Here is a 70,606-nt window from a genome sequence, read left to right as displayed (position 1 = left end):
CAAAAAAGAAGGCGTGTTAAACCACCATGAATCAGCTTCCAACAAAGTAGCATAGAATGTAAGCCTGTTTGTGACGCAATTTCCACTTCGAAAATTATGAGAAGCTCAGTAAATGACTTTATATATTTAAATATTAATCGCACGATCCCATCTTGAAATAAACCTCCAAGGAATCTACCTTTTTTAGAGTTGAGCAAATCCACAACATAAGTAGAGTCGCACTCGAACCAGAGATAATCTCAATTATAATTACTGGCATGTTCAATTGCTGTTATAATTCCGTTGACTTAGCTTCAAAGGTATAAAGAAGATCCCTATATTCGTTTAGTAAAACAAACTTTGCAAAAACCTCTGTAGGTACGGAAAATATCATCACGGAGAGAATTAATTTGATTGTTGTATGCTTTGACTATATGCTATATATTAATTTGATTTTTTTTTCTCTCTAGGCTTAACACGTAATTGTTGCTTGGTGTAATATTTTTATTATTCACCTAGTCTAATATCACATATTGCTTTAGAATATGATATTTTGCTCTACGTACGCAGCTAACATATATATTAAAAATAATTCATATCATAAGGATGAAAATATGATGATCAATTTTATTACTCTCTTCATTATTCAACAACAAAGATGAAAGCTACAACTCAAGTTACTTTTTATTTCCATCTTTAGTGACAGAATGATAAATACATACATTTATCACACACGAGTCCAACGACATGATCAGTAGACTTCAACGCGCCATTGGTTGTTTGCCTTCAATCCCGTGTCTTTGGTACCATGAAGTCAGCTGTGAAGGATGGCCGCTCCTCATCCACCTCCACTGATGCCATGGGGACACCAGCGTGTCGACCGCCGTAGCCAGTGATGACACCACCGACCAAGGAGTCAGAGCCACTAGAAGTGGAAGGATCTCCCTCTTTTAGCTCCTCTTCGACCAGGCAGTCGACCCAGTCCTCATCATCCTGAGGATCAGGAACATAGCCCTCGACCTCCCTCAGAATTGGGTCGCTGGTGGTAGAAATGGAGGAAGACTCAACAGCTGAAGAAGGATCTGGCCTCACAAGAGGCACGGACGATGATCCCCCTCAACATTTTATCCTTTGGGGTGCCATTACTGTGAAGGAAAAATCTAAGGTCAATATCCTATGAGTCGAGATGGGAGAAGAAATTAGTTCGGCACCTAAAGTTTTCAAAAGAAGATAAAGTATAAATAGTCAAGTAAAAGTCAAGACTAAACCGACGATGGTTCAAATAAGCAATAATGATCCAAACCTAGATATGAACTAGACGATGATGATTCAAATACAGCGTTGACCATTCAGACAAACCCAGAAAGTCAAACAAGAATCCAGGCCCACTCAAAACTCTCATGACAATTTCAGAATATAGCGAAAACCACCAAAACCAGGTTCCAGCGCCCCTATTACGCCATTTTATCGACCATCCCCTCCTCCTCTCAAGAAATCCATTGCAAGTTCAGATAAGGAATAAATGCGCAGACATTAAAACAGGAAGGAAAGGAGAGGAATGCTTACCAAAAAATTGAAAGCGAGAAAGGCGCAAGAACTGAGGTGGACTTCGCCGAAGATTCATGAATTTGCAAGATGAGGGTTTGAAGAATGGTTCTAGGCAAGTTTTGGCAGAGTTTCGGCTTAGTCTCAAAATAATTTTGAAACAAACATGAGGAGATTACTTATAGCAATGAGGTGCCCTCGACCCCCAGCCGTTCGATACGGTAAATATGCAGCCAATGGCTGAAACAGAGGGGCTCGATCCGACGGTTAGGGAGATGGCGAGAAGCTGAAGAAACACGATCCAACGGCTCAGATTCGCCCGTTTAAATTGCAGACCACATTAGCATGGCGATTGAAGCGACACAGTGTTTGCACTTCTCATGGGATTTTGAAGCGCCAGAGCCATCATTGCGAGGGAAGCTTGGAGTTAGGCTCCCACACCTGAAGCAGACAAAAAGCGCCAGAGCGAATCCCAACCTAGCTTGAGGCAGTCCAAAGAAAAGCCTTGACCTGGGGGGCATCTGTTGTGTGGGAAAATATGCGTTGACACATCGGACAATGACTATACCCCACGTGACCCTATGCTTGCCACGTCAGATAATTATTGATGCCTAAAAACTACTTCCCCCTCCGTCTGGTGAAAAGGTCGACCGTAGGGAGCGATTCGTGAAACCGGCAACCCTATGTACAGTTGACCGAGATAGAGGTCGCTCCTGAGAAGCATAGTCACAGAGGGTAGAACGCATGCAATTGGGCCCACATACCAAGAAACACCTCTAAGGTGGCAAGCTGGAGATCCCTAGGTTGCGTCTGGGTTTGGAGAAGGTTAGTTGCACAGGAAATAATTACAAGCCCATAAACCGCCTGGAATGGACCAATGAAATCACAAAGGATCTACATAGCCGCAATAGTGGATGAGTGAACAGTCTAAAAGGTGGTATGAAGCTACGGTCTAGACGGGAAGAATAATAGGCTACCTAAGAGAAACCATCATTAAACCCCCTGTGACAGTCCGTCCAGAGGGGGGATTATATGTAATCCATGGGCTATAAAAAGGGGGGAACCCAAGAGAGAAAGAGAAGGATTTGTTTCTTATGTAACCTGAGAAGAACAAAAGCGAAATACAATATGCAGTGGACGTAACTCTTTTTTTTACAGAGTGAACCACTATGAACTTGTGTGGCTCTTTACTTCCCATTCAAGCACCATATAAATATTTCTCACAATATACCTCTAAAACAAACATTTAACTGCACAAATCCATATATATAACACCGAATGGTAACCCGGCGTCATCTTGTTGACGAAATTCCACCGTCAATATTACGTAAGGGCAAAAATGTCATTTCAAACTTTATAATTAATTAAATACGTTTTTGGCCAGATACAAGGGCGTTTTGGGCAATTTATGCAAAACTAATGGTTGAATCACGATCAACGATAACAGTCAACTAACAAAGGGGGACTCTTTGTAAATGTTTTGAATAGTGAGGGGATGTCAGTGTAATTAATTTTGGTCCTGAGGTGTCTCTGTAATTTAGGTAAAACAAAAGGAGTGTCAATGTAATATACCTCAATTAACAATAATATATATTAAATCAAAGCAACATAAATTAAGATATATTGAAATCTTTAGAACAAAAATTAATTCATTAATGAAAAGTAAAATATAAAAAACCTCATGTTCAAACATTCTTGATGTACAAAAATTAAAAGAGATAGGAAAATAAGAAAGAAAAACCCATTTGGAGGTGTCAAATATCCAAGTTCCACTTCTCCTTTTCCTCTCCTTCTCCTCATTGCTTTAAGATGAATCTCCTTTGATTTTGTCAAAAATAAAAATCAGAATCTTAAAAATAAAATCCTAAACTAACAAGTTATGTTATTTTTTTCCTCATTTTTTTCTTTGTTTCTTCCCTTCAATTGGTTCAGCTCTCTCGTTTATGCACGCCAGAAATGAAAATAGAGGAAGAGCAATTAGGGCTCTAACGCAAGTTGTCTTTTTAGCCAATCTAATAGCTGTGCTCGCGTCTGAGGTGCATTTTGGCCGTTGCAAGTGGGGGAAGTCTTTAGATGTCCGCATTTGTCACTTTTGACCCAATTTTCGCTCCAAATTGCAACATGTGCCCTTTTCACCTAATTAACCTTCATAAATGAGGGAAAATAAATAATTTGAGGGGAAATCAAAATGAAATAAAATTCAATAGAATTAAACTAAAGTAAAATAAAATTAACTAAATTATTAAATTTAAATATAATATAAATAAGCAGAATTAAATAAAATTCAATATTATTAAGAACATAGCAGAAGTATGCGTATCAAAGTACAAGAATAACTTAATTTTTATAGAGTTATAAAATTCTAGTTGGAGTTGCCTAACTACTCAAACATGACGTGAAATCTTGTTTAGTTTTGTGTCACTCTAATGAAAGCTTTAAAAAAAAGGTAAGATTTGTGTTATGAATTTGTGATCTTATGATAGTTGTTCTCCTAACCTCACGATCTTAGTTGGTTAATTTTAATAGATATTATCGTATTTAAGTAGCCTATGAAATTTTAGTATTTTATAAGGTGTAAAAAGCTTAAGAAAAACACTTTCTTTTCGTGTCAATCTCTAGTTCACAAGTTAGAATCAAGTCATGTATCGAAATTTATGGGTCAATTTCTAGTCGCGTCATGTCAATCCGTCAGATGACTAAAGTCGTGTTTGTGTTGTGGTTTCTAACTATTTTTGTGTCATGGTTGCGTTTGGGTGGGGTCAAAATCACGTACACACTGCAACATTTGTTAATAAATCCCTAAACCTTATTTTTAGACAACCATAACTCACTATTTCTTACTAGAAACATTAGTCCATTAAAATGTTAATTAAATCGATTTCAACATTATAAAATCTATATTTACTTTACTTGAATGTCAACATTTTATAAAATCTATAATAGGGTAAACCCTCCATGTCTCTGACGACTATCCTTGAGCAAAAAAGAAGGCGTGTTAAACCACCAATGAATCAGCTTCCAACAAAGTAGCATAGAATGTAAGCCTGTTTGTGACGCGATTTCTCCTTTTTTTTTTTTTTGCTCCTTAAAAGGATTACATTTCATATCCTCAATTAAGAGTTTGATCTATAATTTCGTGACTTCAGTCCTCAAAGTTTCAATTATAAGTCCTAATAAATATGCTTTAGATTGGCATGACAACCAAGTTCTTCTTAATAGATAAACACTACTCTTAATTGGTTTTCTCCATTCTCGTTGTAATTTTCTTCTTACAACGCATCTTGACTGTCACAGAAATCATACTATTTCTATTTCCTTACTTCATAATATCTAATAATGATTCACACTTCGATTCTGAGGTTTCTTATCTTTCTTACGCTATAGTCCCGTTTATCAAAAGATTTCACCTACCCAAGTTAATCTCCTTGAGTAGGTACGTAGATGAGCACCTTTATTATTTTATTTGAGAATTACTATTCACAAGAATACTAAATCATGACAAGTTGGGTTCTATCCATATTGATGACTATGTAAAAACTATGTCACAACGAAAGTTTAGCCATTCTATTCGAGAATTTCATACTATTCTATTCTTCTTCTAATCACTTAATTTAGATCACATATCTCTATTCGTGGTCACCCTAGTATCGTTCAACCTAGCACATCTAATCCATGATTTTCTAATGGATAAGTTTATGATAGTGTATTGTCATACCTTAGTTGCCTACTATATTGTGGGATGACTTATTTTCTGTCAATTGATACTTTCACCGTAAAGGCAACTTTTACATTTATCATCTTTACCTAATGCAATCTTAATTCTTTTAGCATATTTTAAACAAATCCATAACTGTATTCTTCAATCATAAATAGGGTGAGAATATCTCCTCTTTAGGTTGTTGTAAATGGATTGGTTTGGTTAGAAACTAACCTAGAACAACCTCCCTCAATATGTCCATGACCTTCGGTGTTCTTTTCTTATCACTTAAACTGCTACTTACATCTAAACTCATTGCATTAGTTATTATACCTATATCCAAATGAGATTCTTAACATCTCGAATCTCTTTTGGATTTGTCTTAATTTATAGTATTTGTGAGTTACTTATCAACACATTCGTAGACTTGAGCAAATCCACAACATAAGTACAGTCGCAATCGAACCAGAGATAATCTCAATTATAATTATTGGCATATTTAATAGCTGTTATAATTCCGTTGACTTAGCTTCAAAGGTAAAAAGAATCCCTATATTCGTTTAGCAAAACAAACTTTGCAAAAACCTCTGTAGGTACGGAAAATACCACCACGGAGAGAATTAATTTGATTGTTGTTTGCTTTGACTTTATGCTATATATATTGCATGAGACGATCTTGGTTGTAGGATTTTTTTTTTCTCTAGGCTTAATACGTAATTGTTGTTTAGTGTAATATTTTTATTATTCACCTAGTCTAATACTGTGACGCCCCTCCTAGGAGGCCGCCACTGTAGTTGAATTTAACTTGTGCTTACTGGGATTTCTTAAAATTTGTGAAACATTTTTTTTTTTTTTTGATAAATGCTACTTAGAATGTTGCAGCATGTTAAAATGTTGTCGGAATGCCGTAGCATTTTTTTTAAATGTTGTAGCAATGTCGTAGCATTCTTTTTAAAATGCTGAAGGAATGTTGTAGCATTCTTTTTAGAAAAAACTTACTAATACGACATATGTTACTAATTGCTTTCTTGATCAAATATTCAAATCTTAACATATCTGTTTATCAAAGCATATGGATATATATACTTACTCTGTAAGTTTAATCACTAACAACCATAATCCACAAAACCATTTAACATATAGTTTTCGAATCATAATTAGAAAAACTATGTATAACGTAAAACTGATTGCGGAAATATTTGCGAGCGGTATCCATTCCCATCTCCCCATTCGTTCGCCGCTCGCCATTGCCCTTCAAGAATTGTTGATAGGTTTCTTACCTATAGCATGAACATATCTGATTGAGCTTTCGCTCAGCAAGTAGGAACTATCTCTCGCAAAATAACTATAACTACACATGAATAAATATGCATTAGCTAATTATGCTTAATTATGATGTCTTATCATAGTCTTATTATCTTATCTTTCTTACTGATGGGCCCGAGTGCTCGTACCACTTGCGTTCAATCATCGGGACGTGAGGGTTTGTAAGGTCCCCCATGACACCGTGATTATAACTGAACTGAATGCCTCTCTCTCAGAGGACATTACTATATTTTTTTTCTTCTCCCTTGCGGAGCCTGAGTTACCTCCCTCTCAGAGGCTGGTACAACACTCAACTAAGATTATTCTTATAAGTTCTTCTTGACTTATTAAGGTGTATGCAATATGACATAGCATAGCATACTATAACATGGAATGTACTCAAACACATATAATTCGTGTGCACTACTTAAGTGTATGCAGTATGACCTAGTATAGCATACATAACATTAAATGTACTCAAACACATATAATTCGTGTGCACTGCTTAAGTGTATGCAACATGACATAGCATCGCATAAAATACTTAAAGCATAAATATGCATATATAACATGTGTAACTTTTTTTTTTTTAAATCTATTCATATTGTAGGCGAGATTCCTACTTACTTGATTTACAGAGCTGGAATCCACTTTTCGCCAAACAGCCTATTCTCTTACTTGCTTACTTCTGAAAATGAACACCCATTGAGAGTGTGAGATTATCTGTCCTTTGCTACTCTATTTTAGCAGCTTATGAAGGAAATCTAGCCCTTTACTCAAGGCATGTATTCCTTTCCTTTACTGAAGGATAATTTACTATAAGGATAAGTTTATTAAATCCTCAAAATCTTATTTTCCTTAATTGTCCTTAACATACTTATGTCTAGATTGAAATCAATTATCCAATCTAGTGACTTATTCTCCATAATTTACCTTATTGAACTTGTTCTATCACCAAGGCCCAATTTGGCCTAGAGACTTAGTAACGGCATTCTAACTCTTAGACCGTTGATATTTAGACTTAAGCGGGGTCTCTTGAATTAATAATCTTATTTTCCTTAATTGTCCTTAACATACTTATGTCTAGATTGAAATCAATTATCCAATCTAGTGACTTATTCTCCATAATTTACCTTATTGAACTTGTTCTATCACCAAGGCCCAATTTGGCCTAGAGACTTAGTAACGGCATTCTAACTCTTAGACCGTTGATATTTAGACTTAAGCGGGGTCTCTTGAATTAATGCAGGCGTTGGACCCACATTCAATCTTTGAAATTCTAAATACCTAACATATTGGGCTCGTAGGTGTCCGTCGGGATGTTTTGCTCGAAAACCTATTAAGTTTTTTTTAAAACAACCTATTTTTCTTGAGAACTTTCTTTACGAATATTTCCGTTAAAACGAGGCTTAACACTATAGTATTTTACTGAAATCACATCTCGGGTTCTTTGATAACCTTTTGTTAAAAACCAAGCTTTGAAACACTGAAAAATTCCACTCTAGGGTCCTCATTTTTGCATTCAAAATAACCAGAAAATTTTACCTCTAACCCCAAAATAGGCAAACTTAAACCAACAATAAACATACTACATAATGCTAATCAAACTAACCTCAAAACTCCCAAAACTAACTTAAAACTCACACACCCTTATTACAAACTATAGCCTCAAAGGACCACAAATTACATTCATAATTTCAAGCTTAAAGTTGGCTAGAAAAATAATGGAAAAGAGTTCAAGAAATTACCCTTGAAGAACTCTCTCTTGAAAACCTTTGAGATCCTCCTCTGCTCCTCCACTTAAGTTAAGATTTATAGTGAGATATATGGAAACTTTTTAGTGTGTGTGGACTAGAAGAATGGTCGGTTTGGTGAGGGAGGGTGGAGAAAATTTTAGAGGCATGGAATTGTAGTGAATCCGGTTTTGGTGTGGAGAAGGAAGAATAATAGAGTAAAAGTGAGGCTTAGCTTATGGTGGTTCCATTTACATGAAATTTTGGGTGGAGAAAATATGAACAAGGATTCCATGGCAATTTACAAGAAATTCAAGAAAAGATACGCTCGTAGGTGCCCGTCGGGATGTTTTGCTCGAAAAACTATTAAGTTTTTTTTTAAAACAACCTATTTTTCTTAAGAACTTTCTTTACGAATATTTCCGTTAAAACGAGGCTTAACACTATAGTATTTTACTGAAATCACATCTCGGGTTCTTTGATAACCTTTTGTTAAAAACCAAGCTTTGAAACACTGAAAAATTCCCCTCTAGGGTCCTCATTTTTGCATTCAAAATAACCAGAAAATTTTACCTCTAACCCCAAAATAGGCAAACTTAAACCAACAATAAACATACTACATAATGCTAATCAAACTAACCTCAAAACTCCCAAAACTAACTTAAAACTCACACACCCTTATTACAAACCATAAAACTCACACACCCTTATTACAAACCATAGCCTCAAAGGACCACAAATTACATTCATAATTTCAAGCTTAAAGTTGGCTAGAAAAATAATGGAAAAGAGTTCAAGAAATTACCCTTGAAGAACTCTCTCTTGAAAACCTTTGAGATCCTCCTCTGCTCCTCCACTTAAGTTAAGATTTATAGTGAGATATATGGAAACTTTTTAGTGTGTGTGGACTAGAAGAATGGTCGGTTTGGTGAGGGAGGGTGGAGAAAATTTTAGAGGCATTGAATTGTAGTGAATCCGGTTTTGGTGTGGAGAAGGAAGAATAATAGAGTAAAAGTGAGGCTTAGCTTATGTGGTTCCATTTGCATGAAATTTTGGGTGGAGAAAATATGAACAAGGATTCCATGGCAATTTACAAGAAATTCAAGAAAAGATATGGTAAAGAAGTAAACTAATGTGGAGCTCCAAGGTGTCTTCAAGCTCCCTTCTTTGCTCCTTTTCAAGAAACATTAGCCCATTAAAATGTTAATTACATCGATTTCAACATTATAAAATCTATATTTACTTTACTTGAAAGTCAACATTTAATAAAATCTATAATATGGTAAACCCTCCATGTCTCTGACGACTATCCTTAAGCAAAAAAGAAGGCGTGTTAAACCACCATGAATCAGCTTCCAACAAAGTAGCATAGAATGTAAGCCTGTTTGTGACGCAATTTCCACTTCGAAAATTATGAGAAGCTCAGTAAATGACTTTATATATTTAAATATTAATCGCACGATCCCATCTTGAAATAAACCTCCAAGGAATCCACCTTTTTTAGAGTTGAGCAAATCCACAACATAAGTAGAGTTGCACTCGAACCAGAGATAATCTCAATTATAATTACTCGCATATTCAATAGCTGTTATAATTCCGTTGACTTAGCTTGAAAGGTAAAAAGAAGGCCTATATTCGTTTAGCAAAACAAACTTTGCAAAAACCTCTGTAGGTGCGGAAAATACCACCACGGAGAGAATTAATTTGATTTTTGTTCGCTTTGACTTTATGCTATATATTGCATGAGACGATCTTGGTTGTAGGATTTTTCTTTTTTCTCTAGGCTTAATACGTAATTGTTGTTTGGTGTAATATTTTTATTATTCACCTAGTCTAATATCACATATTGCTTTAGAATATGATATTTTGCTCTACGTACGCAGCTAACATATATTAAAAATAATTCATATCATAAGGATGAAAACATGATGATCAATTTTATTACTCTCTTCATTATTCAACAACAAAGATGAAAGCTACAACTCAAGTTACTTTTTATTTCCGTCTTTAGTGACAGAATGGGAAGAAAGAAGAGAGAGCACGCACACATGATCAATGCATACATTTATCACACACGAGTCCAACGACATGATCAGTAGACTTCAACGCGCCATTGGTTGTTCGCCTTCAATGCTGCTAGTACAGCTTCCCAATCCAGTTGCTTCTTCTCGGCAACTATCTTTAAGGCTTCTTCAATTGGACTCACCATGCCCTGGAGACCAGCTAAATAAATGTAAGCTCCGTTAAGCAAGAGATCAAATACTTCATCAGCTTTATCCGCAACAGCGTCCTGGACGTACTTCTTTTGCTGGACTCTGCTGAATGCGACGTCGTAGCGGAAGTTTTCTGGGTTGTCCTTCAGATATTGCTCGAATTCCTCGCCGTAGAGTTGACTATCGGAATTGACAACCCCATGGAATAGCCAAGCAAGTCCAGAGAATCTGAATGTTGGAATATCTTCTTTGAAGAAACGACGGAGATGAGCTCTAAACGGAGCAACGCCAGTCCCAGTAGCCACAAATATGTGAGTAGCGTTCGGGCTAAAATCACCCAAAAGCATTGCCTCGCGAACGGGGCCTGCATGCATATGAGCATGGCTTGTATATGTATCACTATCACCAAAAATAAACATATATACATGCATACATTCATGCATGCATGCATGCATTAATGACAAAAATCAGGTTTTAATTGTAAATTGAAATTACCTGTAAATTGAAATTTATCTCCAGGTTTGGAATTGCACAAGAGCTCGCTGGTGGTACCAGGGACAAGGCGCACACATAAGGTAGCTGTTCTATCATTAAAATAATCTCCATACCTTGAAGAAGCACCAGAAAAGTAACTAAGCTTTGTGGCATCTCCTGGTTCGAAAGGATTTTCGCTCGGCTGTGAACAAAGCAAAATGAGAATATTAGCAATAAAAACTACAGGTACTAATTCAATGTAAAAAACAATACGATCAGACTTGAATTTCAGTACAGAAGATATATATATATATATATATATAAACTATTTTTCTTCGTTAAACTCTTTTTTTTTTCATACACATACACAATTGTACATATTATTATAACGTTGAAAGTCTGCCTCTGATAGTGATTCTTGGAGGTTAGAATCACTTCTCTAACTATCAGAAGTTGATAATGGTACTTGATAAAAATTATAAAAAGTGATTTTTAAAGAATTTTTGAAGAATCTACTACCAAAATCAAAAATAGCTCAAAGATAATTTTAATTTTTAGATTGTGCAGGAATCAACATAATACTCATAATATCCCGAGTGAAATCTAATATAATAATATATTAATAGTAAATAATAATATTTTGATAACAACGGCAACAATATTAATAAATATACTAATATAATATTAATAATATTATACTAAATTATAATTATATTTTTATATTAGTATATTATGAATACTTATATTGTTGTTATTATTTAATATTAGTACTATTGTATTATATTAATATATTTAAATTTGTCTATTTTAGTCATTTTAACTACCCACAACAATTCAACCTCACAATTTATCAAACGTTATTAAATTATTTTTAGAACCAGTAATACTTGTATAATTACAGTTTATCAAACACTCAGCTGTTTTTTCTTTAAACACTGCTAAAAATAATTTTTCTAAAATTTAAAACACTATGAAACTGGACGAAAAGTTAAGAACTAGTTGCTAAAGTAGCGTATTATATTAATATATTTAAATTTTATACCATGTTTATTTTAGTCATCTTAACTACACATAATAATTGAACCTCACAATTTATTAAACGTTATTACACTATTTTTAAAATCAATAGTACTTATGTAATTATACTTTACAAAATACTCAACTACTTTTTTTTTTTCTTCAGCACTGCTAAAAACATTTTTTTAAAAATTTACAGCACTATCAAACTGCACGAAAAGTTAGGAACTAACTGCACGAAAAGTTAAGAACTAGTGGCTAAAGTAGCGTAATCTAATACGGCATCATTGTATATGTAAAACCAAACATAGTATTGTAATAATACAACGTGGATGGACATGGGCAAAATGACATAATATTGGGTAACTTACCGCGGGCAATGCACCAAAAACTTGTCCCTCCCAGTGGGGCAAAAGACCACCATGATCAAACACGATATTGTAAGTTTCATTAGCAGCTTCCGGACCCGAAATCTTTTCGACAGAAAGAATGGTAGCTGTATGAGGTGCCTCAGCCGTGTATAGATTTGTGGGAGGCCTCCTGTCATCTTCCAGCTTTAAAGGAGCAACAGGAACCCTCCTGACCTGGCCCATTTTTTTTTTTTCAATATTAGAAATTAAGATTAATTTATGACAACATAAGATGCTTCAATAAAATCCAATTTGTTACAATGCAATCAATTATGACAAACTAGCTTCAGCAAAACTCAAAATGAAGTGTTTTAGCATCCATTGACATTAATTCAAAGCAATTCAACGTTCACAACTTCTGAACTTTAATGCTTGACTTATTAAAAAAAAAAAAAAAAAAAAAAAAAAAAAACGAAAAAAAAAAGAAAAAAGAAAACAAGTAAGAAACAGTAAAAAGATTATTTTGGTAAAAAGAGGAACGAATTACTGCCTATACTTAGTAATATAGAGTCACATACATTGGTGGTCACGCGTGGAAGGGATGGAACACTACAGCGAATTTTGGTGGCCACGCGTCCACGCGATGGAACACTACACCGAGTTTTGGTGGCCATGCGTGGAAGGGATGGAGCACTACACTGAATGGGGATGGCGAAGGAAGCCATGGCTGAGAAGTGAGAAATGGTCTGGAAGGAGAGAAATTAAGAAACAAGGCTTGAGTGAGTTGAGGAGGTGTGATTATCCCAAGGGCTTTATATAATGCAAATGATAAGAGGGATCGTCTTTTTTCACAGTTGTGTGAACTGGGACCGAACGGATCATGCATCCAATATGTGGTCCCTACTCGGTGGACAACGAAACTAAATAATTGACAGATCGAATCGTATATATATGTATGTATGTATGTATTAATTAAAGTACATGAGTATATCCAAATAAAGACAAAAAAATGCAGAACAAATGAATGAAGAACTATGTAGTTCAATCCATCAATTTATGGATGAAAAGAGTTGTTAGTTAGTAAATTTGTTGGTAAAAAGTTGTAAATTCAAAAACAAAATCATTAACGAGTTGTTTGGTTGGGGAATTTGTATCCCGATTCGAATCATGAGTCGTGGTTCGCTATAGTATTTTTTCTCACAAAAAATACACGTAAATCGAAAATAATTTTAATATCATGCATTGGGTTTAGAATAGTAATTTGGGATGATTTCTTCAATAAAAGAAAATAAGTTTATGGAGCTAATTTGATTGACTTTTGATGGCTAATTGATTTGGTGTGTATGAAAAGAATCTGTGAATGAAAGGTTGCCTCGTTTAGGGTATTTTTGGGGGAGAAATGGATGTAGTTGATATTTGATCATCATTACCATTAAGAGCTTTGTGATATAAAGGTGATGAGGTGGTAGAAATGGAAAGTAGAGTACTCTTGCTATATATTCATATGTGTGTGTCCGTAAAGGTGTGCCTTGGATGAGAAAAAAGTGAGCTTTTGTGTTTTATGGTTTTAAAAGCAATTCAATGCCATATTTTGGGGCATGAGTTTTAGAGGTATATTTTTCAGAAAAAATCTTTGAAATTGAGTTTTGAGTGTGAAAATATTCTGCAGAAAGAGCTGCCTTGATGTTCTTGGAGTAAAAAATAGAAAAAGCGGTTCTTCGGGAGGAGGACGTAGTGCTTTCGGGATAAAGTTCTCAAAGACGAGTGGTACTCGCTAAACAAGACCACTAAGAGGATACTCCATAGCGGCGAGAACATCAAGAAGGGAGTTCTTGAGTGTGTAAGACCGGTTTGGTGTTTTGTAATATTTCAATCTTAGTGAATTGTTAACTATCTGGGCGTGGCTCCACAGATATAGATATGTGCACCGAACTACGATATTATTTTATGGTATTCTTTAGTTTTCTCCTGCATTATTTGTATTCCAGCACATTTTTTTTTACCGTTCATTGATCAACTCAGATTTTGATCATTAATTATAGATGTTGTTAAAAGTGTTGTATTACTCTTTGTAATACTTGCCTAAAAATCAGACCTTTCAAGAGTAAAGAAGAACAATTATGGATTATTCGTTGTTCTCCATTTTATTAGAATTGGCCTCGACCCAATTCCTTCCCAAAGTCTAATCCCCGTCGACGATCCTGGCCTTGAGATTAAGCTTGACCTCACCTTAATCCTAGTAATAATTTTTTAGCTAATAAATTTTTAGTTAGTAAAAAACCAGAGGTTTTGGTTATAATTGGGTCGACTTGAAATTGATACGAAAAATACGGATCAATTTTGGGTTAAACCCGCCTAACCTGAACACGACACGAAATTTATAAAAACTAAAATATATATTTTTCATTACATATTTTAGATTTTATTATGAACTTATGATATCGTGATGATTATATTTAAAATCTTATACTATTATTTGTTTAATTTTGATAGATGTTATTGTATTTTAACGTGTTATGGATTTTAAGTTATTTTTTATATGCAAAAAGTTAAAGAAAAGTACATAATTTTCGTGTTAATTTTAAGTTCACAGTTTAATTTCGTGTCACGGATAATTTTCGTGTCGTGTCGTGTCAACATGTAAAGTAAAAAAATATTTGTGTCACAAGTCGTGTCTGAATTGACTATAAATTTAAAAAGAAATGATTAAAATACTATACGAATATGATACGTGATACGAATTACTATCTCTACATACGAAGATTATAATTGGAAAGTACGTACTTGAAAGATGATGGAAGGTAGGTGCCAACTGGGTCACGTTTAAATATGACCTTGTCCTTTTTCTTTACATAGTCGTTAATCACGGGCAAGTTTAGGAAAAGATCTTTTTCATGTCTATCCCGTAGGATATATTCCTCGTTATGCACCCAATTTAGTATATAATATATTTTTAAAATTAGATCTTATTGTTTTATTAGCAATATGGTTATAACTCCACAGATTAAAAAGAATTGCTTCACGTTTTAAACATGAACATGGACTTTTTCTTTACATTACATACATAGTCTAAGTAAATATGATGGAAGGTTGGTGTCAACTGCCAACCATCTGGTCACGTTTAAAATGACCTTGGCCTTTTTCTTTATATTACACAGTCAGTAATCACTGGCAGCAAAAATAAATATATTAGGACAAAAAATTAGAATCGTGATTCAGAATCATTATTAATTTATGTGTATTTTTTATAAGAGAAAATACTATAATAAATCACGAATCATTATTCAAATTATGGTACGAATCCTCATACTAAATTACCCTGAAATTTTTCCAACCGATTTAAACATTTTTTTTTAAATTACTGACCAAATTAAAAATAAACTTTATTTTTGGGCGGTTTAAATGGTTTGATCTTTTTTTTTTTATAAAACTAAACCAAGCCAAATCACTCAAAAGTGATTTACGTGGTTTGTGCTTAAAATTAATTCTTTTAAATATTTAACAAAAATTATAAAATGTCTAAAAGTTTACACTTTAAAGTTTTAATACAAACTAAAAACCAAATTAAAAAGTCACAATAACACATATCAAAGTTCACCAATAATAATCAGACTAAAAGGTCAAAAATACAACTAGATAATATAAAGACAACACAATTAAATTTTAAACTTGAATTAAAGCTTTCCATTGGTGTTGGTAAACCTCTGCTCGTATTGATATCCTTAATCGAAGTCATGTTTAGTTGGGCCGGTGACGAAGAGAGGCGATGTGACAGTGACGATATAGCGAGTAGGCCAGTGCTGCAGAGAGAAAACGTTGGCGGCTGGATGGGCGGAGGTTAGGATTTCATTCCATGATAAGTTAAGTCTTAGTTGTATATGTTGGGTACGTTTAAAACTCATTCTAAAATAATTTTATTTTTTATATGAAAATAAAAATGAAAATATTTCAATTTCAGATATAAATTATTTTTAAAAATACGCTTAGTAGTTTTATCAAGAGATTATTTTTAGTGTAAAAAAACTCATTAATGTCTCTCTTTCTCTCTCTGCTCGAGAGAGGAGAAAACGAAAATAAAAAATAAAAAATGACTAAAAGTCGTTTTTCATTTCTCTCTTACACTAAATCAAAAAATTATTTTCATTTCCGTTTTTATCTTTATCACGCCAAACGCAGTTTTAAAAATATTTTCATTTTTTCTTTCTTGAAAAATGTGAATAACAAAAACGAGATCAATTCTAAACACAGCCGTTGATTCTTTAGGATCCGTTTACGTCGCTGATTCGAGTTTTTAATTCGAGTTGAGATGTGATTTTATGTGAAAACTTTTTACTATTGTAAAAAAGTTAAATATAACTGTTTCTGAGAACTTTTTACTATAATAAAACTTAAATATTAAATTTAAATCGATGAAATCAACGGTCTTAATTTAATTTTGTTTTCTTGATGCTGATGATGAGTGATTTGGAGAAGTATAATTTGATTTGAATTAATCGATTTGGACGTATTAGTGGATTTTTTTGAAGACAGCTGGAAACACGTGATAGAAGAATCATCATTTTTTATGATAAAAACACGTAAGAACCAACAAGCCAAGTTTCGCACGTAAGAACCTACAACTGACGAGCGACTTGTTTCAAAATTGATGTCTCATCTGTCACGAGAACTAAAATAAATCAAATTAACAAGAATAATTGCCATATATTTTTTTTAAAAAAAGGAATTGATCATATATTGGCAAATCAATGCAAATAATCCAAATATAAACCGATGTGTGACCTTTGCCAGAATTCAATATAAGAACTTTCTCAATCATAAATTAAGTCAAACTGCTTTTTTTTTTTTTTTTTTTGCTTTCTATATTTACTGTTTTCCCATTTTTTTATGAAGGGCGAAACATAAAAAAAAAAAAAATTATCCCATTTTTTACTTTCTATATTTACTTTATATTATTTTTTTAAACAGGTGATCCTACTTAAACGGACGATCATACTTAAACAGACGACCCTATTTAAACGGACGATCACACTTAAATGGACGACCCTACTTAACGGACGACTGTACCTTTGAAAAATGGTCCGCAGTGTTGGCAACTAACTTGGAGATATCATAATTTTAATTCTTAGAAATTATTTTTGAGGCACTTAGAGAGCCCAGATTTAGGCGTGTAGTGACTCGTTGGAAAGCTCTACGAATCTACTTTCTATTAGAATTGATTTTGGAATTTTTTAGACTTAATTGTCAAATTTTAAGTAATGAGAAATAATTTGTTTATTTTGGATAGTAGAGAGAAAAACGAGCAAGGAATGCGAAAGGAATTAAGCTCGGATTATTGCTAAGCAACTCAGGTAAGTCTAGTATGTTTTTTTTTCCTCTACAGTGCATGTAAACTTTGTTTCATAGACTTCCTATGGAATGTCTAGAATGTTGTTGTGTGATTTCTGTGATGTTATTAACGTTTATGTTATGTAAAAGCATGGTAGTATAAGTGTAAGATATTCGATATGAATTTGCACGATCAATAATGAATTGAAGGTGAGTAAGTGCATAGTAGCAAATTTGTTAGGCTACATGAAAGCGTGCTAGGGTAAGTGTATGATGTTAAAGTGAGAAAGCATGTTGGATAGTGAATTGGTTGTGAGTATGCACACAATAACATGCATGATAGGCTGATACTGCCAAATCTTCAAAGGACTAATATTGTGATATTGAAAACTGATGAAATTATGATTGAACCGCGCAAGTCTCTTGAGCCAGGTGGGCAATGATAGAGACCATATAGAATTTGTGAAATTGTTTGCGCTGGCATACTTATTGTGATATTGATAGTGTTGAAATTGTGATTGAGCCGCGTAAGTCTCTCGAGTCAGATAGACAATGACAAAGGCCATATTGTGAAATTGCGATATAGTGAAATTGAAATGCGATGGCTGTTCTCTCGAGCCAGGTGGGTGATGACGGGGAACTTGAGAATTTGTGAATAGTGAAATGGCATGTGGCCATATTGAGATTGAGCCGGCGACAGTACTGGAAGAGTTCTAGTGAAACATAGTGCACGTGCATAGTGTAAGAACTTATCAAGTGATTATTGGAGATAATGTACTTTGTGTTTATGTTTATTATGTGTGTATGTAACTCTACTTATTGAGCTTGTGCCTCATTTAAGTTTATTCTATGTTGTAGGAAAAAGTAAGAGCAAAGCAGAATAGAGCAGAGAAGTTGGCTTCATTGACCGCTGTACATATGGTTAGATCTAAGAGCTACGTTGTAATATTTTGGGTTATGTAAATATGTTTTATGACTAAGCTCATTGTGAAAATTTGGATGACTGTATTAAGATGTATATGTTTAAATACTTAATGTACAAGGATGTGACTGAGTTTTGTTTAAAAATTTTTTAAAATACCAAGAATCGGGGTTTAGTGTCTGTGGGTTTTGTACTGTGGCACACCCTTAGGATTGATATAACGTCTTATTGAGATGTTAGTAAAAGGGGTGTCACAGATAATGAATAAATTCATCCTATCACTCAAAAAAAGAAAAATAAAGTTTATTTTTGGACAGTTTGATATTTTTTATAAAATTAAATCACTCATAAATAGTTTGTGCAATTTGTGTTTAAAATTAATTCTTTTTAATATTTAACAAAAGTTATAAAATGTCTAAAAGTTTACCCTTCAAAGTTTTAATACAAACTAAAAAGGAAATTAAAAAGTCACAATAACACAAATCAAAGTTTACCAATAGCCAAACTAAAAAGTCAAAAATACAACTACATAACATAAGACAACACAATTAAATTTTAAACTTAAATTAAAGCTTTTCATTGGTATTAATAAACTTCTCCTTCTACTGATATCCTTAATCGAAGCCGTGGTGAGTTGGTTCGGTGACTGTCTGTGGGTTTTGTACTGTGGCACACCCTTAGGATTGATATAACGTCTTATTGAGATGTTAGTAAAAGGGGTGTCACAGATAATGAATAAATTCATCCTATCACTCAAAAAAAGAAAAATAAAGTTTATTTTTGGACAGTTTGATATTTTTTATAAAATTAAATCACTCATAAATAGTTTGTGCAATTTGTGTTTAAAATTAATTCTTTTTAATATTTAACAAAAGTTATAAAATGTCTAAAAGTTTACCCTTCAAAGTTTTAATACAAACTAAAAAGGAAATTAAAAAGTCACAATAACACAAATCAAAGTTTACCAATAGCCAAACTAAAAAGTCAAAAATACAACTACATAACATAAGACAACACAATTAAATTTTAAACTTAAATTAAAGCTTTTCATTGGTATTAATAAACTTCTCCTTCTACTGATATCCTTAATCGAAGCCGTGGTGAGTTGGTTCGGTGACGGAGAGAGGCGCGTGACAGCGACGTTATAGCGAGTAGGTCGGTGGTGCAGAGAGAAAACGTTGGTGGCTGGATGGGGGAGGTTTGGGTTTCATTCCATTATAAGTTAATCTTAGTTGTATATGTTGGTTCTTTAATTTGATTTTGTTTTCTTGATTCTGATGATGAGTGATTAGGAGAAGTGTAATTACAGAGTGTGGAAAAGTGCATCTTATATGGAATGAAAAATAGAAATAATAAAAATTCTTACATAAAAGATATTTTAAAAGTAAAAATTATATAATAAGCGGTTTCGTAGGTGGTTTGGGCTGTGGTGTAGGTGGGCGGTTTGGAAGTTCAAACTACTAACCAAATCATATAAATTATTTGTGTAATAAACCACTTAAATTTTCCAAAATTAAAACTGACAACACCAATTAAAACAGGCTCGCGAGAACCAAAATAAATCAAATTAACAAGAATTGTTAGATCTAGGTTAATTACGTTTAGTGGCTCGAGCCAAATAAAGTTAAAAAGTAAATGAACACGCAATATGGTATCACAGAGTAGGTGTGCGCACCAAACTGCAATACCATATTGCGTGTTCATTTACTTTTTAATTTTATTTTGCTCGAGCAACTGAACGTAATTAACCCAGATCTAATATGAATGATTGCCAGATTTAAAAAAAAAAAAAAAAAAAGAAGAATTGATCATATATTGACAAGTCAATGCAAATCTATTACTTATATATAAGGCACTATAAAACATGTGCATGAACTGTTTAGCTGGTTGCTTTCAATCAGCCAAAAATTTTCGTTTTTCACCTTAAAAAACATTGCCTTTTTCCATTTGTATGAAGTGCTTGGCTGGTTATTTTTTTCCTTTTGTCATATACACTTGCCTAGGTGCTAGGTTGCCTAGTGCTATATATATATATATATATATATATATATTCATATACGGTGGATATAGACTTGAATTACGCATATACATTACTCAATTAGAAAAAAACGGAGTCTTTACAAAAACGTTATAAATTTTAGGCTCAGATTGATTTATTTCATAAGAAAAAAATATCCGTAAAAAATGTCACGGTTATGTCACACAATATATTTAGAATACAAAATATACTCTTAAGCTTTATGATACGTGTCAATTAAGCTCTACAGTTTTTTTTTTTTTTTTGAACTGCTTGTTGATCAAGAGAGTATAATTGTCTAACAAATAAGTTTGTTTAAACAATATGACAGTAAATACAAGACTTTTTTGGAGTGTGACAAAGTTTAATCGACCGAGTTTTTTTTTGACATTATTCCTAAATATTTAAGAAAAAAACGCATATATATACAATGGGCTTGGGGTTAGAAATTTGGGCCCTACTTTATTTCCTTGTATGTATTAATTGGTTCTGCCTTATTCTCTCTCTCTCTCGTTTTGGCATAAGCAGTGGATAGCATTTAGTTATACATAAAATGAACTTGGGTAAGAAATTTGGGCTTGTAAACACTGCCCTTTTGTGCGAACGTATAACTTAACTTTTTTTCTCGGGAAATAGTTGAAAATAGGCCAATATAAAAAATTTAAGAAAGTGTATAGGCTAATTTTTAGTTATAAAAATTAATAGGTCATAACTTGTCAAGTTATGGTTCATAATCAGATAAATTATGGATAGATTTGTCAAGTTATGGTTCATAGCCAGACAAGTTATGGACAATTATAGACAATAACTTATCAAGTTATGGTTCATAACCAGACAAGTTATGGACGAAAACAGTAATTTGGCCTATTTATTAACTTATGTAAACTATTGGCCTATTAATTTTAATTCATCTTAAGTCTTAGCCTATTTCCCTCTTTCTCCCTTTTTTTCTTTCATTTTATTTTCAATTTTTTTGGGTAATATTTCCTTTTATTTTTTATTGATTATATTTCATTTGAAATTTTTTTTTTTTAAAAATACATCTTTAATTTGTTAAGTTAGTGATAAAATAAAAATAAGGAGAGACATAATAAAAGATAAATAATGAAGAGATATAGCAAGTATAAGGCCTGGAGTTGGTTTTGTTTTTGTTTTTTACTTTTTGAGAAAAAAAATGAAAATTGGAGAAAAATGACGTTTGACACAATTAAAGATAAAAATCGTAAATGAAAATAATTTTTTGATTTAGTGTAAAATGAGAGAGAAATGAAAAACGACTTTTAGTCATTTTTTATTTTTTGTTTCTATTTTCTCCTCTCTCGAGCACAGAAAGAGACATTAATGGATTTTTTTATACTGAAAATAATATCTTGATAAAACTACCAAACGCATTTTCAAAAATAATTTATGTTTGAGATTAAAAACATTTTCATTTCCATTTTCATACAAAAAATAAAATTATTTTAAAATGAGTTCCAAACGCACCCAAAGTAACGACAGAGAATAAGAGAAATAAAGTAGAGAGCCAATAAGAAAAACGAAAGTGGTATAAAAATAATCAGAAGATAGAAAATGAAGAAAATATAAAGAAATGATGTATAAAGCAAAAAAAAGTTATAGAGTAAGAATAAGGAGAGACAAAAAAAAAGTAAAAAAAAAAAAAAAGAGAGAGAATGATCAAAAGTATGAAAATATTAAGAAATAGAAAGCATTAAAAAAAGAAAAAAGAAGATAAAATATGTATAAAGAGAAAAATTATATACAACAATAGTGTTTTATATTGTTACAAAAAAAATAAAGGAAGGGGTCATTGATAATGTTTTATTTTCTCAGTATTGAAAGGGAGAGAAAATAAAAGAATAGAACGATAAATTAATTTTTGAAGCCACTCTATTTCCCATTCACCCCATTTGATTATATGCTTTTCAAAATTAAATATATTATAATTAATATACTATAATATAAAGTATAATATACTACAAAACGTATATTAAATTCCAAACTAGCTTTCCATTATTTTAACTTAAATTTTTGTATAATAAATTAATAAATTAATTAATTAATTATATGTATATTTTACAATAAAAATAACTCATCGGGTAAATGGGATGTCGTGAATACCCCTAAACACTTGACGGGAAAATCTGCCATATACCCTGCCAACTTATGTGGGTTAATGGTGCAAGGATGATGAGTATTTTTATTCGCGAGACGGGTTGACAAGAAGATCACTCCACCTCAAATCTATCACATTGCCATCCCTAGGAGCGGATTGTAGAGAAAAAAAGGGAGGTTTTAGAGAGAGGAAGTTTTTGGAGAAAATGGGGAAGAAGAAGCTCCGGCAAAATTTTGCCTACCTGTGCGACCTATAGCTGCAAAAGTATTACCCGCGACTACGTTACAACTTCCGCTTTTAATAAAGCATGTATTTCGAACGCCGAAGAAAGGAAAAATAAATAAATAAAAGAACTATAGCCGCAAAAACCCCTACTGGTTTTAATTTTTCCTAAAATAAACCCATCTATGTGAAAAAAATAAAATGAAAAATGCATTTATAGCGGCGAAAAAATTAAAAAGGCCTCGCGACCATTAATATGTTAAAATCTTGCAATTTCCTCTTACCCACCACGTGAAATAAAAAGCGAGTCCATGGATGGATTTGGGCCAAGTATGTGGGGGTGAAATTTTTTGCCCCTACATGCCTTACATTAGGGCTGATAATTTCGAACACAACACAAAAATTACACGAGATAAATAAATTTGGACCGCATGATTATTAATTGGGTCGTTAACGGGCTGACTGTATTCGTGCCAGCCCGTTTAACACGCTTAACCCGTTTAGTTATATGGGCCGTCATCGAGCCGACACGGCCCGGCCCGGCCCGCCCCATTTATTTACTTTTTTTCGTAGATAAAGGTATATTTATTATTATTTTTATTTATTTATTGTCTTAGCTTAGTTATCTTAAGTCTTAACCATATAAGTTATCTATTATGTGTAGAAAATAACAAATCAATTCGTGAAACTATGGATGAAATTACTAAAGATGTTTTTACTTTATATATCAATGAGCCCACTACTGGTTCATCTCAAAATTTTCACAACCTCAACACCTCAAATGCACAAGAATTTCCTTGTGGCATGCCCAAGCTATAAATTTCCTTTCATGAATAAAATGTTTTCTTTTTCCATGAATATGTTAAAGCAACTGGAAACTAATTTTGGTTTTTAGAGCGTTGTTGGGCATTCAACATCAAGCCTCAAAGAAGACATTTTCCTATATTTATTTTATGTTTTATGCACTTAAACATTCAAATGTTTGGTTATGTTTTCAAACTTATTTAAATGTACTTGGTTATGTTTTCAAACTTCTTTGGATGTTTGGTAATTGGTATGTTTTGAAACATACATACTTGATAATCTAGTAGTATCATATATATATATATATATATATATATCTGTGTGTGTGGTTGATATTTGGATATTTTAATGTGTGTTGGCTATTATCCATGATTTTAACTATAAGTGATATTAAGTAGTCAATTATTATAGTTTTGAATACAATATAAAATTCCACTATTTTTGCTAGTTGGGTGATAAACGGGTCATGTTTTTTTTTTGTCGGCCCGTCACGGCACGTTTAGTAATTGTGTTCGCGTGTCGTGTCGTGTTAACTGTGTTATTAGCGTTTCGTGTTCGTGTTTGGGTTTCTGACACGTTTATTAATCGTGTCGTGTTCGTGTTCACTATAATCGTATCGTGCCGTAATCGTGATGGTCCGAACACGACACGTAAATACGAATTGCCAGTCCTACCTTACATATTGCAAGTTTTCTTAACGTGTTTGACCGCTTTTTGACTTGCCTCAGAAGCAATAAAATACACCCCTGTTGCTATTTGTAGCGGCAAAAAATTTCGCACCTACAAATTTAATAGCTAATACGCCCAATTCTTGTAGTGATAATGCTATAAAAATGATCCATTTATTTATAGTAAAAATTAGATTAAGGAGACGTTTGGTTCATAGATTAAAACTATGTGATTAGAACCATTTTTTATTTACGTGTATTTTTTGTGAGAGAAAATACTATAACGAACCACGAACTATGATTCGAATCAGGGAACGAATCTAAGTACCAAACATCCCCTAAATTACAATGTTGAAATAAAAATGTTTTCTGAAATATTTTAGGAATAGTAAAATCATATAATAATAATAATTATTACAATAATATTCAAGTTTCTTGCTATAAAATTAATATTTGTATCTGTCTTACTATAAATTATGCAGTAGTTATATTAATATTTTCAATTTTTTCTATTTGTAAAATATTCTAAATTTTTTCACTGATATTTCGACAAGATAAGTAAAATTTTGCTTTATATCCAACTTTCCCGCGTTGCAAGCAAAATAAATATAATAGATCTCAAGGATCTGTAAAATTGCAATAACGTCGGTTGTCGCAGGCGAAGAAAGTTGATGTTTTTGATAATATCGATTCTAATATAGTTCATATACAGTGAATGAACATGTATTGATAAAACCAAGAAGAAAAGGAAAAAAAAAATCGTTAAATCATTTGCTATCATTTACTGATTTATAATTAAAATTCTTTCTTTTTATATTTGCATATAGTCGTTTATTTCATTGTCAATTCTTGATAGAACTCAAGTATCTTTTTTCTACTTTTTTTTTTCTCATGAAAAACTTGGAGGATTTGATCCTTAATCACAATGATTAATTAAAAAAATCCTCTTAAACTTTTTTAACACTTTACCGAACTTTTATTCATAACATTTATTCTCCTAATTGTTATTCCGTTAACAAATTTTTTATTTCTCTCGCTTTAGTTATTCGAAATAACCGCATGAGTGGCTCATAACCCAAAACGAAGGGTATTAACGTAAAATGCACCTTTCTTCTAGGTTAGCATTCGAAAATGGTGAAAATTTTGGTAATAAACTGAAAACATTTGGAGGTTTTTTTGGTTGAAGAAATCTTAAAAAATGTAACGAAAAGGGGTGAAGCTTTGAAGGTCATTTGCATACTAAAGCAATTCTAATGGCACAATGACTATTTTCGTATGTCTTTCTTTGATGCGCATAAGTGATTTTGGTCTTTTCTGTGTTGTTCACTGTCGAATTTTCTAATCTTTTTGTTGATGGGTTAAAAAGTTTTAAGGGGTAGAAAGAAAAGAAAAGTGTTCAATTACAGTTGGGATTTTTGTTTTCTGGGTAGGGAAATTGGTGGGATTGATCTAAATTTGCTTGGTTGTTTGGATTGGAGAATTTTTTTGGTTTGAAATTTTCCGATTTGGCTATGTGGGGTGCGAGTTAAAGAGTGGTTTTAGATTCATTTTTGTTCTTAACAGATTGAAAAAAAAAAAAAAATCGACTATTTTTTTTTCACTTCTTTTTTGAGTACCAAGTTTGAGCCGGGATATGGTAAATGTCACTTTCTCGTTATCTAAAATTTCTGTCATTAATCGGAGCCGGCCATAAAGAGAAACGAGGAAAAGAGAAAATGAGAGAGTGAGTTGGCTAGAATTTTAAAACCGTCTCCGGGCGCGTTACCGTTCAACCCAGAAACTTGGTCCCTAAATTCGTCTCGATGTCGTCTTCTACGTGGTAGTGGCGGTGTGTAAAGTGATACTTTTATTGGAGTGGATCTGACACGCTTTTGAAGTGAGACGTCGTTTGTTTAGGTTGTTGTCTCTAATATGTTTGTCGGATGGTGGCCATGCTCTTTTGACGTTTTGTTGCGTGCAGCAGTAAATTTCTTTTGAATGTGGTGTTTTCGATTGCCGGCGGTGATTGCAGCGGACAAGTTTCCCCTGCCATTTTATGTTATTTGCTCGAGCTCGTCATATCTCTTTCAAAGTCCTCTGCCATTCCCATTAAACATTTGACCTTGTAGAGCTATGTGTGAGCATATTATGTTCTTGTCAGTGTTTGTGTGAATGTTTCTTTCTTTTTCATTTTGGTTTTTGTTTGTTTTTTTATTTTTTTTTCTTTTTGGCTAAATAAAAGTAAAGGAAAGAAATGGTGTAGAATCTTTCAAACAGCCTTGTGTGGGTATGTGTAAAATTATAATCGTCACTCCTTCTCCTTCTTCCTCCTTCCTCTTCAGCTTCAAACCTCACCAGCGCTTCCCCTTTCTCACTCCTTGCTCCTCTCTCAACCAGACAAAGAAACAGAAGACTCTTCAGAAGACCACCGCCACTCCCAACGCTCCTCCGCCGAAGAGCTTCAAGTGGCTCTTCACTAGCCCCAAGGCCGACGACGGCAACGACAACAATGGCGGCGGCGAAGCCGGATTGGAGGGCGACACCACTGTCAAAGGCTCGATCTTGGCCGGATTGTTGCTCGTCGGCGTTTTTGGTGGATTTTCTGTGTGAAAGTTTGTGAATTTCATGGAGGTTTTTGATGAACAGGGCAAAATTCAGAAATGACCGTGAAATAAAAGAGAATGTAAGAAGGGGATGAGTATAAAGGTAAAATTATCATTTTATAACATAATAAAATTAAATGTTTTAGTGATTTTACGTGGTATGTGCGTTCACTTCGCTGATTCGAGTTTATAATTCGAGTTGAGATGTGATTTTGTGTGAGAGCTTTTTACTGTAACAAAAAAGTTAGACGTGACTATTTCTGAGAGCTTTTTACTGTAGCAAAACTCGAATTCTAAACTCGAATCGGCGAAATGAACGGGGCTTTAATGTTTAAAATTTAACTGAGAAAATAAAAAAAATACATGCTAACGATTAATTATTCAAAAAGAAAATTTATTATTTTTAAAATTTAGAGAGCATTATTTTATTACAAGGTCAATAATTGAAAAGGAAAAAGTATAATTTGTCCTTTAATAAAATATAAATTCTTAAATATATGTATATATACTTATTATGATAATTCATTTTTCCCGTTTACTTGCATTTACATTTTTATGTCTGTCAATATTCATTTTTGTTCATTATTTATATATTTTTTTACAACATCCAAGATTGTTAATATTCAAATACTCGTCAGTTATCTATGTTAAATGTTATGCCTCTTTGATGTCTTGCCTTTCTTACGTTATCTATATATATAATATGCTTATTGATATAACTTTCCAATGCTTATAGTTTGATTGTAATTCGTTTAATATATCATTACTATATTTTTTAATGCATCCTCAATATTTAGAAATCACCAATATCATAATTATTTGCATATCATTTTCATAATACTCAAAGACTGTCATTTTTCTTTTTAATCATTAGACTAGTGCCTTACTCATCTATAATTGGTGTCTTTAATCATAAATCACCATAGACCAGTGCCTTACTCATCTATAATTAGTGCCTTAATTAATTTAGACCAGTGCTTACACGTTGCGTAAATGTATTTATTAATTCTATAGTTCATTCCCCACCTTTTTAAATGAGTGTCGTGTTTGCACCCATGCGTCCTCATACCATCCATAACTATTAGGGTGTATTTAGTTACAGTAAGGGAATGGTAATAGGAATGAGAATGAGAATAGGAATGAGAATGGAATGGAAAACAAAGTTGATTCATTTATTTGGTTATACTTAGAATTCTCTGGAATGGAAAGCTTACCCTTATGCTATATATAATACTAATATTTTATCTATCAATATAATCTATAAGATGTAATATAATATAATAAAATTATTATTATATAATTATGATATATAATATAACAATATTATTAAAATTGTTAATATAATTATAATATTATAATATATAAAATGTAATATAATATAATAAAATTATTATTATATAATTATGATATATAATATAACAATATTATTAAAATTGTTAATATAATTATAATATTATAATATATAAAATGTAATATAATATAATAAAATTATTATTATATAATTATGATATATAATATAACAATATTATTAAAATTGTTAATATAATTATAATATTATAATATATAAAATGTAATATAATATAATAAAATTATTATTATATAATTATGATATATAATATAACAATATTATTAAAATTGTTAATATAATTATAATATTATAATATATAAAATGTAATATAATATAATAAAATTATTATTATATAATTATGATATATAATATAACAATATTATTAAAATTGTTAATATAATTATAATATTATAATATATAAAATGTAATATAATATAATAAAATTATTATTATATAATTATGATATATAATATAACAATATTATTAAAATTGTTAATATAATTATAATATTATAATATATAAAATGTAATATAATATAATTTTTTAAAATAAAATAAAATAAAATAATATTATGCATAAAATATACAGTTATTATATTTAATTTTATAGAAAATACTACTATCCCAATTATTATTATAATTATTTGTTACAATATCACAACTATATTATATTATAATGATAAATATAATTACAATGTATAATACATAATATAATATATTATTATAATATTAAATGTGGTATATTATAATATACGTATATAATTATAATATATTTTATTATATGTTATAAGATATAATTACATTATAATATAAATTATTATAATATAATATTAATTATATTATAGATATTTATATTATAATATATATAATTATAATATTTAAGTTCCCCGCTAACCCGGGAACAAATGCATTCTGCTTCATTTGACATCATTTAATTTCAGTGCTTAAACTTCCTTTTAGTCTGGAAATGAGCTATGTTGTTATATTAGCCGACTTCAAGCGTCACTTTTTAATAGGGTTTGTACATGAATTGGTGATCGACAATTTTCATTGGTTCAGTCACTGACCGACGTCGTCGGCTTCTCAATTCATGAAAACTGAGCATCAAACTGACTGATCAGTGAAGGTTTTTTCAATTGGTTTTGGTTTTGTCATTAATTTGTTGCTTGATCAATAGCAAAAAAGGGCGGCACGACAAAACGGCAATGGAGTAAATGGTAACTTGAATTAGGGTTTTATGAGAGATTGAGAGGTATGGGCCAAATGTCATATAAAAAAAATAATTAAGGAAAAAAAAAACAAATTGTTAGATTAGAATACAATTTTGTATAAAGAGATACGAGAATAAATGCTAATTAAAAACTGAACTCCCCCGAATCCCGTTTCTTTTTAAGTCGATTGATGATTAAAATCTGAATGATTGAAACTTTTTATCATTAGACAACACCTAAAAATAAGGAAGTTAAACTTTCAGCGACTCGTATTAAATTTAAACAGCATTCAATGCATGATAAATTAGCTGATAAAACCAAAAAAATACTGGTAGCTCATTCCAAGAGAAACCAACAAGTTCCTCAATCAAGCAATTCAGACGCAGCTGTCTTCCTAAATGCATCAACCTGCGTCAATTGCGCCGCCAAGGCTCGATTTGGGAAAATATTATCTGCCTTCATTCTCTCCCTAATCCCATAAGCTGGTGTCTTGGCATTTACGTAGGCCTGAATAAGAGCTTGGAACTGACGAAATCTAGCATCATAACCAGCCTGCTTCATCCTAAGAAACATCTTTTCTGTGTTGTGAATATCACCTTTCTTTGCGTATTCATCCATTATAGCCATATAGGACACATACAACGGCTTCAATTGGTTCTGTTGAGTGGCCTTCTGCAACACGGAGTCAGCCTTTTCTATCTCTCCGGCTTCAACATAGAGTTTCACAACTGAATCCAACGTCATTCTGGAAATTTTGCCATCATTCTCCGCCATACGCTTAATAAGATCCTTGCCTCTCGTCAGCATCTTATGATTCGCATACACCCTCAAAAGCGCGTTGTAATGGACTGCAGAAGGCTTCTTCACAGCTTTTAGCATCTTCTCAAAAGCATCCTCAGCCTTTTTAACCTTCTTTAACTTTCCCCAAGCTTCGATCGCAGCAAGGAACTCACTAGTCCTGGGATTTGACTCGCAAGCCTTCCAAACCCTCTCCACTTCATCAGCATGTCCAAGCTCTGCATAAAGTAGAAGCAGATATCTTCTAACCTTAGGATCCTCATTCAAATTGTCCCCTTCCATCTCTTTCAGAACAGCTTCAGCTTTCTCTTTAAGTCCAGCAATGGCATAGTTCCTCGCTAAGACTGCTTTTGTATGTGTGTCTGTTTCAATACCTTCAGCCTTCATTGTCTCCAAAATATGTTCCATCCCCGTTATGTCATTGGATTGGCCTTTGACATCTATCAATATTCTGTAAGTCATGAGACACGGTTTCACATTCTCTTTTTCCATCAACAATAGTACATCCGCAATTTTCTTCCTGTCAGTCCTTTTGTAAAGAAGGAGCAACTGGTTGCAAGTAAATGATGTGAGCGGTAATTCAAGATCTTTTATTTTGTTGAACACTTCCTCCGCTTTCTTTGAATTGTTGGCTTGGACACAGTTAGCCAAAAGGGTTCGGTAAACTAACTCCCCTTTTAAGGACTTCGGAATCTTCTCAATGAACTTCTCTGCCCTTTGAGGTCCGTATACTTTAGCAATCAAGTCGACGCGAGAAGCATAATCTCTTTCAACGAGTTCAAGTTTTTTCCTTGACTCCAGCCACTCTGAGAACTGCACAAAGAAGAAATGGATAAGTATGTCAAAAGCTACGGAGTCTTAGAAAACCTAAAATCACACAGGGAGACAATGAATATGCTCACAGTCGGTGGCAGCCAAAATAAAGCATAAATATCCTATTCATAATTAAGTCATAAAAACAGGAGGAACGGAAAAGGAAAATTGCAGAAAACAAAGAATTCCAGGCAATTCAGAGGAATCTAAAATTCCAGAAAAATGGCATTTGAGAATTCAAAGAACGCCCAATGCCATTTCTTATTGGAAGCTAAGAAAAATGGTCTATATGATGAAAGAAAATAGATCTCAACAAATTGGTTATTATGAGGATATCCATCATGGACTGAATAACTAGTCTGTGTGTGTGTGTGTGTGTGTTAGAATAAATAAAGCAAAATTTAACTGCAGATAGCATGAAAATAACACAAGAGAAAGAGTTTCAATTTGCTAAAAAAAAAATATATATATATATATCAAAACACGCTATCTATTATTTCCAAATACTATCCAAGAGCCCTAGTGAAAGAACTTATAGAAAATACAAGCATAACTCCTTGTAATATGAAAACCTTAAGCCAATAGCGTGGTGCAGTTTGGGCATTCAACACTCTCAGATGTGCTATTCCCCCCCACCCCAACACCCACACACACAAAAGAAGATTCCACGGAGAGCTTAGAGAAATATGTTCCAAATACCCTGGATATGGTACAAACTTTGCCATCCCATTCTCCATGTTTTAAGCGTTGGTGCTATAGATAAAACTCATTGCACACCATCAAAGACCAAAAGTCTCAACCAACCAGAGAATGAAGAAAATAATGATCAGAAATCCCATTGTTTATGCAAATTGAGTGTATATATCACCATTGTGGAAAAGCATTACCACACATCAAGAGAAATCAACTAAATGCCTCTTGTCTGTTTTCTAGTCTATATATATAGAGTCGATCAGTAATATTTAGCATTTCTCACTCGTGAGAGAGAGAGAGAGAGATTGGGAGACAATTGAAGTATGAGGCAAAAAGAAAAGAAAAGAAAAGAAAATTAACAGAGCTTTCGAACAAGGGCAAGGCACAAAAAAAAAAACAACAAAAAAAAATCATGAATTGAGTTACTAAATACCAAGACTGATTCTAAAATTGGACACAGCAAGGCTTTATCTAAATCATCCAGGAAATGCATCAATCAACAATCAACAGAAAAGTAAACATAGGTTTTTAGCACTAGAAATTGAATATATAAGCAAATGAACTACAGAAAGAGTGCATAAATTAGAGAATGGCAACTCACCTGCAATGCCTTGCCATACATTCGATACTTACGAAGCTTGCGGATGACAAAGAGGATCACTCCACGGCTCAAATCATTTCCTTCTTTAACCCACTCATCAAGAGCCTTAGGCAAAGGCATACCTCGAGTAACCATGACTGTCCTAAGCAATGAGTTAGTCCTAGAAGACACGCTCTCACTCAATCCAGCCTCAGTGTCCATCTCAAGCTCATTTTTGGACGAATCAGCAACTTCATATTCATCTTCAGAGAAATCTGGTTCAGAAATCAGTTCGTCTTCATCCACGTCTTGAGCGTTAGTGTTTTGAACTGTCTTAACACTGTCTGTTTCTTCAAGTTCAGAAAAACCATCCATCAAATCATCTTCCTCTCCACTGCTTTTTTCACCGGCTTGTGAAGAAAGAGTGCGCCTGACACGAAGTACATTTGCAGAAACATGATTTCTGCGGTGAAACCCCTTTGACGAGAGACACATATCAGATGTCAATCCAGAAGATTCAAAGTTACCGGCTTTATCTTGTACGGAAAAAATTGGTAACTCCGAATCAGCAAAAGAAGCGCTAGACGCACAGATGCTAAATCCTCGATTCCTGATTAAGAGAATAAAGTAAATAACAACCACATCAAAGTCTCAATACAACAAACCCGAAAAAAAAAAAAAGGGTACTATCACATATGAGTCCCTTCTTTAAGGAAACAAATATGCTAAAAATGACTTAGTTCTTGATAGTGAAATTCAGATTTGGGTTTTCCAGTAGTCAGAGAAATGTAATTTATTGCTATAAAATTTTACAATTTTAAATAAGTTACTAACTATTTACCAACAAAATTTTGGTTTCCTTTCAATAAAAACTTTGCAGTTATCTTGAAATTTTCTGAAATAAAGTTCGTCGTTAGTGTAACTCTTTTTCCATGTATTTTTGTTTTTTCCTTCTAAAACTTCAAATGCTAAAGAGAAAACGTGTTTCCTTCATTTCAACTCGAAAAATTATTCCCCTTTGTCTTTCAAACACTTGCACAGAAGAACAAACACTTTGTTCCAACACTTTCTTCCGCATAACTTTCAGCCGAAATGGCGATCTGAGCAAACTTTCTTCAAAAATCGATGACAGAAACTAAAAAATGAAAAATAAAGAGGACGAAGAAACTTAAATCTGTTTACTATCTCCATAACCAAGCAGAGAGATGAATAATAATTTTGAAGTTCCTAGGCACGAAAGCACGAGAATAACAAGACCCAACATAGAATTTTCCTTTCATTTTTCTTCACTTTCTTAGTAACCAAACATGAAAATGAGTAAAGCAAAATCGATGATACCTGAGAGGAGCAGAAGCACGGCGAAGAGCCCACATGGTGAGTGATGAGAAAGCGAAATCAGAAGCTTAAACAGCAAAAATGGCGGAGGAGCTTTTTCGATGTTGTAGAGTGGTGGTGACGGTGAACGTTTTTGTACATAAAAAGCTAAAAGCCGAAAAGCCCCCCCTTTCTTAAAACCCTAAACCCATTTGAGAATGCCGCACAACAATTTCCTCTTTATGCTACTTTTAGGCCCAGATGTTACTGAAATAAGAGATGGTGCCCCTTCACTCTGCATAAATAACGAAAAATACTCTGTTGTGAACTTTTTATTTCATTGTAGATGTAGAATTTACTAAGGGGCCGTTCACTTTGTAGATCACACTCGAGTAAGCTCAACTTGAGTGTGAAATTGAGTAAAGTTATGTGTTTATTAAACGTAACTCAAATTTCAAACTCGAGTTGGTGAGTTTCACCCACTCCTTGTTTTCTCATTACTCAAGTTTGATTCTACAGTGCGGATTGTGTCTGTAGAAAATGATACTTCTTTGTAATTGGAGTTTAGTTTTAGTACAAGTGAACACAAAACTCAAGTTTTAAATGTTAAATTATTCTCTTCCTAAACACTTAATTCAAAATCCAAACCAAACTCAAATTTTTTACAACTCAAATTCACTTTTTTAACTCTAATCAATAAATTTAAATTAGTGAAGTGAACGCGCCCTAAACGATCACTAATTTAGGGAGTTTCTCTGGTAAACCGTCATATTAGTATGACCAATTTTTTTTACTGTTAAATATAGTTAAAATTAAATTAGATTAAAAAGTATATAAAATAAACAATTTTTATACGAATCTGACAGTTGCATCTCCGTTTCGCACAAATGGTGGAATCCACGGGAGTGTCATGTAAGATCCACTATTTATGTGAGATGGGATTAAATCTATGAAATTGATTATCATTTTTTTTTTTTAACTAAAAACTAGTTTCTCTGTGATGTTTCAATAAAGAAAAAAAATTTTAAACATTTTTTTCTTTTTTTCCTTTTTCCAAAGTACAATATGATGAAGGGGTCATGGAATATTGGAGAGGATGAAACAAAAATACCCAAGTAAAAAAAAGTTAAAGTTTTTTAGTTTTTATTCACGTGGTAAAGTTCAAATCACACGTTTAATTTTAGTGTGTTAAATGAAGTGACATAATATGATTGAATCCCAAATGAGACAGGAGCGGTAAGACTATGTCTTTATAAGTGTAAAAATTTAAGGTGCATTTGAAATTGGTTTTTGATTATTTTTTAAAATGTTTTGCACGTTTTTGATGCACAAAAATGAAAACAGTCTGCAAACTGTGTTTGTTTAGCAAATGTTCTAAAAACAAAAACGAAAACAAAAAACAATGAAAATGATTTTTGTGAAGGAATTAAAAACGGTTAAAAGTTATTTTTCCTTTTCTATTTTTAATTTCTAGTACTTTTCAACAATTTTATAATATATTCATTAATAATTATAACCAAACATGATTTCACTTTTTTATTATACTCAAAATAATCTTTAAAAAACTAACCAAACGTAGTTTTAGAATCGGTCCTAAAATGATTCTCAAAACAATCTTATTTTTATTTTTATACTGAAAATAAAATCATTTTGAAAACGTTACCAAACGGGCCCTTAAATTTTACCTCTTTCTTTTTTATAAAATATGACAAGAGGGCTTGATAGGTCAAGGTATGTTATTAGGTATCAGCTTACAGTAATGGTTTAGCAAAAAAAAATAATAAATAAATAAATAATGCCCAAAGGCTAAAAGCAAGGAAGTCACAGAGTGGCTTCTTCCTCTAAAGTCTCAACATCACTAACATCAAGAAACAAAGCTTTGTGAGCAAGCTTATGGGCCAAGACATTATCTGATCTGAGAATCCACTTGAAAACTATCCCAGGAGAATCAGATATGGCCATGATGGTATATGGAGGAAGAAGAAAGTGATCGTCCAGTTCGGAGGAGGAACTCTAGACGTCAGAGCCTGATAGGACTCAATAAGAATGGTCTTGGGTAGTTAGTTTGATAATAGAATTTGTTACAGTGTAGTAATAGCTGTTAACAGTTTGTTAGAAGGGTATTAGTAATATAAAAAAAGGTATTAGTATTTGGGTGAGGAGGGGATTGATTAGAGTAAATTTGGGAAACCCTTAGGAGAGCTAACATATCTCTCGAAAGTCTGTAAATTTATCTTATAATCAAGTCTAATTCTTGTTTTCAATAATAATCTTTTCTTGGTTCTTATCAGAGCCTCCCTTCTATAGGCATCTAAAAGAAACGCAAATCTCAATTACAATTAACAGATTTTTACAAGTCCTACACCTTTCAGTGTCTATACGACTCATGAGGCCTCTTCTTAGAGAGTGCGAACAACAAGTCACCCACCTTTTGGTATGTATAAGACCATTTCTTAGAGAGTGTGAACAAGTTCCACACTTTTCAGTGTCTATAGGACATCTTCTTTTGTAGAGAGATAGTTTCCTGATGTTCTTTCATTTGAAAGCAATTTTATGCAAATATAACAGAGAAATAATAATGATGAAAAAGAGGAAGAAATAGTACTTACTCTTGTCTTCAAATACACAAATTTCTATGTGTTTTCCTCTATTCTTTTTCCTTTCTCTACATACAACTCCTCTCTCTTTTTCTTTTTTTTTTTTTTTTTTTACTCTCTCATACTCCCTCACGTATACACACTGCACATGCATATGCATGCTGTTGTTATTTTTTTATTTGCATTTTATCCCACGTTTTATGGGATAGTGTTCGGAGAGAAAGAGTAGTTATTTTATAGCCTATCCACTCCCTTTGTTTTGATTGGTTCATTTTTATCATGCTTAAATGTGATTGGCCAATTCCTATTTTGTAGGAAAGGATATCAACAACTTCGCTGGCCTGAGGTTGTCCCGCCAAAACGCTTCGGTGATCGTTGAATACGCAGTTGATTACCTCCAATTCGCGCCTCCAACGGTGGTCGGCACCCTTAAGCACTTGATCATTCTGCACTTTCCACAGCTGGTAGCAGCAATGGCGCCCCAAATGATGAAGTCTTTATTCGGAATACCATGAGGGGAGTTCAGTAACCACTCGACACAATCAGCTCCATTCTGTAGAGGTAGAATCTCCGTCTTAACACACCAAGGGCCAACAAACCAGCACATAAAGCAGATATGTGCATCAGTCTCCAAAGTACCTGCACAAACTGAACACACAACATCAGAAGAAAACATCCTCACCCGGACCCGAGTTGGGAGAACTCCTTTCACCACACGCTACAAGAACACTTTGGCATCGTCCATTTTATAGATTCGAGTTTTCAATTCTAAATTTCTACAGTTAAAAAACTTTCAGAAAACGTCACATCTAACAGTTAAAAGCTCTTAAAAAATGTCACATCTTAGCTCGAATTAAAATTTTGAATTCACGAAGCGAACGAGATCTTTATAACGCAAACTCCAAATCCTCCTACCCAGTGCAGACTTCGTCTCCTCCCCTTCGTTTGTGAAGAACCTATAAGCGCTTTGATGCTAATTTTCCTAACTCCTTAGTTGTTCATTACAACCAAAAAAAAAAAAGGTTTTCCAATCACATATATAAAGCAGCTCCACTAAATTGTACTGAAGACAATCCAACGGAACTCCATTAGCAATTATTACAAGTAAACAAGGAAAATTACCCACAGAATTCAGATATAATGGCGAAAAGTGCTTGGAGTTGAACTAGGTTTAATCCAAGTAGCGAGAGGTTGGGAACGTCAGCTCCAAGTTTCCACATGTGATAAACACCAATATCAAGACCCAATCCATCTTCATGTCATCGCCATAAGAAAAATGCTATTGTTGTTGCAATTAAAGGTCTCGTTCATTTTACCGATTTAAGTTTTTAATACTAAGTTTTTATAGTTAAAAACTCTCAAAAAAATATTACATTTAATTTTATCTAATTTTTCTACTACAATTAAAAATTTTTTAAAAATGTCACATAAAACTTAAATTCACGAAGCGACGAGGCCAAAATTGTGCGCAAGGCCGATGCTCCATGAGTTACCAATATTACTGAAGAAAAACGCCTTGTCGTTGATGTTCCTCACTGCCTCCCATTCTGAACTCTCAAAATTGAACTTTTAAACAAAGAATTGGACAGTTTTCTCGAACCCAATATCTTTCCTACTGCATCGAAAAACACCATAAAGATCGACTTGCAATGACACCAAGTATGCCCCCGTATGTTTTGCAGATGACGTATTCGCGAAACGGATGAGAAGCAACAAAACTTTGCTCTTACGGAATAGAACCCATTAAAATCAATCCTCACTAGTGATCCCTTTTTACAAAGTTTATATTACTTGTAAAGGCTAAAATAAAGTTAAGTCCACCGCATTATTTAAATATAAAAATAACTCGTAACAACATTGGGTCGTCCCATGCCAATCACATAGGGAAAATTTTTATTGAGCCGTGGTAAATAATAGAAATAAACAACATATTTTAAAATAATCTAACAGAGTTTTCCAATTCACCCCCTTGAATTTTATATAATTTCTCCTTTTTTTTATACCAAATTTGTCGATCTTCTACTTCTCTCTCTTCTTTGTCGCTTATACTCTCTCTCTCTCTCTCTCTCTCTCTCCTCTATTTCTGCCATAGTTCGAAGCTCTCTCTCTTCCATTCTTGCCATCGTTCGAAGCTCACTCTCCTCCGACAGTCCCTCTTTCTCTCTCTCGCTCTCTTACTCCCTCAAGCAACGTTGTTATATATATATGGTAAATGTCGTATTTCCTTCATTTACCAGATAAACCAATATTTAGTAAATGAGGGATTTATCATCTAAATCGCCAAATTATCAGAAAGCAGCTTATTGGTTACAACATCAAAGCATTTATTTAACTGGTAAATCCATCATTTATCACCTAAATTCTCCATTTACCAAATTGAACAAAATCTGTTTGTTAGTAAATGAAGCATTTACAAGGTAATTTTGCATGTACTAACAGAATATGTTCGTGAATAGTAAATGCATTCTCCTTTCTATTATAGTTATAGAAAGATAGAAAATTCCTGTTCTGGGATTGCTCTACTTCAAAAACCATAAAACTTAAGGAGGTATATTTTTTAAGTACTTATAACTTCAAAATCGAGTTAAAAGAAAACGCATCGAAACATCACCCACAAAAATAGAATATGTTCAACTTTTCTTTTATGTTAACTGTGCATCAATAAAAGGGAGAAACCAATGAACGGAACAATGAATTTAAAAGAAAAGGATGAGCTATTACTTGCTAGTATATAAATCCTAACAAGTAATAACACATGTACATATATCTTTGCCTAGTTCAATTATCAATCACAAACTATAGTCATCCGGTAGCCAAAAAAATAAAATAAAATAAATGACGTATAAGTCACTGAAATCCGGAGCCCATAATCACGCACAGCAAGGATGCGAAAATATAATATATAGTTCCTTTTTGAATTCTTTTCAATAAATGCAGAAAAACTAACGAAAAGCGTTTGGGGTCAAACCAGGCGTTGTCCAAGTTGAGCGGACGAGTGAAGAAGTTGAAGTTGACACACCTAAACCAAGGCCTTCAGTTCTTCGCGTTTCCATGTCATAAACGCCAATGTCAAGACCCTGGACATTGTGCAACCACTCTAGCTCCCAATTGTCATCCGTAAAGTAGATCCTATTCTTCCTGCAATTAACAGTGTTTGCAGAAAAAATGCTCCATGAGGTGTTGTTGCCAACGAAAAAGGCCTTGTCCCTAATACTGATTACACTTTCCCACCCGACGCCTCGAGGATTGAACTTGTATACTGCAAACTCCACCATTCTCTGATCAGACCCCATATCTTCGCTGTAGCGGAAAACCCCGAAAAGATCATTATCAGGTGACGCCACCAAGTATGCTCTGCCTGTCCTTTCCATTTCAGGCAGAGGCCCGACCGATTCACCTATGGGATGGGCAGCAATGAGCTCAACTTTTGCAGAAAGAGGCCCAGAAAACTCCATCAACTTCACTAATTCATTGACTGTAGAACTCATTTTACCTGATATGTTGTGGAAAGCAAACTCTATCCTAACAAGTGAGCCATCATCACAAAGTGCGTATACTTGATCTTGGCCTCGTAAGTAAGAGATGTCTCTGAAAAGTAGCTTTTCTGGATTGCTAATCCAAATCCATTCTCCATCTCCTGGTACCCGGGTAAAAGCCACTCAATTTTCTGGATTAAAAATTACCATGAGAAGGAACTTATCAATCTTGATCTTGAACACTAGGATTTTATGTATCATGTGGAACTGATTTTTCCTAGAAAGCTGGTTGTGCATTGTTGGGAAAGGTGGGAGATTGATGCACACTTGCGAAATGGGATTCATAAGTTGGGCTTCAAGTTCAGGGTCAACAGTTACAAGCCAACCATAGGAAGATCCCCAAATGCGCCTTCTTACAACTGCAGGTAGTTCTAGTATGAAACCATTGTTGTTGTGGAGATTGAAGAAAGAGTGAGAGGAGCTGCCCGAATTCTCAGAGAGCATAAGACAAGGAGGTTTGGGACCTTCATCCCATTCCATATTGGAACAAACACTTCGGCTCGAGTGACAGACCTCCGAAAAGGCCACAAAATCCTTGTAGTAAGGGACCTTTTTTAAGATCTTCTCAAGGCAACCGTTGTGGTGGAGTTGGCTTAGCTTATCAGGATAGCTGTCTTTTGACTCATCATCAACTGCGGTCTTTACAGATTGGGAGTCAACATTTGCATCTTTGGGTAGTAGATTCTGTACGTCATCAGTCAAATCCTTGTAGTAAGTGAATTTAATTAAGATACTTTCAAGGCAATCATCATCGAGTTGGCTTGGCCGAATGGGATAGCTGTCTTTTGACTTATCATCAACTGCTGTAGCCATCTCTACAGATTGTTCAGAGGTACCATTTTCAAGTATTTTTTTACCTACACTCACCATCAGCTCCAGTACATCATCGGTCAACGCTTGTATAAAATCACTTCTACGCAAAAACAAAGGTAAGTTAGTTGAAAACTAGGATACGAGACAGTAAGTGGTACTAGTTTTCTAGGCAAAAACAAAGTGAACTGAGTTCAAAAGTGGTAAAGCGAAATAGACGAGAGAACAGAGAAGAAAATTGATGAGGACATGTGTGTTTTCTTTTGAAAATCCAGAGACCAAATTTTCAAGAAAGAAAGTTCATACATGAAAAGGAAAGACCAAGAAAAGTTCAATGGCACAAGTACTAGAAACTCAAAATAAAAAAGAATGCTAATCAACTATACATTAATAAACTTTCTACATTTTGAGGATAGATTATAGTATCTATCCTTCCTGAACTTCTCATAGGTTGGCAGTTTTATCTCTATTTTTTGTTTTCACAATTTAGTTCCCAGATTTTTTTAACTAGGGGACTTGATCGGGTCGAAGTTGAGATAAGGGTTGAGTCAAGGACACGGACAAGGTCAAGGCCTGGGTAGGGGCCTAAGTCAACGTTGGGGTGAAACTTAAGGTCAGGTGTTGGGGAAAAAGGCTAGGGCCAAGGCCGAGGTGAGGTAAAGAGATAGGGTTATTGCATTGTTAGTCTCTGAACTACAAGAATTGTGACACTTTGGTCTCTGAACTTTTAATTTTGGCAAATTAATCCAAAAACTTTTTTTTTTTTTTTTTTTGACAATCTTGGTCTCTTGCAAATTACATTAAGTGCACAATGTTCTGGTTTTCAAGGGTTTATAACATTAGTGAAGAGAACGTTTTGCACTTAATGTTAACTATTTCTATATCATTTTCATGTTATCATGCAATGCAAACACAATTACCTCTATTAAATTACATAAATTCATTGTGAATTTTATTGCTAGAGAACAAAACCGACAAAAAATAGTTTAGAGAGTAACTTGTCAAAATTAAAAGTTGATGGACCAAAGTGTCACAATGCTCATAGTTCGGGGGACTAACAATGTTAACGGTGAATGAGATACTGAGCGGAGAAAGTGATGAAAAAGTGTTGAAATATTACAAGGGTATGAAGGAACAATGAGAGAGGGCAAAAGAGAGAATGAGGAATACGTGCAAATTTTTTTAGATTAAATTTTTTCTCCCATAGGTGAGGGAAAAAAAAAAAATCCACCTGCTCTATTTAATTTTTTCCAGATTTTCTTTAATTTTTCATTAAACCCATTCTCTGTGTTCCAAAGGATAAAAAAATTTAAACCTCAAAATGATTTCTTTTCTTTTCTTCCAAAAATCTGAGCTCCAAACATAGGCTAAAGTATACATAGGAAAAAAATAAGATACCTTTCTTTTGAATCACAACCCCACCCTATTAGTTTCATCATCCATTCCCAAACCCAATTCTCAAATTATTCCCCAGTTCTCAACGTACAAAACCTAATTTAGAACAAGCATTGACCTTTTCTGGTTCTCCTACAATTCATGTCGGTTAGCGTTCGATAGGTCATAAGCCTCAGGGGACAGAGCTACATTGGGTTCGGGGAAGTGGGAACAGCTAGCTTCCAACCATCTTCCTCGTCTCCCTCACTGTCTCCCCTAGAAAAAATTCAACATAAATTATTTTAAAAGGTTTTACTGCACATCATATTGTTTCAACTAAATTACAATAGGGGATCCGTCCCTGCCTGGTCCCTTACTATGCTTCATCCCACGAATGTTCCATTACTAGAAAAGCAATTAACACTGGAAAAAAAACCGCAAGCTCACCAATGCTAGATGAGTCTGATTTAATTTGTGACTAAAAACAATCAGTTGGTTACATCACCAATCAGTTTGATAAAAATTTATCAGCATACTGTTTGATAAAATTACTAATGGTCCAACTGTAAGTTGATAGCTCTGTCACCAAATGGGTAACTATCTACGTTTGAAATGGTTTGGCTAGCTAGTGATGCAAGAAAAACAGCCAGGCAACATGAGTTTCTTTTGCTAACCATTCTTATTTTACTTGTTATGACATGTTAATTGATACGGCATATTTTTCCTAGGGGATGGGAAGGGGGACTAAGAAGCCGAGACCAAGTTTGCTAGCATCATTTTTCGCTGATAGCATGTAATTACTGATTTAATAGTTACTAATTTGGTAGTTGATATATCATTTAGAAATAGCAATGATAAACCATACTCACAAAACCGAAACAAAACATGAGAAACATTATTAACATAAGTAGAAAACAAAAATTGCAGGTACCTGTACTTCCTTGACTCCCACCCTTTTAATTGATCTACCCTGGTCCGAGCATCTCTCCACTTTAGCAACTTGTCCGGGTCATGCTTGAAACGCTCTTCATGTCTATCAAATGCAGCTGCATAAGCCCCTGTTTGTTTTCGAACAACTCTTGGACCTACACCATAAATTACGGATACACCCAATTGCTCAAGTTCCTTCTTGCAATCAAGTATTCTAGCAAGTTCATCCAAGCACCATGAAGTAGAAGCATAGTTTTTCGAGAAAATGATTACAGAAAGTTTTGATTCTTGAATTGCATGCATAAGTGCACCCCAAATTCCTATCAGACGTTGCCTATTAATATAGCTTTGTATTTTCTTTTGACGTAAAGCAGCATCACCATGCCTAACAAAGAAACAACAAACATCCTTAGATCTACAACTACCAAAACCATCTTTTGTTTGCGGAGTAGGCATAGTAGACGATGAATAACAAGCTGTAGCCATATTTGTACAAATCTGCAAATCAAAAGAAAATGAGAAATTAGTACTTATTCTTATTGTTGGAAGCAAAATTCCGTCAAACACTAAATGATCATCCTTAAACTAGTAATTCAAATGAAACAAATGACTTAGTCAAGAACGTTATATGAACACTTATAATGCGCTAAGAAACCTGCAGAATAAACAAGTAAAAACCAGAGTACAGGTGTAATGCCACAATTTAAAATAGATTGTTAGTAAAGGTGTTTAATTCCCTCCTAATTATGAGATTTATTCTCTCCTTAACGCAAAGAATTGATTCAGCTATTGATGTAACAGACCATTGAATATGTTTTAACTCTAAACGTTAAGTGCCTTCAACTGACTAAAGTTCGCATTCGCAGTTGTTTATAATAATCTTTCGATGCTCGGGCTTGTCAAACTTGGCTTCTCACTTAGACAGTGTCATGGCCGTTTGTGTCCCAGTGTCTGGACTTGCTGAACTTGGCCTTGGACCTTGTTCACATCAGAGATAATGCACACAAAAAGATTTTCAAGTGAAGCTCAAACTTGGTATGGAGCGGCTGTTGCTCGGAAGCTTGCGCGATATGAGATCAAATGTTTGCCTTTTTTATATATAAGATAAGAATGAGACACCGTATCTCCTCCTCCTCCTCCTCTTTTGTAAGAGTAAAACTTGCTCTTTTTTTCCTTTCTGTTATTATTATTATTGAAGAGGATTAGTGCTCGTGCTAGCCTTGGAGAGCAATAATGCTCGTGACAGGATAACTTACACGAGCATTAGCGCTATTTGTTGTTATTACTATTAGGTTTTTACACTTTTTGTCTTTTTTTGTCCCCTCTTTGCCCTCCATTTTCCTTTTCATGTTGGAACAAGAAGACAAAAAGAATGACAAAATAAAATAAATTCTAATAATACGGAACACTTCTAATTTATTTATTGCAAATATATATTTTTGCCTTTTAACTAGCGTCAAGGATTTACATTAAAGTCGAGTTTTTGAAAAACCTCCATCAGTATTTCCTAAGAAACTTCTAATACAATATATACACACATTTGTATCCACGCAACGCAGATGGCGATAACAAACTCAGTAAATCGTAAATATACGAATGACTATCATATTTCTTCTCTATTCACATTCTTCACTAAGTTCGAATTGCATTTCTAGAAATTCCATAAAAAAAAAAAAAGACCAGAACTAGAAGATCACAGGCCAAAATAAATCCATCCAACAAGTGCAATAAGCAATAAATTTCAAACGGATCACAACATAACAGATTCAATCGCAGATCAGTTTCTTCGATTGGAACATAACACAGATCCGATTCTTCAAATTTCATCCGGTGCCTTTTTGTTTTCAAAATTTCGTCAATCAAAATCAATTTTCCAGGAAAAATAAAAAGTTTATCCAGAATCAAAATAGAAAGAAAAAGTCGAAAGAGAGAAAGAGAGAAGTTGAAATGAGAAAACGCAAACCTTGAGGAAAAGGAAGTGGAAGTGGAAGAGAAAGAGGAGGGTGTAGAGAAGTCGCAGCACCGTTCTTCCTCACTTGTTTCTTCTTTAATCCTTAAGGTTTCCTTAATGGAACCCTAATCTTACGCTTATACTTATACCACGTGGTAAAATTCTTCTTTTCTCAACCCCGTTAACACTGTTACAACTTCTACAACGTGGCAAAATCTAGGGCACGTTTGTTTTACTTGAATTGTTTATGTGAGAGAAAAGTAATAGTAAAAAGTTAAGTTTTAATTTTTATAAAAAAAGAAATTATAATAAAAGAATTTGAGTTGTGAAAAAATTAAAGCCCTAAATAGTAAGAGAGTCACAAAAGCTATCAAGACCCTTGAAGTGAAATCGTAGAACAAAGATCGAATGTGGTTTTAGTTATATTCCTAGTAGAACTCTATGTGTTATGCACGTGCGAAGTAATCTATATATCAAGTTTTAATTATCGTGTTATTATTAAAAACATAAAAAATTTGAATATAAAATCTCATAAAAAAGGAAAAAATAAAGTTTAGGGCAATAAATCAAAAGGGGTAAAAAAAGAAGACTAAATTGAAGAAATAAATAAGTTTTAAGCAAAAAGGAGCAAAACGAAAAAAAATAAAGTTGCCGGACAAAATAAAAAAAAAAGTCAAAAAGAACAAAAATGAAGAAATAAGTTTTAAGATAAAAATAACCAAAACGGAAAAAAAAATGAGATTTTAGGACAAAAAATAAATGAAAATGGTTAAAAAAGATTAAAATAAAGAAGTAAAGAAGAAAGTATTAGGGTAAAAATAACCAAAACGAAAAAAATAACGTTTTAGGATAAAATTAGGCAAAAAATTAAAACAAAAAATAAAATAAGACTCAAGGATAAAAGTAAAATAGGGGTGATGCTTAGAGTTTATGGCTTTAGAAATAAATGTAATCATTCCTTTATGTCGTTCTGAAATCAATAAAGTTTTTTGTATATATTTATGTATTATCCTCTTTATATTCATATTTGTTCAACATATGATAAACAAACTGAAAGTCTAAAACTGTCACTCTAATAGTGTGTTTCGTATGAATGAAAAGTGGAAGGAAAGAAAATGTTGGAGGGATTTTAGGATGGAAATTGGTAAGTTAGCTTGTTTGGTAGAAAGAAAATTAGGAAAAAAAAAAAAGAAAATTGAATAGAAATTGTGATTGGCGGGTCTCACCATATTTAATCTCTCTAAAAGTATGTTTGGTAGGAAAGAAAAGTAGAAGGAAGGAAGAATGTGGAGAGATTTTAGGAGAGAAAATGGAAATGTTTGTTTGGTAGCAAGGAAAAGAGAAAGGAAGAGAAAATGGAGTGGAAAATAATCCACGTGGATCCCACCATTTTTCTTCTTTCCACAAATGGACAGAAAATGAGATGGAAAATAGGGACAACTAATTAAAGTGAGTAAAGTTACTAAACTACCATTTTCTCCATCAACATCCAAGCAAAAAATTTAAGGGTATAAAAGTAATTTACGAGTAAGATTTTCTCTTTCCTCCCAATTTAACTTCCAATACCAAACAAGTGAAAGTAAGCTCATTTTCTTTCCACATAAAAGAAAATTAATTTTCTTTTCATCATTGCTATTTTTCATCACTTCCATATTTTCTTTCTATCCTATTTTCTTTCCTTCTTACCAAACATAGCATAAAAGTAGGAGGATTTTAGGAAGAAAAATGTGAATAACTACCTAAATGAAGTCAAATTACTAAATTGTCCTCATTTTTCATCGAAAGTTGGTTCTAAAAATTGGCACTTTTTTTTTGGGATAAATAACTTGATTCATAGTAAGTCATCAACAGAAAACTTTGATTCATCGCAGAGATATGATTTTGGGGTTTTATACTAGGAAATGATAAACCATATTTCAATAATTGTCTTATCAATTACAGCCAAAAATTTGAAAGAGAGAAATCAGATTGGTGCATATATTATAATAACGACAAATATGTCAATATATTTTTCTTTTTTTTTCAAAAAAAAAATCCAGCTACCATTTTTTATCACAATAATTACAATATTAATCAAGCCATAATATCATCAACATTGCATTGGCAATATGTGTGTATTGTATACATAAAAGGTTTTTGTTTTGTAGAAAATTTCTAATGTGTGTGTATATATACATAATATAGATGGAATATATGTTTAAGTTACATGAATTTTTTGAGTTAATTTGATGTTGAATACAGTATTATTTATACTTTAATTAGAAAATAATATTAATAAAACATATTTGGGTAAAAAAGTAATTACACCAATAATAATTTTTTCATCCCTTTAGTTTCACTTCCAATTCCAAATAAGGGAAGATAGATTTATTTTTTTTCTTCCTTATCATACCAAACAAGTCAAGGGAATATCAAAATATTTTCTATCCTTCTAATTTTCTATGCATTATAGTTTTTCTTTCCCTCCCGTTTTCTTTCCTTCTTACCAAACAGAGCATAAGTCTTAAGATCGTGCATGTAATGAGAAGAACATGTAAAAAACATAAATCTATAGATGATATTGTAAACATATGATCCGTAATAAAGTGAATAAAATTGGGCACTTTATTCATGTTAAGATTGTTATATATGTTGTCTACTTCCTAACAGAGATGGTTTGTCTTGGTCGTTGAAGTGGGACTCCATAGATAGAGACGTTTATAAAGTTCCTAAGTGTAGAATATATATTTGATCAGATCAAAGTTGAATTGTTTTAATTAATAATTCTATTTGAATAAAACAATTTACTTTTGATTAATTATATGTGATCATCTTAATCCTAAGTGACATCCTAACATAATGTAAAGGTACGCATACCGGTACGTTGGAGATATGACTCTTGTGTGCATAGATTTATTATTCATACATAGGGAATTCATAGCTCTTATAAAGAGTTAATGATATCCTCTTACGTCATTATCCGTGGATTAAAAATACGAGAGCTCAATCATTAGACTACTTTGTGTTGTCTAATGGTTTACTATTTGTATTGGTATGAATAGTAGATTTTCCAATAAAGTGATAATGGAACATAAGATAAATATGACCGGGTAAGTAAAACAGAACTTGACGTTAAGTCGATTATGGATATCCTATCAGGATGATACACTAATATAATAAGTCATGGACGAGAGCTAATCAGAGTTTTGTAAATATATTATATAAATCGAGAGTGCAGTTCTAGACTTTTTGTTGAATAGCACTAGAGTTTATAATCATGTGATGAACTTGTTAGTGAACAAGTACTGTCATGATCATAGGAGCTTGATCTATATATGTCCATAAGGTCTTTTTGCTAGCTCATTTTTCTATAATGATACAATGTGTTTCCTACATATTAGTAACTTATGTTATTTCCGTTAAAGGTTCAAAGTCAAGTATGAGATCCATGATTAATTCATGAATTATTTATCGAGTCAATTAATTGTTAAATTAATTCAAGATTAATTGGTTGAATTATTGTTTTTAGTTTTATTGAATATGAAAAAGCTATCATATGACTGTTTAAATAAGATAACTTCTACATTGGGTTATTTTGATTAAAGGTGAGGCTTTATGCAAGTTTTTCATATTAAATAAACTAAGAAAATGGGAAATTAGAACAATACCGGTAGACCTGTGATGGAGGTCGGTCAACTGAAACATAACTTTTGTACATGTTACGTATTGGCACCGGTCGACTGGTGGGTTTATAAAGGCTCGGGACCGGTCGACCGGTCATAACTGCTGACATAGCAAAACCAACTTAATGCAATTTGTTACGCGATTTTGGCTTTGAGAAACCTAATTATTGTGGGATATGACTTCTTAAACTCTATAAATAGCCCAGTAAGTCACATTGTTCATTAGATCACTTAAGAGATTTTTTGGGGGCTATTGGTAAGAGTTCCTGAGAGGAAAAATTAAATAAATATCAAGATCGATTTTTCTTTTGACTCTCTTGTGGTTGGAATAAGTTCAAGATACCAAGAGGAGATTAAACGTCGTCTGCCCACTCGCACCCCGATCGTGAAAATGGACTAAATTGAAAAAATAAATAGGTTCGAGGGTGAAAAGAACCAAAATGAAAAAAAAAGCTTTATGGTAAAAATAAAAAAAAGGGTTAGAAAAGGGTCAAAATGAAAAATAAATAAGTTTTAAGATAAAAAAACTAAAACAAAATATAAAATAAAATTTCAGGACAAAAATGAAAAAAAAAAGCTAAAAAAGAATTAAAATGAAGAAATAATAAATTTTAGGGTAAAAAGTAAAAAATAAAAAAGAAAAAAGACTTGAAAAAAGGGGGCATTTCGACCAAAACGAAGCCATTTTGGTCGAAAAGTACCCAACAGTGTCATTATTTATACTTCTTAGGTTTTGATTAAAGCGCGCCCAACAATGTGACTAATGTGTCACTTCTTATATATAGATAGATAATGAGAATATTCTGCATGTATATGCATGTACATTGGGAATATTGTTGGGAATTTTTGATAGTGGACCTACATATTAACATTAATTGTACATTATATGCTATCTAATTTTGGGCCTATAACATGTGTGTTCAATTGAGTGATGGGTGAATGAAGGAAATAACAGATTTGAGAGGGGTAATTCAAACTATAGCAGATATTAGAGGATGTTTAGTAAATAGCACAAAAGTTTCAATTAGATATTTTAACATCTCATGCATTACAAAAAATGCCCCTAAAATACTCAAAATTTTCAAACTAAAAATTCTCAAAATTTTCGGGCCCCGTTCACTTCATCGATTCGAGTTTAGAATTCGAGTTTTGCTACAGTAAAAAGCTCTCAGAAACAATCACATCTAACTTTTTTGCTATAGTAAAAAGCTCTCACATAAAGTCACATCTCAACTCGAATTAAAAACTCGAATCAGCGAACTAAACGGGCCCCAAATCTCTGTCACTCTGCCTCTCTCACATACTCTCTCTCTCTCTCTCTCATTTTTCTCTGTTGCTCTCCCTCACCCCTCTATCCTTTGCAACTTTCTCTAGGCTTGTTCGGTGGGCTGAACTTACTCGAGAAACAACACTCGAGTGTGGGTTTTAGGCCCAAGTTGTCGTTCGGCCTCGAATTACTTGAGCTGAAACTCAAGTCATCTCTCGAGTTTTTCCCCTGTTTTTGAGTTGAAGTCCTCCCACCTACTTGAGTTAAAGGGGACTGAACTTCTACAGTGTATTACCTGACCGAATCCCTGCCGCGATTCCTCCACGCCTGTCGCTTGCTTTCTTCCTTCGAGCCTGAATCATTCACGTGCTTCTCCTCTGATCGAGAGTGGCAGGTTGCAGAACTTTTGACCGTTCCCCTCCGCTTCTTCTCATAATCTATTTTGAGTCAAGTTTTCATTCGGAAACCCTAGCCCCCAATCTTGACGAATCCGATTTAGGTCGTTTTTGTTTCCCCTTCAAAACGGGGAAATTTGTGGGGAATCCATCGGTGCGGCGACCTCGGTGGGTAAACATCGTACTTCGATGTAGGGCCAAGAGTTCGTGCCGTAGATCTTTCCGGTTGCATCGTCGAACCTACTTCCCCTGCCTCTGTCGTCGCCGGTACCTCAGACTTGTCCTTCCTTCCTCACGTTTAGGGAATCTCCAAGGGGATCAAATTTCATCCTCCATAGGCTCCAATTCGGTAAGTATATTGATTTCTTTGCTCAGCGTTTTGTGATTTTTGAGTTTGATCTGCGTTTTGTGATTTTGAGTTTCATCTGCGTTTTGTGCGTCTTGTGCTGTTGAGTTTGATCTGCGTTCTGGGCGTTTGATGATTTTCAGTTTGATCTGTTTTGTGCTTTACGTGATTCTGAGTTCGATCTGGGGTTTGTTAGGGAAAAAGTAAAAATAGAGGTTTGTGAGGGGTGTGGAGTTCGGGTTGAGAAGTCTTGCTTGCCACACCCATCTTTGTATTGTAAAGTCTAGTCAGATGGGGAATTTTTCATTGAATTTTTCCTTCTTTCTCTGTTTTTTTTCCTCAAACAATGCAAGACGTATTAAATTGAACCCCATTTTTAACTTTAAATGTATATTTTTGGAATTTAGTTTCGAAAAACAAAGTGATGAAATAAGGGAAAAAAATAGAACTAAAAAGCATATATATATGTAATTACCACTTAAATTTATTCTGATTTTGCATACTATAGTTGATTTTGAAATATAATTTCTTTGTTAATAAAAGTGCATTATTAATAAGTATCCTTTGTTCTTTCGGATTAATTTATATATATACTTGGCTAGGAAGAAAAAAGTTTGTCTTTGACTTAAAATTTATGGAACGTTTTATGTGGTGTTAAAATAAAGAAAGAAATTCTATACTATGATTGAGTTGACTAACAAAATGAAATCTTATACCGAATCCATTTTGGGCTACAATCAAGATAGGAAAGATTCACATTGTTGTTTGGATATGTTAACATATGTAAGTTTCAAGGACTGAGTTGTATTTCTCGTTAGTTACATACTAATATTAGAATACATTATCCAAAATTTACATTAAGCACAACACCATGTAAGTTGGCGAATCACATGTTTAGAAGTAGGATTCTTTTTTTTTTATATATATATATATTTGTTCAAAGAGGTGAATTATATATTTTACACACGCAATACATGGTTTCCTATTATTTCTCTACTATATATATATATATTAAAATAAATATCATATTTTGAATACTCAAAAATAAAATCCAATAAAATAAACGTTGATCACATTTAAGAACTTTCTGTTACTTTAGCTTTTCTAAAGCAGCAACCAAATAAACGTTGATCACATTTGGGCTGTTTTGGATATGAGATTTATGTAAGCATTACTAACCTTATCTGCTTCCACATTGCAAGGTAATGACATCTTATTTGTTAATGTTTTTGGTGGCATTTCGTGTTTGTTTTAGGTGAAACTACTACTATGTGATAGTTCATTTATGACTGCACTTTCTTGTACATGTTCACCGTGGCTATGATGATTTATTTGTATTTAATGGCCTAGTTCATATTATGTCGAGTGATATCCGCCGGTTGGACAATTATTGGTTGCCGGTTTATGCAAAAACTCATGGCATAGTGTTCGTTTGAGCTGTTGACCATTGGTCTTGCTCACTTTATTTGCATTGGATTTATGTTGTATTGCGACCCTACTAATTAGATTAATTGAAGTTAAACCTTGGTAGCTTATTTGTCCTACCCTAGGATAATGCTCCATAATATGACGATGAGGGCCATTACACAAATCTGAGCCTCCTTATTGGTATTTTCAATACTTAGATGTCGAGAAGGAGAGATAGAGATGTAAATTGGAGCCCAGAAGCTAAGGAGCAACTCCTTAGACATCTAGGTGAGTTCAATTTATTGAACTCCGCCGGTACAACCCTGAACCGAGACAAATTCACGCAATGGGCAACCGAGCTAAGTAACTATTTCAGCGTCCCACTTAGTTGGGATAAAGTTAAACAAAAAGCTGTGAGGTTGAAAAAAATGTTTGAAGCAGAATTCCTACTTCGGACTGCAACTGGCCTTGGTTGGGATCCAATTGAGAAGAGACCAACCTGCACCGATTAATATTGACAACAATTTGTCACTGTAAGTTCATCTTTGTTTTCTGTAATTGATTTATGACGTGCTGTCTTACTTTTTCATTGATGAGAGAGGATTGGCTATATTATTTTCATTGTCAATATTACCATATATGCAGAGCCATCCTAAGGTTGAAAGGGCAAGAAGGAAGCCTTTAGCGGAGTATGATTTGTATTATTGCGCTTTTGTGAATTCACGTGCCACCGGTGTAAACGAGTACGGCCAAGAAGAAGCCCCTATAACTCCACCTTATCCCCTAGAACCGATCCCAACCAGCCCCATTGACATTGACGGAGGGTCCCAACACTTCAATGATACCTTCGAAAATGATTACACAGAAATGAGGCCTGGTGTAAGCGGTGGCGGCCGAACCCCACATGTTGCCTCACAATCCCGTTTAAATAATAAACGGTCAGCTAGACACAGTCAGACACGCGTGCCAAACTTCATGGAGTGTGCAGTGGATCGCCTAGTGTCATCTATTGAGGACCACGGCCGTAAGCGTGGTAAAAGTTCCGCCACACCGCCTTCAGTTGAGAAGGAGACGTTTGAGGACAAATGCATTGATTTACTTGGAGAGTTGGAAATACCTCAAGATCAATATCTTTTCATGTTCAACTTCTTGACGACACATGCTACACTCCAGCGGCCATTTTTGCGCATGAAGGAGCATCACCGATTGGCTTGGATCCAACAGATGATGGAGCAACATGCAAATCAGCAAGTTTCGCCTCCACCACCACCATTCATGCCTGTACCACCGCATCCGTTTCAGTCTCGCAATCCAATGAACCAGTATTTCACACACTCCTTCCATCCGACTGTTAACACATTCCAACCGACCACTAGTAATTTTCAACCATACATGCCACCACCAAACTTTCCACCATTTTTCAGCCCAAATAGAGGAGATAATGGTTCACATCCGCTTTGAAACGTTATTATGTTGTTCTTCATTTTTTTTTTTAATTCATTCCTTGCATTTTATGATTAAGATACATTGATATTTGAATTTCTATTTGGTCCAATTTTGGTTTATTTGAGGACCACGGATATGTAGAATATTTAGAGTGTTTATTTGAGACACTTGCGAATTTTCTGAGGCTGGTTGCCTTTGGCTTTAGCATTATCGTTGCAGGTTCTATATTGATTGTGATTATGTAGTGGAATGGTAATGGGTTTGCTTCATTTGTTGGACTACATTCCAACAAAAAATGCCAATTTTCATTGCTTGTATTATTGGTTTCTTGCCTCACATTGCAGGTTTATGGCTGGTGGCAAGATGGCATTTTCTACCCTTTTGGCCATTATCCACGCTTGTCACAATGTGATGGGCAAAATATTGATATGTTGTTATTGTTCATGATTTGTATTCTTAATAACAATAAAGCAACTTTGTTATTGTTGATGATGACGTGATGCTTTAGTTTGCATAGTTATTAAACCATAGAATTTTCATGTTATTAGTTGGAAGCCTTGACAGGTATGGATCACCGTAGGAACGATTGTCCAACGGACTCTAACGCATCAGACAGCGATAGTGACGACGAATTTTTCATTCAAGTTGTCGCTGCTGCAACTTTGTTATGCATTGGATTTGTATATAGAGAGCTATCACGCCGAAGGCACACTTCTGGCTGGGGAGGCCGGCTTAGAGTGGATTACTATCTCAATGGGAGTCCAGAAGTGATTTACGACAAGGTTCGCATGAGTAGTGACGCTTTTAGACGTCTATCTTCTATCCTTGAGAAAAGGGGATTACTGCAACCAACAGTTAATCTTAATGTTGACGAGCAATTATTCATATTCCTTACAATACTGTGTCAAAACTAAACTAATAGGGAGGCGCAGGACCATTGGCAGCGCTCGGGGTCCACAGTTTCGGAGTATTTCACGAAAGTTCTTGAAGCGGTTTGTCAATTAAAAAAAGACTTCATACGGCATCCAGATTTTTCTATCGTGGATCCTCACATAATTGCAGGTGGCAACAAGTATTCACCATGGTTCGATGTAAGTGATGAACTTATTACATAATTTTATCTATCTACTTCATAACTTTAGTCACATTGTATCACAAAATGAGTTTAACTAATTTTATCTATCACATAATTTTAACTTTAATCTTGTTAATTTGAAGGATTGTGTTGGAGCACTAGATGGTACGCACGTTCCATGTGTGCCTCCGCGTGAAACGGCTGAACTTTACAGAAATAAGAAGGGGTTTTTTTCGCTTAATGTGCTCGCAGTTTGCTCTTTTGATATGAGATTTACATACATGCTATCTGCTGGGAGGGTTCAGCACACGATGCAAGAGTACTTGCGTCAGCCTTAGATAGCCCGCGAAAACGATTTCTGACGCCACCGTCAGGTAACTGGAATCAATATCTAGCTAATTCGTAAACTGCATCCAAATTATAACTGTTGATTGTGATTACTTAAATACATGTAGGAAAATTCTATCTCGTTGACTCGGGCTACGCAAACAACGGATGTTTCATGGCACCATATCGGGGAACAACATACCATTTGCAAGAATATAGGAATCGACGTGGTAGTGGCTTCCGCAGTGAACGTGAATTGTTCAACTACACACACTCCTCCCTACGTAATGTAATCGAAAGAACATTTGGTGTGTGAAAAGCCAGGTTTCATATTTTGAAAAGCATTAACCGTTACCCCATTGAAAAGCAAGTTAAGGTTCCGGTTGCATGTGCTATAGTCCATAATTTTATCCATATGTACTGTAATGGAGATAGTCTATTGGACTAGTACTCACAGGATGCCGTTCCGGTTGCGGACATTGATCCCCATAATGTTGAAGAGGATATCAATGACAATGACAACCACGAAGGACAACTATTGAATTATAATACAGAATTAGAGATGAACGTTTTAAGGGATGCAAGAGCGCATACAATGTGGGCAGTGCACCGTAATCGTCGTACGCGCTAATAATAGTGTACGTAGAAGTACGATATTAATTATGTATATATTGTTGTCTTTTCTGCTCTCCATTTATAATGGAAACTGATTTCCTTCTTTTCATATGGTATTTTAATTAATTAAATGAAGAAAATATCAACTTTGTTTGTAAATTTATTACTACTTGTAGATGATTCACTTTTATTTATTCAGATTAAATTACATAAAATCAATTTAATGAAAGGAATAAAAAAATTAATTTCATAATACTATTCACAACTCAAGTATTAGTTCAAACAAACACAAACTCAAAAAAAGTTTAATCTCAAACTATAACTCAAGTTAACACAATCAAACACAAACTCAGACCCTGTTCACTTCGCTAATTCGAGTTTAGAATTTGAATTTTTCTACAGTAAAAAGCTCTCACAAACAATCACATCTAACTTTTTTGCTACAGTAAAAAGCTCTCACATAAAATCACATCTCAACTCGAATTCTAAACTCGAATCAGCGAAGTGAACGGGCCCAAATTACAACTTAAACTCAAGTTATAACTCAAACTCAACTCAAAAACTACACTCAAATTACATAACTCAAAAACACCCAAAAGAACAAGCCCTCTGTTTGCCATTTCTCTCTCCCCGCTGCCCTTCTTTCTCTCCCCACCGCTCTCTCTCTTCCCCCTCACAATCTGAGCGATCTCCCACCTATAGATGGCGGCGCCATCGCGAGCTTTGAATCCACCGTCGCCGGCTTCATGATTCCAACATGCTGCTCGTGGTTCCAATGAGAGAGAGATGAGGAAAAATGAGGAGAGCGATGAGTAGTTCTGATGGAGGACATTTTTGGATTTTTAAAAATTGTTTTTATGAAATATGATATTTTTTTAATTTAATTTCTTTGACTAACATTTGTTTCGTATACTTTTAAAAAACTGATATTCTCTACCATTTTTGTTGAGTGGACGTTTGATTTATAGATTCAGAATCATAAGTTAAAATTATTTTTAATTTATGTGTATTTTTTATAAGAAAAAATATTATAATTCACCACAAATTATAATTCAAATCAATGTACAAATCCACCAATCAAACAGGCCTAAGTGATTAAGTCATGAGTATTGATATACAGCTCCATGGAGCTGTAACTCCTCAAGACACACAGGTGAGCTGTAACTTCAGTAGCGACAGGACGGCATTTATTGAAACAGAGAATGTTAACTCTAATTGTATCTTGATTAAACGTTCTAAATCATGCTCCTACCATATTTCCTTGTATTCCCAATGACTTTTTGTTACTCAACACACTTCAGATGGTGGAAATTTTTCCCAAAAAAAAAAGAAAAAAAAGAGGTCACAAAATTGCAAAGCTCGTAGAACTAGTTTTTTATGGTTCAATTGTTATCTGCTTTTCATGCACTTAGATACGTTTTAACAAGTTCCAATATGCTTGGAGAGATTACAATTATGGTGTTAACTCTAACTGTATCTGGATACGTTTTTTAGGGTTCAATTTTTTTTGCTTCTACAATGATTTTTTATATTTACAAAAGAACAAGTCCTAAGTCATGAGTATTGATATACAGCTCCATGGAGCCGTAACTCCTCAAGACACACATGTGAGTTCTATATGGGTCCTATATACAGCTCCATATGATATTTGTTTTTTTGTTTTTTTGTTTTTTTTTTATAAAAAAGAAGCAGGATTTAAGCAGCGCTGTAAAAATATAGAAAAAATTATTTAGGGACAGGATAGGTATACATCAAATTATTCAAAACCTGATAAAATCCCAGATCAAGGGGATGCGATGCATGTTCTTGCTTTGTTGGACTATCGGGTTGAACTATATGCATTTGTATGCTCTACAACTAAGAATGACATAATCCATAACATGAACTTCCATTATGCTACCAATATTTCATCATCCTTTATTGTCATTTGATTTTGTTGAAGCAGGTGGTTTATTCCATGACAGATATGTGTATCATATTGGCAGACAATAGTAAGGTTGTTCATCGGCTTGGTAGCAAATTTCCAGTTGCGGTTAGTTCCCATTTCATTTGCTGTAGTTGAATAGTTCAGTTCTTCATAGCTGATTTAATGCCCTCATGATGATGCTGTAATTTTCCATGAACTGTACTGTACTTTTCCATGGAATGTAACTTTCCAATACCTCTGAAAAAGTTCTAGAAATTGATTAGACTATTTAACCAAACGGAATAACCTTGTATTATTTTCTAAGCAGTGCTTGTATGGTGGGGTAAGATCATCTCCAATGCAGTGCTATAATTGTTGTGCCAAGTGTAAATTTAGCATTTGAGTACAAAAAAACTCTTCAATGCAATGTTATTTGTTGTGGCAAATTTTCCATATGTTATACTTTGTGGCAAATTTTCCACCAAATATAGCATATGACAAATTTGGCACTTGATTTCTATTGGTTGATATAGTTACTTTTTCATTTTATGATTACAACTTTTGCTTTTTAAAATTATTTTAAAACTAAATGATTAATTTTACAACTTTTAATGCTTAATGATTATAGAAAAAGTAGATTTTAGCATTTCAAATAGCATTGTGCATTGGAACACAAATGAAAATAACATGTTCTATCATACGTTTTGGTGTCAAATATACAATTGGCATTAGTATTTGCGTTAGAGATGGTCTAAGGATCCTAAGAGTTTTGATGAAGGTAGATTCCATTTAGTTGGCGATCCCCGGTTCCAAATTCCACTTTATTATTTGAAGATTCAGTTTCAGTAGGGACGGGACGGTATTTATCGAAACAGAGAATGTCAACTCTAACTATATCTTGATTAAACGTTCTAAATCATGCTCCTACCAAATTTCCTTGTATTCCCAATGACTTTTTGTTACTCAACTCACTTCAGATGGTGGAAATTTTCCCCATAAAAACTTAAAAAAGAGGTCACAAAATTGCAAAGCTCGTAGAACTAGTTTTTTATGGTTCAATTGTTATATGCTTTTCATGCACTGGATACGTTTTAACAAGTTCCAATATGCTTGGAGAGATTACAGTTAATAGGCAATTTGAGCCTCTTTGAGGCAGATGTCCCATCGTATCCCATCTCTACGTGTGTGTCAGTTTGTTTGCGTCAAATTCATGTATGACCCTATCCTACCATGTACCGATTATTATCAAGATGCGTTTCAGGTCGAAGTTCTTCCCATTGCTGTAACACCTGTTCTAAGGCGTCTCATTGCTCTTGGAGGAGGTTAGTTTTTACAGTACCATTTATACTTGAATATAGTGATGCATCTCCTTTCTTCCTTTTTTTTTTTTTTTTTTCTTTTGCTTCTAAACTTCATACTAATTTCTTTTAAAAAAATGTTCATCTTCTACGTTTTATTGGATCTCATTACTAGTAGATTGGCAATAACTTTTAGGGATGGTATTATCCATTCTAAATTGTTGTTCTAGGTCAAAGGATTTTTGAGCTCCTTGCAAGTTTTATAAGGCTTATTAAGGTTATTTTTTTCCTCCTCAATCTCTTTTACTGACTTAATTTTCTGAAGCATTTATCAGTTCCTGAAGCCAGATCTGCCCTAGGAAAGGATGGGCCAGTGATCACTGATCTTGGTAATATGATCATAGATGTGAGGTATGTTCGTACTACCGGCTACAGCTATACCTTTTTTATTATTTTTATAGAATATACCTCTTAATATGTTCCTTCCTCATTGAGATTTATAGAATTTGTTTTTAGTTTTAAACCTGATTCATATCATTAACTTTGTCAGCTTCTCAAATGGGATACAAAACCCTGATGAACTTGAAAAGAATATCAATCTGATACCCGGTGTGGGACTTAATTCTCAAAATTAAAAGATCAAGGACCAAACGGCCACTCTCTAAAAGAGTTAGGGACCGATTACTCTTTTAGTTTTTTATATGCTTCTTATTTCACCAACCATAGTGGCTATCCGAATGTTGTTCATGTACACTTTAAGCGCTAATAACGCAAACTCCAAACCCTCCTACCCAGTGCACACTAAGCGCTTTGATGCTAATTTTCCTAACTCCTTAGTTGTTCATTAAAAAAAAAAAAAGGTTTTCCAATCACATATATAAAGCAGCTCCCACTAAATTGTACTGAAGACAATCCAATGGAACTCTATTAGCAATTATTACAAGTAAACAAGGAAAATTACCCACAGAATTCAGATATAATGGCGAAAAGTGCTTGGAGTTGAACTAGGTGTAAATGGTAAATTCTGTGGGTAATGGTAAATTACCCACAGAATTTATATGGTAAATGTTGTATTTCCTTCATTTACCAGATAAACCTATATTTAGTAAATGGGGGATTTATCATGTAAATCGCCAAATTATCAGAAAGCAACTTATTGGTTACAACATCAAAGCATTTCTTTAACCGGTAAATCCATCATTTATCACCTAAATTCTCCATTTACCAAATTGAACAAAATCTGTTTGTTAGTAAATGAAGCATTTACAAGGTAATTTTGCATGTACTAACAGAATATGTTCGTGAATAGTAAATGCATTCTCCTTTCTATTATAGTTATAGAAAGATAGAAAATTCCTGTTCTGGGATTGCTCTACTTCAAAAACCATAAAACTTAAGGAGGTATATTTTTTAAGTACTTATAACTTCAAAATCGAGTTAAAAGAAAACGCATCGAAACATCACCCACAAAAATAGAATATGTTCAACTTTTCTTTTATGTTTCCTGTGCATCAATAAAAGAGAGAAACCAATGAACGGAACAATGAATTTAAAAGAAAAGGATGAGCTATTACTTGCTAGTATATAAAATAAAATAAATGACGTATAAGTCACTGAAATCCGGAGCCCATAATCACGCACAGCAAGGATGCGAAAAGATAATCTATAGTTCCTTTTTGAATTCTTTTCAATAAATGCAGAAAAACTAACGAAAAGCGTTTGGGGTCAAACCAGGCGTTATCCAAGTTGAGCGGACGAGTGAAGAAGTTGAAGTTGACACACCAAAACCAAGGCCTTCAGTTCTTCGCGTTTCCATGTCATAAACGCCAATGTCAAGACCCTGGATATTGTGCAACCACTCTAGCTCCCAATTGTCATCCGTAAAGTAGATCCTATTCTTCCTGCAATTAACAGTGTTTGCAGAAAAAATGCTCCATGAGGTGTTGTTGCCAACGAAAAAGGCCTTGTCCCTAATACTGATTACACTTTCCCACCCGACGCCTCGAGGATTGAACTTGTACACTGCAAACTCCGCCGTTCTTTGATCAGACCCCATATCTTCGCTGTAGCGGAAAACCCCGAACAGATCATCGTCAGGTGATGCAACCAAGTATGCTCTGCCTGTCCTTTCCATTTCAGGCAGAGGCCCGACCGATTCACCTATGGGATGGGCAGCAATGAGCTCAACTTTTGCAGAAAGAGGCCCAGAAAACTCCATCAACTTCACTAATTCATTGACTGTAGAACTCATTTTACCTGATATGTTGTGGAAAGCAAACTCTATCCTAACAAGTGAGCCATCATCACAAAGTGCGTATACTTGATCTTGGCCTCGTAAGTAAGAGATGTCTCTGAAAAGTAGCTTTCCTGGATTGCTAATCCAAATCCATTCTCCATCTCCGGGTACCCCGGTAAAAGCCACTTGATTTTCTGGATTAAAAATTACCATGACAAGGAACTTATCAATCTTGATCTTGAACACCAGGATTTTATGTATCATGTGGAACTGGTTTTTCCTAGAAAGCTGGTTGTGCATTGTTGGGAAAGGTGGGAGATTGATGCACACTTCCGAAATGGATTCATAAGTTGGGCTTCAAGTTCAGGGTCAACAGTTACAAGCCAACCATAGGAAGATCCCCAAATGCGCCTTCGTACAACTGCAGGTAGTTCTAGTATGAAACCATTGTTGTTGTGGAGATTGAAGAAAGAGTGAGAGGAGCTGCCCGAATTCTCAGAAAGCATAAGACAAGGAGGTTTGGGACCTTCATCCCATTCCATATTGGAACAAACACTTCGGCTCGAATGACAGACCTCCGAAAAGGCCACAAAATCCTTGTAGTGAAGGACCTTCTTTGAGATAATATCAAGGCAATTGTCGGGGAGTTGGCTTAGCTTATCAGGATAGCTGTCTTGTGACTCATCATCAACTGCCGTCTCTACAGATTGGACAGAGTCACCATTTGGAAGTTTGAGCTGATTCAGTACATCATCGGTCTTGGCATCACTTCCAGGCAAAAACAAAGGGAAGTTAGTTGAAAACTAGGAGACAAGACAGTAAGTGGTACTAGTTTTCTAGGCAAAAACAAAGTGAAGTGAGTTCAAAAGTGGTACAGCGAAATAGACGAGAGAACAGAGAAGAAAATTGATGAGTACATGTGTGTTTTCTTTTGAAAATCCAGAGGCCAAATTTTCAAGAAAGAAAGTTCATACATGAAAAGGAAAGACCAAGAAAAGTTCAATGGCACAAGTACTAGAAACTCGAAGTAAAAAAGAATGCTAATTAAAATAAACTTCCTATATTTTGAGGATAGATTTTAGTATCTATCCTTCCTGAATTTCTCATAAGTTGGCAGTTTTATCTCTATTTTTTGTTTTTCACAATTTAGTTCCAAAATATTTTAACTAGCAACCACTAAGTGGGATAGTTATTGGGCTAGGGGACTTGGCCAGGTCGAAGTTGAGATAAGGGTTGAGTCAAGGACACGGACAAGGTCAAGGTGGCCTAAGTCAATGTTGGGGTGAAAGTCAAGGTCAGGTGTTGGGGAAAAAGGCTAGGGCCAAGGCCGAGGTGAGGAAAAGAGATAGGGTTGTTGCATTGTTTTCCCCTACAATTCAGTCGGTTAGCGTTCGATAGGTCATAAGCCTCAGGGGGCAGAGCTCATTGTTTCCGGGGAAGTTGGAACAGCTAGCTTCCAACCATCTTCCTCCTCTCCCTCACTATATCCCCTAGAAAAAATTCAACATAAATTTTTTTAAAAGGTTTTACTGCACACCATATTGTTTCAATTAAATTACAATTGGGGCTCCGCCCCTGCCTGGTCCCTTACTATGCCTCATTCCTCGAATGTTCCACTACTGGAAAAGAAATTAACACTGGAAAAAAACTGCAAGCTCACCAATGCTAAATGAGTCTAATTTAATTTGTGACTAAAAATAGTCAGTTGGTTACGTCACCAATCAGTTTGATAAAAATTTATCAGCATACTGTTTGATAAAATTACTAATGGCTCAACTGTAAGTTAATAGCTCTGTCCTTCAAATGAGTAACTATCTACGTTTGAAAAGGTTTGGCTAGCTAGTGATGCAAGAAAAACAGCCAGGACACGAGTTTCTTTTGTTAACCATTCTTATTTTACTTGTTATGACATGTTAATTGATGCGGCATATTTTTACTAGGGGATAGGAAGGGGGACTAGGAAGCCGAGACCAAGTTTGCTAGCATCATTTTTCGCTGATAGCAAGTAATTACTGCTTTAATTAGTTACTAATTTGGTAGTCTAGAAGTATGAAATGTAATATGATATTAATTATTTATTTAATAAAATAGTTCATTAATTATTTTATGTGCATATATTAATGAATATTTTATGATATCAATGAAAATTTCATGATTATTTATGCGACCTTAAATATTGTATATAAGTGTTATATGCGAGAGGATAATATTTAAAGATAATAATCAAAACAACAGGTCATCGCACATTCATGGACGTGTGCGGGGGGAGAAGCTACCCCATGCGCCATCTCGGGCCCCGGATATGGTGAAAAATATGCAAGGGGGTCCTAGCACATTCATGGACGTGTGCAGGGGCAAAGCTAACCCATGATAGGAAAATTTGTCTAGGTAGTTGGAATGTAGGTTCTTTTAACCAGTAAATCTATAGAGTTAATAGATGTTATGCTGAAAAGAAGAATTAACATCTTATGCTTACAAGAAACCAAGTGGACGGGAGAGAAGGCAAAAGAGATTGGAAACCTAGGACATAAGTTATGGTACACAGGTTGGGAAAGGAATCGCAATGGAGTTGGCATTCTAGTGGACAAAACTTTGAAGGATGAAGTGGTTGAGATTAAGCGATTAGGTGATAGAATTATTATTATCAAATTTGTGTTAGGGGAGAAGTTCATATATGTAATTAGTGCTTATGCTCTACAAGTAGGATTTGATGAGGAAACTAAAACCAAGTTCTGGGAAGACATGAATGACTTAGTGCGTAGTATAGATAATGAGGGTAGCATTTTTATTGGAGGCGATTTGAATGGACATGTTGGTAAGGATAGAGAAAACTTCGAGAGGATTCACGGTGGTTTTGGTTTTGGGGCTCGAAATGAAGAAGGAAAATCTATTTTGGAATTTGCATTAAGACACGACTTTGTTATAACCAACACATTCTTTAAGAAGAGAGATTCGCATTTAATCACTTTTAAGAATGGGAGGAACTCGAACCAGATAGATTATTTTCTCACAAGGTATAGAGATTGTTCTCTATGTAAGGATTGTAAAGTAATTTCTAGAGAAGCACTAGCCACCTAACATAGGTTAGCAACCCTAGATGTGAGCATTAGGCTTTACCATAAAATGACTAAGATAAATCACATCCCACGAACTCGTTGGTGGCATTTAAAGGGAATAAAGACATTGGCTTTTAAAGAGAACTTGTTAAAGGAGGCTGCTTGGTCATGCGAAGGTGATACAAATACTATGCGGGACACCGTTGCGAGTTGCATTCTAAAAGTGGCAAAGAAGGTAGTGCTGAAACTTTAGACTGGTCGCCCGTGACCACCGAAAAGTCTGAATTTTTGCCCGAATACCGAACCCGAATTGCCCGAAAATTCGGGCTGCCCAACCCGACCCGAAAATTGCCCATGGACGAGCTTCGAGCAGGAGATGCCTACCCGTGCCCGGTCGGGCTGCCCGATGCCCGACCGGCTGCCCGAATTTTATTTTTTTATATTATATTTTTATGTTGTATAAGTATTTGTATAATTACAATGTGTATATTACAATTTGAAATAAACACACGAACTATATAAAAAAAATTACTTTTTTATTAATTTTTAAATTTGTAATTCATGATTGCCTCGTTAAAAATCTTACCAAGAAAAACCCAATTGGGATAAAAACTTGGTAAGGAAAAAAGAGTGCAATCATTGTAGGACGAATTACAAATTTGACGAACTTACAAAGTCTATACAAGATTACAATAAACACTATACAAATTAGAAATTATAAAGTAAATAAATATTTACAAATTAGAATAATAAAATTTAATTTGAAGCAGAAGGATCGTCTTGAAAATTAAAAGTTAATCTATTAAATTCGTTGATCCATTCTTGGTTTGCCGGTGAGATTATATCGTGTAAGCGTTGGTCAGAACGGTCTCAATCCTTGATGCACACCAAAGCTTCAACAATATCCTGCTGCAATGCGTTTCTCCGTTCTTCAAGTATTCGGCCGCTTGTACTGAATGTTTGTTCGGCTGCAACAGTGGAGACCGGGATCGAAAAAATATTCATTGCCAGTCGTGTTAGGATCGGCCAAGTTAATGCTCGTGCCCTCCACCACTCAACCAAATCAAATATTTCACTACTGTCTATAACTAAGCCCTCACTCAGGTACGCCATTAACTCGTTGAATCCGCCGCCACCTCTTGATGAAGATCCACTTCCACTCCCAGATTCTTCTTTACCTTGACTCGTCGTCGTCTTCTTCTTCTTCTTCTTCTTAGAAAACCCGAAAACATTTAAGAATGAATGCGGATTGTCGTCTCGTTGTTGCGGTTGTTCAACACGGGGTGTGTTTCTAAACCTACTTTCGTAAGAGATATATAGAGAATATATTTTTTCCTTTATAATAGGAAATTAGTCAGTAGTGTCGATAGTTAAAAATTCACCTAAGTTATCTAATCCACTTTCTAGACCTTCTAATTTTAATCTAGGGTCAAAAATAACACCGAAACCATACAACATGGGTAATTTAGACCAATATTTTTTAAACTTCTTTTCCATAGGGGCGATAGGAACTCCTAAAACCTCGTGTGTCCTAAATTCACTAAATAAAATAGACATTCTTAAAAGTTCTCCTAATGTTAATGGTGAAGTTGGGTAATAAGTTCCACTAAGCTTTAAGGTAACTTCGTGAAATCTATCTAAAAAGTTATACAAAAATTCGACAATTTGCCAATCAGTTTCATCTATAAATCATGTTCCTAATTTTGCACTAACATAATTTGTTATAGCATCTTTATAGGGGATGCATTGTTCAAGCATTATGTAAGTGGAGTTCTATCATATGGGCATATCTAAGGCTAATAATGCTCTAGGATTTTGACTACATGTTTGTAGAAATCTAAATCAATCTTGTATTCTTTGATTACTACCTTGAATCCAATCAATGTTATCTCTAATTTTTTTAATATAACCTGACATTAATTTTACACCGGACTTTACTATTAAATTAATTATATGACATGTACAATGTTGGTGGAAAATATCATTATTACCGAATAAACTTAAATCATTTTTAAAAAGTTCTATTGCTTTAGTATTCGCAATTGCATTATCTAATGTTATGACCATTATTCTATCTCTTAAACTGTATTCATCAATAACAGATAAAATTGTGTTATATATTAAATTGACAGTATGTGATCATATAACATATTTGAAACCTAAGATTCTCTTATCTAAATCAAAATCTTTATAATAATGTCCGGTTACAGCTAAATAATCATTGTTGGCAACGGCGGACCAAATATTCGCCGTTAACGCAACGCAACCACTAGTAGAGTGTAGAAGGTTGATTAATGCTTCCATTTCTTGTTTATATAATTTTAATGCATCTTTCCTAAGAGTAGTTCTAGAAAAAAATTGTGCATTAGGATTATGTACAATTTTAATATAACGTTGCCAATTTCTTTGTTCAGTAAAACTTAGTGGTTGATCTAATGTGGCTATTAATCGTGCCATTTCCTTACGATCAACTTGCGGGTCGTATTTTCACGTGCTTAGACCGCCGGTTTGGCGGTCAAACGATAATTGCGTTTGGCGGAGATCAGCTCCGCCTCCTTGCTTTTGAAGACACTTTTCAGAGTGTCTTCTTAAGTGTGTAGTGCCGTGAATAGTGTTACCTTGTAATTTCTCACCACAATATTTACATTGAGCTACATATTTAATGTTATCGTTATTGTTGACCTACTCGAATGTGTTGAAGTGCTCCCAAACTGCTGAAGTGCGCTTGCATTTCTTCTTAAAACTTGCAACACTTGCACTAGCACTACCGCTTACCTCTCCTCCACGGCCACTTGCGCAACCACCATTACGTCTCCGACCTCTAGTACGTCCACCAGGGGTCGGATTTGCAGTTTCATCAACAACTCTTTTCATAGTTTGCGATTCCTGCGTTTGAAAAACATTAAGAAATTACCCTTCTTCGATGTTGAATTGGGCATCAATGGGAATATCACCACCATAACTAAAAGAAGCCATTATGAAAAATAAGAGAGATTGAGAGCGCTTTGAGAGAGCTTAAGAGATATCGAGATTCGAGAGAGATTTAAGCGAGATTAAGAGAGATTTGAGAGAGATTAAGAGAGATTTAAGAGAGATTTGAGAGAGATTAAGAGAAATTGAGAGAGATTAAAAGAAATTGATAGAGAATGAGAGTTTTTGGGTGAGAAAAATGGTTGGAAGGAGGGGGTGTATTTATAAGAAAATTTTTGGGTTGAAAAAAGAAAAAAATTTTCCCCAAAAAATTCGGGTCCAACGGCTACTATAGCTCCGCCTCCTTGCTTTTGAAGACACTTTTCAGAGTGTCTTCTTAAGTGTGTAGTGCCGTGAATAGTGTTACCTTGTAATTTCTCACCACAATATTTACATTGAGCTACATATTTAATGTTATCGTTATTGTTGACCTACTCGAATGTGTTGAAGTGCTCCCAAACTGCTGAAGTGCGCTTGCATTTCTTCTTAAAACTTGCAACACTTGCACTAGCACTACCGCTTACCTCTCCTCCACGGCCACTTGTGCAACCACCATTACGTCTCCGACCTCTAGTACGTCCACCAGGGGTCGGATTTGCAGTTTCATCAACAACTCTTTTCATAGTTTGCGATTCCTGCGTTTGAAAAACATTAAGAAATTACCCTTCTTCGATGTTGAATTGGGCATCAATGGGAATATCACCACCATAACTAAAAGAAGCCATTATGAAAAATAAGAGAGATTGAGAGCGCTTTGAGAGAGCTTAAGAGATATCGAGATTCGAGAGAGATTTAAGCGAGATTAAGAGAGATTTGAGAGAGATTAAGAGAGATTTAAGAGAGATTTGAGAGAGATTAAGAGAAATTGAGAGAGATTAAAAGAAATTGATAGAGAATGAGAGTTTTTGGGTGAGAAAAATGGTTGGAAGGAGGGGGTGTATTTATAAGAAAATTTTTGGGTTGAAAAAAAAAAAAAATTTTCCCCCAAAAATTCGGGTCCAACGGCTACTATATTTTCAGGCAGTTCGGGCAAAATTCGGGCAGGTCGGACAACGGTAAGAAATCCGACCATTGGGTTCAAATTTTCGGGTAAAATTCAGGTTCGGGTCGGGTTCGGGCAAAAAGACCCGTTTTTGTTCAAAAATCGGGCATTTTTTGGGCAACGGGCAAAATTCGGGCAACGATCACAAAAAAATCGGGCAACGGTCAAATAAATTCGGGCAACTTCGGGTATTGCTGGAAAATTTAAAAAAATTCCGGCAAACGGCGGGGAACGACTTCTCCACGGCGGCGGGCTGTCGAGGAGATTAATATTTTCGAGCTACTCGAGCCTGTGCCCGAAAAAAACCGTGGTCGAGCGGCGAGAGGGCCCTACCCGCCGTGCCCAAAAATTTTCAGACACCGGGCATGCCCGCCGCCCGAAGTTGCAACACTAGGAGGTACTAGGAGTATCCAGAGGTAAAGGCCCTCCGGGAAAGGAAACCTAGTAGTGGAGTGAGAAAGTTCAAAATGCTACTAGGACCAAGAGGAATTTATATAGAGAGCTACCAAAGTGTAAGGATGATGAGACTTTTATTAAGTACAAATAAGCTAAGGGAGTAGTTAATAAGGCTTGTGCTACTTATTTGGATGAGGTGTATAGGAAATTTGGGACTAGAGAAGGAGAGAAGGATATCTATAAACTAGCTCGGATAAGAGAACGGAAGTGTCGGGACTTAAATCAAGTGAGATGTGTTACGAATGATACAGATCAGGTTCTGACGAATGATGAAGATATTAGGGAGAGGTAGAAGAGTTACTTTGAGAAACTTTATAATGAAAATCATGCAATGGGATTTGGCGATCTTAGGTACCAAGGTAAACCAAATGTGATGTATACAAGAGGCATCAGAGTTTTGAAAATTAAAACTGCATTACGAGATATGAAAATGAGGAAAGCATGTGGGCCAGATGATATCCCAATAGAGATTTGAAGGTGTTAGGAGAGGTTGGAATTAAGTGGCTCACTAAGCTTTTTAACGAGATACTAAAGAAGAAGCATATGCTCGATGCTTGGAGAAAAAGTATTCTCGTTCCCATCTTTAAGAATAAAAGAGATGCGCTAAATTATAACAACCATAAGGGTATAAAGCTGATAAGTCACACTATGAAGCTTTGGGAAAGAGTTATTGAAAAGAAATTAAGGCCACAACTACCATCTCAGGTAACCAATTTGGGTTCATACCCAGTAGATCAACGATGGAGGCTATTTTTCTTCTTAAGATGCTGATTGAAATGTATAGAATAGCTAAGAAATATTTGCATATGGTCTTCATAGATTTAGAAAATGCATATGATAGAGTACCGAGCGAAGTGCTATGGTGAGTACTAGAGAAAAGAGGAGTGCATATGAGGTATATCAAGGTAATAAAGGATATGTACGATGGAACTGTCACAAGTGTGAGAACTACTTGAGACTACACGAAAGAGCTTCACATTCGGATTGGCCTTCATCAAGGTTCCGCTCTTAGTCCTTATCTTTTCACTATCGTGATTGACGAGTTGACAAGAGAAATTCAAGATGGGATTCCCTAGTGTATGCTTTTTGCAGACGATATAGTTTTAGTTGATGAACATCGAGAGGGAATTAACCATAAGTTAGAACTATATAGACAAACCCTTGAGACGAAGGGATTTAAGTTAAGTAGAACAAAGACTGAGTACATGCATTATAGGTTTAGTAATTTGAGAGATCAGAGTGATGGAATTTCTTTGGATGGTGTGGTGATTGGGCCTTCTAGGAAATTTAGGTACCTTGAGTCTATAGTGTGTGAAGAGGATATAGATGAGGATATTGGACATAGGATTAAGGCGGGGTGGATTAAGTGGAAGAATGTCACTGGAGTTTTATGTGATGATAGAACAGCAATTCGCCCAGCTATGTTATATGGTAGTGAATATTGAGCCATTAAGAGACAACAAATATATAAGATGAGTGTGGCGGAGGTGCGTATTTTAATATGGATGAGTGGCCATACGATAATGGATCGCATACGAAATGAAGTTTTTCGTAATAAAATAGGTGTAGCACCAATAGAAGATAAGGTGCGAAAAAATCGTCTGAGGTGGTACGGGTATGTACAACATAGATCGTTAAATGCACATGTTCGTGCTTGGGAGAACATCAAAATACCTAGTACTAGGAGAGCGAGGGGTATACCAAGAATTACTTGGGCCAAGTAGTTAGGCACGACTTTCAAGATCTAGGACTTCAAGAGAGTCTCGTGTTTAATAGAGCAAACTGGAAACGAGAAATTCATATAGCCGACCCCAATTAATTTTGGATTAAGGCTTGTATTTGTTGTTGTTATTGAATCAAAACAATGTTCGTAATGAATTTAATTAAAATTCAAGAGCTTTAATTAAAACATTACTAATACATGTCATTCCCATTTAGAATGGATCGGTGTTATCCACACTATTAATATGGCGAGATATTGAATGAGTGTATTACGCATAATAAAATTATGTAGAACACAGACAAATACACAATATGAATTTCTGATAATTTTTGTTAAGTATAGAAATTCTAATTAAATCTACCGATTGTCATATATAAAATGATCTTAATATTGAGTTCTTAGCAGACTCTTATTTATGTATTTGTGTCTTTTGATTTACTCAGTACGGATTCTGAG

The 70,606-nt window shown here is 34.3% G+C and overlaps 4 protein-coding genes and 1 long non-coding RNA gene across 5 annotated transcripts; 1 reads left to right on the top strand and 4 right to left on the bottom strand.

The window, feature by feature from the left end:
• Window positions 1-10,171: 10,171 nt before the first annotated feature.
• LOC21385654 (ferredoxin--NADP reductase, root isozyme, chloroplastic) lies at window positions 10,172-13,093 on the bottom strand. The gene is made up of 4 exons (XM_010105186.2): window positions 12,892-13,093; window positions 12,335-12,547; window positions 10,968-11,148; window positions 10,172-10,836 (listed from the first exon to the last, which is right to left on the bottom strand). Exons 1-4 carry the CDS (start codon window positions 13,036-13,038, stop codon window positions 10,352-10,354), a joined length of 1,026 nt encoding a protein of 341 aa, XP_010103488.2. The 5' UTR covers window positions 13,039-13,093; the 3' UTR covers window positions 10,172-10,351.
• Window positions 13,094-29,718: 16,625 nt separating this feature from the next.
• Window positions 29,719-33,975, bottom strand: LOC21385652 (pentatricopeptide repeat-containing protein At1g80270, mitochondrial). The gene is made up of 3 exons (XM_010105184.2): window positions 33,750-33,975; window positions 32,433-33,021; window positions 29,719-31,138 (listed from the first exon to the last, which is right to left on the bottom strand). Exons 1-3 carry the CDS (start codon window positions 33,782-33,784, stop codon window positions 29,891-29,893), a joined length of 1,872 nt encoding a protein of 623 aa, XP_010103486.1. The 5' UTR covers window positions 33,785-33,975; the 3' UTR covers window positions 29,719-29,890.
• A 5,013-nt stretch (window positions 33,976-38,988) lies between these two features.
• Window positions 38,989-45,002, bottom strand: LOC21385651 (protein VARIATION IN COMPOUND TRIGGERED ROOT growth response). The gene is made up of 3 exons (XM_024170169.1): window positions 44,936-45,002; window positions 42,974-43,470; window positions 38,989-40,771 (listed from the first exon to the last, which is right to left on the bottom strand). Exons 2-3 carry the CDS (start codon window positions 43,456-43,458, stop codon window positions 39,982-39,984), a joined length of 1,275 nt encoding a protein of 424 aa, XP_024025937.1. The 5' UTR covers window positions 43,459-43,470; window positions 44,936-45,002; the 3' UTR covers window positions 38,989-39,981.
• A 12,201-nt stretch (window positions 45,003-57,203) lies between these two features.
• LOC112092906 lies at window positions 57,204-59,078 on the top strand. Its single transcript, XR_002902813.1, has 3 exons — window positions 57,204-57,495; window positions 58,631-58,691; window positions 59,003-59,078. It is a non-coding gene; the product is annotated as an uncharacterized LOC112092906 (long non-coding RNA).
• Window positions 59,079-60,372: 1,294 nt separating this feature from the next.
• On the bottom strand, window positions 60,373-61,167 carry LOC21385650 (putative F-box protein At1g65770). Its single transcript, XM_010105182.2, has one exon. The coding sequence runs from the start codon at window positions 61,165-61,167 to the stop codon at window positions 60,373-60,375; it is 795 nt and encodes a 264-aa protein (XP_010103484.2).
• Between the last annotated feature and the right edge of the window lie 9,439 nt (window positions 61,168-70,606).

This window comes from Morus notabilis, unplaced genomic scaffold, assembly GCF_000414095.1.
Source record: "Morus notabilis unplaced genomic scaffold, ASM41409v2 Scaffold2558, whole genome shotgun sequence".
Classification (NCBI taxonomy): domain Eukaryota; kingdom Viridiplantae; phylum Streptophyta; class Magnoliopsida; order Rosales; family Moraceae; genus Morus; species Morus notabilis.
This window is presented reverse-complemented; position numbering and strand designations above follow the sequence as displayed.

Excerpts from the sequence above, each read along its gene's own strand:
- LOC21385654 (XM_010105186.2), bottom strand. The coding sequence starts at position 13,038 with ATGGCTTCCTTCGCCATCCCCATTCAGTGTAGTGCTCCATCCCTTCCA. Across the intron at positions 11,149-12,334 it reads TTTTTGGTGCATTGCCCGCG|CCGAGCGAAAATCCTTTCGA; the intron begins GTAAGTTACCCA and ends CTTTGTTCACAG. Across the intron at positions 10,837-10,967 it reads AGATAAATTTCAATTTACAG|GCCCCGTTCGCGAGGCAATG; the intron begins GTAATTTCAATT and ends ATATGCATGCAG.
- LOC21385652 (XM_010105184.2), bottom strand. The coding sequence starts at position 33,784 with ATGTGGGCTCTTCGCCGTGCTTCTGCTCCTCTCAG. Across the intron at positions 33,022-33,749 it reads CGTGCTTCTGCTCCTCTCAG|GAATCGAGGATTTAGCATCT; the intron begins GTATCATCGATT and ends TCTCTTAATCAG. Across the intron at positions 31,139-32,432 it reads TGTATGGCAAGGCATTGCAG|TTCTCAGAGTGGCTGGAGTC; the intron begins GTGAGTTGCCAT and ends TTCTTTGTGCAG.
- LOC21385651 (XM_024170169.1), bottom strand. The coding sequence starts at position 43,458 with ATGGCTACAGCTTGTTATTCATCGTCTACTATGCCTACTCCGCAAACA. Across the intron at positions 40,772-42,973 it reads TGGGAGTCAAGGAAGTACAG|AAGTGATTTTATACAAGCGT; the intron begins GTACCTGCAATT and ends GTTTTTGCGTAG.
- LOC21385650 (XM_010105182.2), bottom strand. The coding sequence starts at position 61,167 with ATGATACATAAAATCCTGGTGTTCAAGATCAAGATTGATAAGTTCCTT.